Source organism: Strongylocentrotus purpuratus, unplaced genomic scaffold (genome assembly GCF_000002235.5).
Source record: "Strongylocentrotus purpuratus isolate Spur 01 unplaced genomic scaffold, Spur_5.0 spur5_scaffold_6, whole genome shotgun sequence".
NCBI classification, from domain to species: domain Eukaryota; kingdom Metazoa; phylum Echinodermata; class Echinoidea; order Camarodonta; family Strongylocentrotidae; genus Strongylocentrotus; species Strongylocentrotus purpuratus.
In genome coordinates this window covers 17,583,804-17,653,359 of record NW_022145612.1, presented here as the reverse complement: position 1 = coordinate 17,653,359, position 69,556 = coordinate 17,583,804, and the positions used below count along the sequence as shown (strand labels likewise).

At 36.5% G+C, this 69,556-nt stretch overlaps 6 protein-coding genes and 1 long non-coding RNA gene across 10 annotated transcripts; 5 read left to right on the top strand and 2 right to left on the bottom strand.

Moving 5' to 3' along the window:
• The first annotated feature begins 273 nt into the window (after positions 1–273).
• On the top strand, positions 274–3,138 carry LOC105445107. The gene is made up of 3 exons (XM_030972995.1): positions 274–796; positions 1,064–1,157; positions 1,768–3,138. Exons 1-3 carry the CDS (start codon positions 524–526, stop codon positions 1,815–1,817), a joined length of 417 nt encoding a protein of 138 aa, XP_030828855.1. The 5' UTR covers positions 274–523; the 3' UTR covers positions 1,818–3,138.
• A 10,583-nt stretch (positions 3,139–13,721) lies between these two features.
• On the top strand, positions 13,722–18,943 carry LOC100889045. Its single transcript, XM_003726976.3, has 4 exons — positions 13,722–13,939; positions 15,811–16,024; positions 17,109–17,203; positions 18,418–18,943. The coding sequence occupies exons 1-4, from the start codon at positions 13,908–13,910 to the stop codon at positions 18,578–18,580; spliced, it is 504 nt and encodes a 167-aa protein (XP_003727024.2). The 5' UTR covers positions 13,722–13,907; the 3' UTR covers positions 18,581–18,943.
• A 3,085-nt stretch (positions 18,944–22,028) lies between these two features.
• Positions 22,029–29,116, top strand: LOC105445105 (melanoregulin). 2 transcript variants are annotated; one of them, XM_011680185.2, is made up of 5 exons: positions 22,029–23,761; positions 24,971–25,151; positions 27,022–27,112; positions 27,645–27,811; positions 28,564–29,116. In XM_011680185.2, exons 1-5 carry the CDS (start codon positions 23,637–23,639, stop codon positions 28,645–28,647), a joined length of 648 nt encoding a protein of 215 aa, XP_011678487.1. In that variant the 5' UTR covers positions 22,029–23,636; the 3' UTR covers positions 28,648–29,116. The 2 variants fall into 2 exon arrangements, with proteins under 2 accessions (XP_011678487.1, XP_011678490.1); XM_011680188.2 differs by having other exon boundaries at positions 22,138–23,761; positions 24,992–25,151.
• A 202-nt stretch (positions 29,117–29,318) lies between these two features.
• On the top strand, positions 29,319–32,141 carry LOC105445104. Its single transcript, XR_973275.2, has 2 exons — positions 29,319–30,562; positions 31,465–32,141. It is a non-coding gene; the product is annotated as an uncharacterized LOC105445104 (long non-coding RNA).
• A 3,039-nt stretch (positions 32,142–35,180) lies between these two features.
• Positions 35,181–42,550, bottom strand: LOC100888971. 2 transcript variants are annotated; one of them, XM_003726975.3, is made up of 4 exons: positions 42,376–42,550; positions 41,810–41,870; positions 38,807–38,895; positions 35,181–38,371 (listed from the first exon to the last, which is right to left on the bottom strand). In XM_003726975.3, the coding sequence occupies exons 3-4, from the start codon at positions 38,892–38,894 to the stop codon at positions 35,526–35,528; spliced, it is 2,934 nt and encodes a 977-aa protein (XP_003727023.2). In that variant the 5' UTR covers position 38,895; positions 41,810–41,870; positions 42,376–42,550; the 3' UTR covers positions 35,181–35,525. The 2 variants fall into 2 exon arrangements, with proteins under 2 accessions (XP_003727023.2, XP_030828864.1); XM_030973004.1 differs by lacking the exon at positions 42,376–42,550 and having other exon boundaries at positions 41,810–42,025.
• A 3,763-nt stretch (positions 42,551–46,313) lies between these two features.
• On the top strand, positions 46,314–50,633 carry LOC100888900 (UDP-D-xylose:L-fucose alpha-1,3-D-xylosyltransferase 3). The gene is made up of 4 exons (XM_030973568.1): positions 46,314–46,478; positions 47,240–47,302; positions 48,170–48,246; positions 49,722–50,633. Exons 2-4 carry the CDS (start codon positions 47,289–47,291, stop codon positions 50,564–50,566), a joined length of 936 nt encoding a protein of 311 aa, XP_030829428.1. The 5' UTR covers positions 46,314–46,478; positions 47,240–47,288; the 3' UTR covers positions 50,567–50,633.
• An 824-nt stretch (positions 50,634–51,457) lies between these two features.
• On the bottom strand, positions 51,458–67,643 carry LOC577795 (tetraspanin-31). Of its 2 annotated transcripts, XM_031000335.1 has the most exons (6): positions 67,432–67,639; positions 65,315–65,482; positions 64,316–64,531; positions 63,450–63,548; positions 60,650–60,786; positions 51,458–55,527 (listed from the first exon to the last, which is right to left on the bottom strand). In XM_031000335.1, the coding sequence occupies exons 1-5, from the start codon at positions 67,492–67,494 to the stop codon at positions 60,712–60,714; spliced, it is 621 nt and encodes a 206-aa protein (XP_030856195.1). In that variant the 5' UTR covers positions 67,495–67,639; the 3' UTR covers positions 51,458–55,527; positions 60,650–60,711. The 2 variants fall into 2 exon arrangements, with proteins under 2 accessions (XP_030856195.1, XP_030856196.1); XM_031000336.1 differs by lacking the exon at positions 60,650–60,786 and having other exon boundaries at positions 67,432–67,643.
• Positions 67,644–69,556: the final 1,913 nt, after the last annotated feature.

Genomic DNA, 69,556 nt, shown 5'->3' with positions numbered 1-69,556 from the left:
GCTACTGAAATTTAATCATGTATAGTTGGTTTTCCCTAAGTTTATTGCACTGAACGTATGTTAGAGTTCAGTGGTCTATGAAATGCAGACTTAATACAAATCGAAATACAAACGACTGGTGTGCAACAGCTCTTGGATACACGGGAAATGTGGGACATAACAGGAAGGCAGAGGTTCTTCACCCGAAATAAAACAATGTGAGTATATAAAATAAGTGTTCGTTGGTAATACTAATAGCTGTTCTAAAAATATTGTTTATTTTTTTTACTGTATGCAGGCCTACAATATTTGCTCCGGCTATAATTGCGAGTATTCTATGTTGATCCGTGCTCTCTTTCGTCAACGATAGAGGATTGGGTTTTAGAGGTTGCAATAGGATTTTAGCTTAGGTTTAGGGTTAGAGTTGCAAATGGGATGTAGAATATGGTGGAGTTGACGTTCAGCGTAGTGTAGGTCCAGTGTTTTGGTCTTATAGTTAAAAGGAAAGTCCATCCTGATACCAATTCAAAAGAAGCAGACATTAATGAGAGAAACAGGTAAGTACAAGTTTGAGCATTGTTTTCCAGTGAAATTCATCAACAACTTTTATTATCAATTTTCATATAGTACTGTCGCTTCTGTGATTATGCCTGTGGACTACGCTGCTATCATAGTAGAAGTGATGTCTGAGGAAGGGCTATTTCCGAGAGAAGGAGTGAGGGGATATGGTCAGAGTAAATGTGAGAACTGCAACAGATCATGGAGTACTTACAGAGCACACGTTGTCATCGATCTCAAAGGCCAAGAGGTGGCTAAGGTGAGCACCAAGTGCCGTTGAAAGGTGAATAAAAATAAAAGACCTCCCCCCCCCCCCCCCCCCCCCCCCCCCCCAAAAAAAAAAAAAAACCCGAGGCGATATATAATGTTTTCGCACACTTGGAAATATCAGAACAATATTAGCTTTAAAATACTTTTTTTTATAGGGATGGGAACATTTCTTGGAATTTGATTTTTTTTAACGAAATGTATCTTGTAAAAATTATTGCGATCGTGTTAACATTATTATTATATATTTTGTTTACAGATCTACAAACAGAAATGCAAGCGGTGCAAACAAGAACATGTTCCATCCTTTCCCGAGGAAGAGTTCACGGAGATGGTTAAAAAAGCATTAAACAGTAAGTGTACACGAATATGGGTGAAACCTGAGTAGGAAGACCACTCAAGGAAGACACAAATGCGGGTCTTTATGGAGAGGTGGTGCTTAAACACAGAACTACATGAACATTTTTTTTTCAATGAGAAGCATCGTATATAACGGAAGCGAAAATGTGGTCGTTACATAGACAGGTGGTCTTCTTATACGAGTGGTCATTAAGACTGTAATAAGTCATGTAATACACGAGCTTAATCAGGAAGGCAATCCAAGTACATCGGAAGACACTCCGAAGTACTTGTTGAATTACTCTTTTGAGATTGGATTCCACTATTTTCAGAGTGGATTTTTCACTCCAAATAAATTAGTGATCCCTAATAATGACTCTCCCTATTAGTGGATTTCGACTCCTGACATTAGAGTATACATATTACATAACTTATGGTACAAGGAAAGCTTTGAGAAAAAAATGAATTTGTAAAAAAAAATACATATAATATGTACACAATATAATAATAATAATGATAATCGTAATAATAATGATAATAAGAATAATAGCATTAATAATAATAATGATCATAAACGTTTTTTACTTACCGTCACAAAATCACTTAATTATGATCTTTTTGCAGGGAGAAATACTCCGAGATCGGAATTCAAACGACAGCACTTTAGTCGATGACAGCGGACGTCGTGGGCGTCCTAGACGACCACCACATGAAAATACCCTCTGCCAAAAGTGCGGCTATGGAAAGGGCAAAAACTGCTGGGAGAGATAAGCCAGTCGAGGTCGGAAGAGACGGCATGATGTCCAACATGGCCGTCGTTCTCTAAAGCCCGTTTTTTATTTTGGATTGTTAGATTTAAAAAAATGTGGAAAATAGTCTTGGAATGCCTCATTTTAAGGCCATCTTTATATTTTAAAAGAAATAATGAATACATAATTAATCTTAGAATGCCTTATATAATAGCTTTTTTAAATTTGATGTTCAACACAATCTTCGTCCTGTGAAACCCAGTTTGATAAGATTCGACTGTCTGATAAAATCATGAAAACAGGACCATGGTCTTGGAATGCCATGGCTCTTTCATAATTATAAACACAACAATTTTATGGGCTACCATATTTGTTATTGCCTTCAATAATAATTGTGCGAATATACATGACAAGTTATACACCATCATTAACATTATTAAGTGCCCAACTCCCGCAAAAAAGAAAGATCGTACTATAATATCCACATGCACACACGAATCTCATTGCTAAGATGTCCTCATGATATGAAACGATGGCAGTGTATATGTGAGGTCATAATAATCATGTAGCCTATTCATTAAAAAACACACGGTCATTGTATAGATAGTTTTGTTTGTATGCCTTATTAAGTTTTACTAACAACAAAAAGGTGATGTAAATTGGAAATAAAAATATATATGTTCTTAAAATGCAACCTGATATTGGCATGAATGTTCCCTTTCGCTCTCCGACGTTTCAGAAGTATATACGTATATAAGCCTGCTATTAAGTGATACAATTTCCAATCGTATATATTAGTTCACATGACTGTGCTTCAAAAGTTCTCAGGAAATTTGGATTTCAAATTAAGAAATGAAAAAAAGAGTTTACTTTAAGTACTTTAATACGCAACTTGTTCCTAGTTTCTGAAATGATTGATTTTTCTCTTTCTTTCATGTCATGAAGGTACTTGTATTCATAATTTTCTACATTGTTTTAAATTCTGAATACTATTATGTAGGCGGTTTAATTCATGATGAAAAAAAAAATATCTTAGAATGTGTTGTATACCTCGGCCATCATTGTGAACATGACAAAATGGTTCTAGCCTTATATATTTGTTTAAATTTAAATTACTGATTCTATATAGCAGCGGCACGGCAAGTTAATGACATCATTTTGTGAGATAAATTGCGAGTTATCACTTCGACTTGAATAAGTGTGGCTGTAATCTCTGTGACGGACTATTCCGACTGACATAAGCTAATAGGTACTAAATAGGTGTTTTGTCTCTATCAATGTTCTGTGATGCTTATAGAAAAAATACCACAAGGAGATGAAGATGATGATGATGAAGAAGAAGGTGATTATGATAATAATGGTTATGGTAACGATGATAATAACGATGGTGATTAAGTTGAAGATGATACTGCTGCTGATGCTGATTATGATCATGATAATGAAGATGATGATTATGACTGACAATGATAATGATGCTGATGATGATGATGACGATGATTTTGATTTGATTTTAATTCTGCATTTTTCCAAGTATAACAATTGAATAGCAAAGAACTTATACACGAAAGGTATAATACAAAATATGCAAATAATAATAAATTTGTGTCAAAAAGTTATTTACATATATACATATCATAACGAAACTTAATATTTCTATAACATAAATATTATAAATCTAAAGAATTTTCCAAACTATCTGTGGAAAAAGTGCAGGAGACCGCAATCGTAAGCGATGCTTGACTAGGATGGCGGCCTCAGAAGCAAAATCTTAAGGTGAAATTTAAAATAAAAATTTGTTTATACGATCTTTGTGTATGAGTTTGTGAGTATGTTGGGTGAGTGTATTGTGGGTGTTTACGTTTGTGCGTGTGCGCTTGTGTCGCAATCGTGCGTGTTTGGGTGTGTGTGTGTGTGTGTGGTGTGTGTGTGTGTGTGTGTGTGTGTGTGTGCGTGTAGAGAATGGTGGATGTACACGATGATGGTTGTTCATGATTTCTTCTTTTAGAGCGCCAGTATCCGCTACTGTTGGAAGCTCATGGCGCTCAATATCTACCGAAACTCAACATTCTCAGTCAGTGCGTCGATGGATTGATTTCTCACTATTCTTACATTATTATCGTGAGATGAAAGCTGGGAACAGGTAAGTCACATGAAATAAACATGAAGCTGACAGAGACTTAGCACTCCTGATAGATTGCAGAAGACTATTCAGCTTAGATCCCGAAAAAGTAGGACCTTTAGGCATTGTCACATCAAGCTGTGCCTGTGCGACTGATGTTCTGTCAGGACAGCTCAGTCGCCTGATATTACATAGTCGATGCATTGTTAGGAACCTTGAGATGTGGGATTGGGATTCATTTTTAAATGACTGAACACCTGGATGCATATTCATAAACATTACTTGATAACAAGGCTTTTAAAGGTTCTATGAAAATAAGCCCAGAAGTCCAAGTTGTAAACAATAGGTTTGAAAAGTATGCACCCCAAATCTTGAAAAGTTGTTAAAGTTAAAAGTTGAAATGATTGCCCAATCGTAACAGCCCACTTAGTTGATATTTCATCATACCAGTCATGTCCTTCTAAAACCACTACATCCTCTCAACGAATGTTTTGATTGGCTAGGTAACGCTTTGTATTATAAAGGATTGATGATGAGCTGATTCCGTTTGTTTAATGCGATCAATGTTTTCGATTTGTTCCGTTTTGACAGAAACGATCAGGAAACGGTGTCATAACAATCGTCATGTCTACAGCGGCGTATCCAGGATAGGGCGGCAGCGTACGACCCCCTCCTCACCACCTATTTACATACCCAGAAAAATTAATGTACTCTGTAGGCTAACTTTTTGACGAGAAAATAGGATTGAGTGCCCCTAGGTGGCATTAAAAATACTTAAATATTTATTTCAAAAATCCTGTGGAGCATGCTCCAGACTCACCCCCCCCCCTCACCCGATACTCAGCTTCTACTGAAATCCCCCGTTAGTCAATTCCAGTTTTGTTATGTTTGTCTGTCAGCGTTATGAACTTTTATCACTTCACTTTCTATTTCTTTGACAGTAAGTTCATCTGTCATTGACATCGTGAATGTCTACATTACTGTTCTAAAACATCAGATTTGCATTGATCAATACAGTGATTGCGCTAAAAAGAAATATCAACAGCGTCAGCCTTTCACGATGGTGACCCTTATCAAATCATGGAAGAATGTTTTGGGGAGTGTGGGTAACATTGCTTCAAGATGCTTTTTCAGGAGGAACGCATCGCTGAACTTGACGCAAAAGACAAGGACCGAAAAGTGAGAAACGTGTATCATAAATGCCTGTCGCACACGAGACGTCTATTCGATTGCGTCAGTATATACCTATTGAATCACGTATATATTATAACAGTTAGCCAGTAATTGTGACGCAAGGTTCTCATTTTTTATTTTGGATTCAATTTTAGTCCGATATCACTCGTATTGCGATTCAAAAACCGCACCGTCATTGGCGCAAACGACGTCCCGTATGCAGAGTGGGCATTAATGCAAGTTGTGGTCTAACATGATATAGATGCACGTTGTTTTAATTGAATATATTCATTAGAGTGAATACTAATAGGCTTAGTAACTAGAACAATCCACATTTTCTTCTCTTTTTGTTTTGTTTTTTGGGTAAAATATCGTGAGTAGACCATGGGTTTAACAACAAAGAAATACCGGTTCGTATACCGAGTCCAGGTAAAGCATAATCCGCTAAACCAATGCCTCTTCATCCAACCTATCCAATCACCTTTTGTTCCTTCAGAGAAGGGGAACGTCAATGACAAATACATGTAGTGTTGACGTTATACTGCGTCAATTACAACCTGGGTAATGTAAAAAGCCTTGCTAGAGTCCAATGGGGATTTGGGGCACTGCATTTTAAAGGTATCATTTTTTGTCAATGAATTGTATGTAAAACCAATGGAAAACAAATTTCAGTTATCTTGAATTTCGCGCTCTCCTTCTATTTCCATAGATTTTACAGAAATGGTGTTCCTGTGTGGAATCTGTTCATGCCCTTTTCTCGAGCAATCAATCTGACACCTGACCAATCGAGATATACACCCACTGTTCTTTATCACCAGCATCGATGGGCCTCTTCTTCTTCTCATTCTTCGGACAAAATCAAAGTGGGTCTGGAAAAAAAAAAGTTTCATCACCTAAATTGCGAGCGATAATAAAACATTTTAATGTACAGATGTATAAAACTATGAAGCCTTCATTACCGTTATTATGAAAAAAACCTTTATACGCTAATGACGTTCAAAAAAATTCTATAGCTCAAATTTCACAGAAAGTTACCATCTAAAATGATTTATAAATCTTCGTTTTGTCATATTATAGACTTTGTAGCAGTTTTAGATCTTTCCTATATATATCTAGATTTTTCAGATCTTCAAAAAGTTCTGAATGTTTTACTTTATCAAAAGCCTTTGAACAATCAATAAAACACATGTACATATCCTTCTGCATTTCGACTGCTCTATAATAAAAAAATAAAAAAAACATGTTTAGCGTCCTGTTTTTTCGAAATATAGGAAGGAGGAGGCCCTTTTTTTGTTGATTTTTTTTGTTGATTTATTTATTTATTTTTTTTTTTTTGAATTTTTTTATTTTTTTTTTTATTTAAAAAAAGAAAAAGAAAAAACAACATGAAAAACACTGCTAAAATGGATCTATTTCTGATTAAAAAAAAAAAAAAAAAAAATGTCCTTCCTATTTTTCGAAAAAACAGGACGCTAAACATGTTTTTTTTTATTTGGCCTTATTTATGGATATACTTATGATGGAATTTGTTTTGAAAATAAAGAACCCTGTGGAAGGGGGGGGGGGTTGATAAAAAAATCAAAAAGATTTTGAGGGCATGTCTATTATGAAATCAATTGCTTGGAAACTTGGAAATATTTCCTACCATGCTGACCCAGTCTCAAAACACCTTGTATCCAGTGGAATGTGTGCTATATATTTGAAATAATGGCTTGGCTGTGTTAAAAGATAATCTAATATAATTCATTTTTCAGATATAAACTTTGCTCAGGTGTGCGTTTGGTTGCTAAGCAACAACCATGCCGATTCGGTGATAAACTATCGGGCACATGAATTATTTTGTATATAGACTTGCTCATTACGAAGAGACGCATGGAAATCGGCAAAAATATGCTGTCACCATCGACCTGCTACGAAGTAGGTCCATGCTGTCACTAAGCATTTGTTATGCTGTTGCTACCCATGAATTTCATCCAGAGAATATGTCGCTGGGTTTAATGATACTGTATAATAAAGTCTTCTTCCCACTGTCGATGAAAGTCAGGCATGATAAAAACCCGATTTAAATCGGTTTCCCGATTTTTTTTATTTTTCCCTATTTTTTTTTTTTTACCAATTTTTTTTTTCTTCCCTATTTTATTCTGATTTTCCCGATTTCAAGCTTATTTTTTTCTATTCTTCCCTATTTTGATCTATTTTTTTCTCCAATTTTCTTACTCGAAAGGGGGGAATGTTATTAGATGCCATTTTTTCCCCCGCGAATCCTCTCTTTTTTTTTTACTCAAGGGGGGCGTGGTTGAGGGGAAACAAAAAAACCTATTCTTTTTAGTGCTCACTGTCACCCCTGCTTATATAATATATGATTATATAAATAGGCCTTAAACGTTGAAGAAAAAAAATGTGTCATTTCTGATCTTAGATGTATAGTAGGGATGAATAAATTATGAGTTATGAATACTTTATTTAGAGAAAAGGTTGAGTTCTTGGGAGAGGTGAAAATAATTATTGAGCGTTTTCATTGTTATTACGAAATTGTGGAAGATCATCAGGGAAAGTATGTTCACTGAAAAGCATGGCTCTTCAAATGCTTTCATATTCTAAATATGACAAGTAACAACTTAAAAATGAGGACCATATATACATCTTTCTATGTTCGGTGCTTGTTACTTTTACCAAGACTGGGCCAAATTAATTAACATTTTGATGATTCCAGAACCTTTCAGTACCCACCAATAATATGCTACATGTTCAACTTTTTCTGTTCGATTCCACACCGTTTTTTTTTCACAATGCAATCGTAGTACCAGAACTCAATATCTTTAAACCGTAGATGTGGCTGGTAACATGTGAGACAAATTAGTTTGGACTTACCTATATCATGTATAGATTATAAAAGTTTCACACTCGTACCAGGTTGATCTTAGGTTATCTGTCGTCTTAATATGAGCCTTTATCACTATTATCAAGGAGCTCTCTCAAATCATCAAGGATGTGATGGAAGAAGAGGGTGTGGACGAGCTCAAGATCTCAAAGGAGAACATTCTTTCAGAGGTACACGGATGCGCCGAATTTATATGCTCCAACCCGGTGTGTGGCCGGTACGAAAAAAGACGCGGCCGGTTCGCGTCTTTTTTTTTCGTACCCCGGTTCTGGTCTAGCAGATTGGCACATGCAGTACTCGACTGGCAGCAGCAAAGTGTAACCAAAGTGAGAACTCCACTCATAACTTAATTAAGTCTGTATTTAAATTAAAGTTACATCTTTCATTGTTATATAAAAATTTAAAGAATTTTTGTGATAAATGAGGTTATCGAAAGTACATTATCTAAATTGCCTATTCTACTTGTATGCATACTCTGCAAGTTAAGAAATGTATTTGTCTTTAAAGGGATCGTTTAACAATGTTAAATCTGATATACACGGCCCTACGTGTTATCAGTGTCTGTGATATGGTGTAATATTGAAGCCCTAAAAAAATTGCGCTTCAAAATGATCAAGAAGTGCCTCAAAAAAGTAAAATCATTGAGTGACCGGTTTTACCATACTCGTTTTCCCCGATAGACTGTAGTGTTATGAAAACCGTCAGGCGAACGGTTTTCAAAATTTATAATTCCAATCATAAATATCTTGATAATCAGACAGGCGATCGGCTTGTAAAAGTCATGGGGTTCCTGACTGACCTAAAGGTTTATAATTATCATTGCATCATGAGCTAAATCCAGGATTTTGTTTCAGAATCTGAGACAAAGTTACCGGATCCCTTTAAAGCACTATAAATAGTCACAAGTGGAAAATAGAAATCATAATTTGCTGACTTATTGTTGTTAAAATCATAATGGATGGCGTATAGTCGAGAAGACAGTGTTTTCACACGGCCCTGATACTATGTCTGATATAGAATTGAGGTAAGTTTTCTCGTGAATACCACCCCTTCTCTCCGCGCGCTCTCCATCTCTCTCTCTCTCTCTCTTTCTCTCTCTCTCTTTCTCCCTCCCTCTCTCTGTCTTTAAAATTTCTCTTTAATCTTCCATTGGTAGCTCTACAAGCAGAAGTGCGAAAAATGTCTAACGGAAAATGAGCCCTCTTTTAGTCAAATGGAGTTTAAAGGAATCGTTCAAAAGGAAATCAAAAGGTATGCTTTAGTTTAGTAAGATTAAGCATGTGACGTCAATCAATGTAGTATATTTGCCTCTTTGATAAACATATGAAGGGTCATGAATATTTTAGATCGAAAATATGATTCTTGCATTCATTCACGGTATTTTTCAAAGAGTTTGATTGCAAAGGCCATCCTCCCCAGCATCCAAAAGCTAAAGAGTTTGATTACAAAGGCCATCCTCCCCAGCATTCGAGAGCTAAAGAGTTTGATTACAAAGGCCATCCTCCCCAGCATTCGAGAGCTAAAGAGTTTGATTACAAAGGCCATCCTCCCCAGCATTCGAGAGCTAAAGAGTTTGATTACAAAGGCCATCCTCCCCAGCATTCGAGAGCTAAAGAGTTTGATTACAAAGGCCATCCTCCCCAGCATTCGAGAGCTAAAGAGTTTGATTACAAAGGCCATCCTCCCCAGCATTCGAGAGCTAAAGAGTTTGATTACAAAGGCCATCCTCCCCAGCATTCGAGAGCTAAAGAGTTTGATTACAAAGGCCATCCTCCCCAGCATTCGAGAGCTAAAGAGTTTGATTACAAAGGCCATCCTCCCCAGCATTCGAGAGCTAAAGAGTTTGATTACAAAGGCCATCCTCCCCAGCATTCGAGAGCTAAAGAGTTTGATTACAAAGGCCATCCTCCCCAGCATTCGAGAGCTAAAGAGTTTGATTACAAAGGCCATCCTCCCCAGCATTCGAGAGCTAAAGAGTTTGATTACAAAGGCCATCCTCCCCAGCATTCGAGAGCTAAAGAGTTTGATTACAAAGGCCATCCTCCCCAGCATTCGAGAGCTAAAGAGTTTGATTACAAAGGCCATCCTCCCCAGCATTCGAGAGCTAAAGAGTTCGATTGCAAAGGCCATCCTCCCCAATTGAGAGAGAAAGAGTTTCATTGGGGTGACCATCCTCCACATCTCGACAGTTAAAGAGGATGATTGCAAATGCTATATTCCCCAAGCAAATGTCAACGCGTTCTTTTCTTCCAATCAGCTGGCAATTAAAAGTGATACATTCAATCCCTCATAATTATGAAGTTTCCAGGCGTCTGATACTCATTTATTTGTTTGTGCAATGCATGTTCTTTTCAGCAAGACTGACCAATGTCATATTCATTTTGATCATTCCAAGACCTCACATACTCTTAAAGATAGCGAGGGATAATATGCTCAGCACGAGGGTTACCGCTACCAATTTTGGGTATTTTCTTTAAATACCCATCTTGGCTGATACATTGTCCAATTTGGGTGACAATATAGAGAAATTTCTTCAAAATGGACAAAATAAAGACCAAGTTGGGTAACACTCTTGGAATTGTTCAGCTGATAACTTGAAAGTAATCCCCCCCCCCCTCCAAAATGGTATAGTGACCTCCCTGTCTAGAAGTATTAGATTGGCATTCAAAGCGTTACTTTTCACTGTTGTCACGTGTTTGCTCTCTTGATTATCTTCTGATCTCCCTTGTTTCATTTTGACAGAATATTGTCCAACTCAAGCTGGACGGATGACGAAATCGTTCAAGGAGGTCCTGGTCACAATAGTCAATTGTGTGAAAAGTGCGGCTACGGAAAAACACAATGCTGGACACAACTCTATGAAAGAAAAAAATAGATATAAATATTAAGACATTACAAGAAGGTAGATGGTTCAACAGGGGAAACTTGAAGTGGTGAGGGATTATGTTCCTTTAAAATCTATTATCTCGAGGGGAAAAGAAAGTAGCAAATCGCCTCTCATTGGACGTCCTATCGAAATTTAAAAAAACAAAACAATGATGAGCTTTTCCTTTCAGTTGGGTTCATAGGCAAACAGCTATGAACGAGACCATGATGATCACGTGATATGAAGACTTCATAGTGAACCAATTAAGTGAATGATAGAAATGACGAGGCGTGATAAATTAATGTATGTGAACATGCGATAGAGGAACTACGATTTCGACGATTTCTACATACTTGTGGTGTTGTATTGCAACAGTAAAGTGGATGTATTGTTGATGTTGTTGTTGTTGTTTTTCTTCTTCTCCTCCTCCCCATTTGTCTTCTTTTTTTCTTCTACTTCTTCTTATTCTCCTCCTCCATCTCCTCTTCTTCTTTTTTTATATTTTTGTTATAGATATTTGAATCTGGAAATGCTGGATTTAGAAATTGTATGGGCCTACTGATCATCACAAGAACTTTGACTTGTGACATAATTATTTGGTATGAACGATGGATTTAATGTATGAATGAAAATATGGGACCACATCACCTACGACCATCTTGTCTCAACGCAAATCAAAACGAAAAAACTAACGTCAGTCACAAAAAAAGTCAATTGTAGTTTAGCCATTATTATAATCATCAATAAACATTGATATCAGTAGTAGTAGTAGCAGTTTAGTAGTAATTGTTATTGTTGCTGATGTAGAAATAGTAGCAGTAGTAGTAGTAGTAGTAGTAGTTGTTGTTGTTGTAGTTGTTTTCATGGTAGTAGTACAGTAGTAGTCATTGTACATGTAGTAGTTCAGTAGTAGTAGTAGTAGTAGTAGTAGTAGTAGTAGTAGTAGTAGTAGTAAAAGTAGTGGTAAAAGTAGTAGTAAAAGTAGTAGTAGTAGTAGTAGTAGTAGAAGTAGTAGTAGTAGTAGTAGTAGTAGTAGTAGTAGTAGTAGTAGTAGTAGTAGTAGTAGTAGTAGTAGTAGTAGTAAAAGTAGTGGTAAAAGTAGTAGTAAAAGTAGTAGTAGTAGTAGTAGTAGTAGAAGTATTAGTGATAGTGTAATTAAAAGTGTTGTTGTTGATATTGTTGTTGTAGCTATTATCATTATTATTTGTGTTGTTATTGTAAAACTTATATAATGAAGCACAGGCTAAATAGGAATTAAAGACTGACAATGGGTGACGAGTATTGTACGCAAGCTCTTTGCTCTTCTGTCTTTTCAGTTTTCTATTAGGGATATCACGGAATATGATAAGTATGTATTTCCATGGACGGTAATTCTGTGACATTCCTTCTTCCACTTGTTGTTGTATTTTTGTTTTCATGACATTACGGTGCTAATTTAGGGAGTAAAAGCCGGTAGTGGTTAATCGTGTTTAAGACTCCACACCTTTATTACCTTTCCCCTCCGTCTATCATAATTGAAATTGACATTCAATGCTTGGCAGTTAAAGGGGAAGTCCAACCTGATAATTAACTGGAATAAATAAAAGCAGAAAAAACTGTGAGAAACAAATTATTGAGAGTTTGAATATTAGTCATTATCCGATTAAAAGTAGGATAGTTATGAATTTTGAAGTTGAGATAGTGAAACACAAATTAGCATAGCCGTGACGTATCTTGTGAGGTCCTTTCCAATTTGCTATGCCTACAGTCTACAGACAATTGCATAAGCTTGCATTTTTGTTAGTTATTGATGACGGAATATATATTTTTTTTACATACAGGGGTTGTACTAAATCGTACTTGCGTCGATTAATGTATTTAGTTTGCCTGTATTACTGGGATTTTTGTATTGAGTTTCCAAATTTTATTTCACTTTTAAAATAAAGAAATTGAGAGTTACAGACTGAAGCGTATTCTGTCATCATTTGTATTGAAGGAAGAGTAGGAAATAATTGCTATAATTTTTAAAAATTTATCAAATATCTAAATGTATACAGAAGTAGAAATCCACCTTTTGGGGAAAATTACATTAGGAATGACTTCACCGTGGATTGGAAAACCAAGCTCAATAGAAACGGTGGAATCCACTATGTAACAAAAGAGTTATGTTGTCATACATGAATGCAAACAACAAGATATGTCGTAATATTAACAGGAAATTATACATCCTCTAATGTGTATTGCGCAATGCAAACTAGTCTGCCTTACGATGCGTTTTGCCTTTAATATTGTCCTGTTTCCTGTAATTCATTTTCCATTGTTAATCAAAATCAAGTAAATGTTAAGAAAACTAATAATTTGAATTGTGCAAGCCCTTGCATGTTTTAACTGAATACATATGAGCAAACAGCGTAAAGAATTATATACAGTCAGTATAGTGGTATTTATATTTTGCTAAAAATTTTATCAAATTAATTATTACCAGGAGTGTACGGGGGACAAAGAATGATGCTCTGTCTCAATCACAGAATTACAGGGCGCTGAACAAGAAGAAACAAACGATGGGAATCTATAGGCCACCCTCCCCCTCCTCTATCAGGTAACAACATTGAGGAGAAAATAATGGGGGAGGGGGAGGGGGCGTCAAAGATTTTTCCAAACTTTGGTAGAGGGAGCACTCTTCACCCCCCCCCCCCCCCCCCCAAGACTGTACGCATGGGATGGACTAAAGACTACTTTTTCGGTGTCATCAACCATCAAACTTGGATATGTGTATAAAACCGGTACAAAAGTAAAATCCTCACCCCCCCCCCTCTTTGCTTTGATATAGGACGCTACAGCCGCCCCTTTATGAATGTTGACGTCGTTTCCCTTCCTGTTCAACCATTAGATGTTAGTTTATGTTTTGATCAGTGGTTTGTGCCTTATGAAGGAAAAATTCGACATATTAGGTTCGTGCCTGGACGTGGATAAGACTATGCGTGATTCAAAGTAAAGATGTCTCGTGCAGCTCATATGGCAACAAAAGGGTAAGATTATTTCTCTTGAATTGTTGTTATTGCTTTGTATTCTTTTGAAACTTGATAATTTAAAGATTTGTAACATGATTGAAAATCACTTTTTCAGTTGAATGCCATTATTATTTACATATTCTACATAGTAATTTCGTTTGAGAAAAAAATGATGTCATCGAATTCGGCCTTGCCACCCCACCCCCCCCCCTCTCTCTCTCTATCTCTTTCTCTTTCTCTCTCCCTCTCTCTCATCCTCTCCATCCCCATCTCTCTCATCCTCTCTCCCCCATCTCTCTCTCTCTCCCTTTCCCCCTCCTTCCCCTCTCTTCCCATTGTTTCATAGGCTCGTAACGCCGCGTATCATCGTTAGAAGTCATATTTTAATTGAATGCTACGTACATTCCTTTATCATAAAGGATTACAAAAGCATAATTATTTGACAGTGTATTTCGGCAGCAATAGTTTTTGTTATTTTGTGCATACATTGGTATAAGATGATTTACCGATGTGCAACATCATATTTCAATTCCATTCCTTTATAATATATACAGTAATTTTGTTTGAGAACGTTTCTATCAATTTACGGCCTGCCTTCCACCCCCTTCTATCTCCCCACCCCACTCCCCCTCTCTCTCTCTCTCTCTCTCTCTCTCTCTCTCTGTCTTTCTCCTCCTGTTTCTCTTCATAATGGACTTTTATTATCGTTAAAAGTCATCTTTTAATTTAATGCTAGTACATTCCTTTATCATAAGAAATGTTATCATACGAAGGGCGATATAAATGGCTCATGCCGAAAGGGACCCACCCGCCCAGTGTCGCGTCGCTTTGACTTGAACGCGACGATTCGTCCAAAGCCCCCCCCCCCCGGTTTTGCCGAACGGGTGCGTTGGGAGTGTTGCGTCGCGTCGCGTTGACTGGAACGCGAGCATTCGTCCAGAGCCACCCCCCCCCCCGGCTTCTCCGAAAGGGTGCGTTGACTAGTCTTCCACATCAGTCGTTTATGATAGAATTTAAGGAATAGACATTTAAGTCGTTTAAATTCAAGTGTGTTCGCCTGTTCAATGCAGGGAGCTGTTTGCCTTCTTTTATGCAAGGGGTGGGGGTACCGCTATAACCTGTACTCGCTGGTCCAGGCAAGAAAGTAATACTGTTTACCTGTCCAACGTACGTAACAGTGTCGCCTTTTTTATGGCCAGGGGGGGGGGGGGGGGGTCGTACACAAGTCTCGTCTGTTGGTGGCCTCGATGCAGAGAGTACTTAGAGTTGGACATGGTAGCTCCATGCATGCTCCAGTGTATGTATATGCTGATACTTGTATAAATTGATCGAAAATTTCGAAAGTATTACCCGGGTCCTTCCCAGGGGTGGATTGTAGCAGTGGTACAGTGAAAGTATGGCAACGGTTTATCTTTCTATATTCAGTTGGGAAAGTTCGTGTTGTAATTATTGTTATTGTCATGATGTTGCTATTCAGGTAACAAGAAAATATCCTCTATTAAATCTCAAGTAACCGCAAACAACAAATTCTGTTTCCTTTGTTACTGTGAATGTAAATGATTGTATTTGCACATTTTCTTTGACAGTGTAATATGTATTCCGGCCTACGTCTACTTTCTACCCCCACCCCCTCCCCCGGCGCACGCACTCTCTCTCTCTCTCTCTCTCTCTCTCTCTCTCTCTCTCTCTCTCTCTCTCTCTCTCTCTTTCTCTCTCTTTCCCTGTCTTTATCTGTCTCTCTTTCCCTCTCCCCCTCTTTCCCTCTCCCCCTCTTTCACACCCACACACACAAAAAACACTCACGCTCATCTACCTACCCCCTCCCCCTCTCCCTAACAAAAAGACACACACACATTGACGAATATTATCTTTAATCTTTTCATATCTAGACCTATACCCAATATAAACTACCCCGCATTGATCAGAGACGAGATCACACGATGGGAGAGACAACAAGCGTTGCGAGTTATCCGCATAAAGGATCATTGCTGTAAACGAGATGTCCGTGGACTGGGAGAAGGATTTTGCCAGAAGTGTCGTCGCAAATGGATAAGTGCTTACACTCATGTCACCATCAACTTCAAATCTCCGGAATCTTTGATAGTAAGTTAAATGAAATTCTCTCTGATGTTATTATTCCCCAAGATTGATGCTGAATTAAAAATTCATGACCGATGCGAAAGTAATTTATAATCTATGCATTAATCCACATTTGCTACTACTAAATGGGTACCTGGCAGGCTGGGCCGGGGTTAATATTGCAAGGCCCGCAGAAAGAGCAATAGGCCTATTATTTACCGATGTACCTATAACCTTAGTAAATAAGACCTCTATCATAATTATGCAATATTCCGCGAAATTATCCGAAATGCGAAACCTTGTCTGTAGATAATACATTTATTATACAGTATGCTATAACCTACTAATCCACATTTGCCACTATCCACCCAGAAATATAAATCGAGGTTGACATGGCCAGCACCCGTTTCAAGTTGTCGTAAAGTACAAAATTCACGCCCCCCCCCCCCCCCAAAAAAAAGTATTCTCTGAAACCCAGGCTTCGAGTAGCAGGAATATATGCCATAATTAATTTGGATGAACTCGAATGCACTAAATGCATTTATACAGTATACTGTGGCATATTTTGTTTACACTATGTACATGTATATAGTAACTTAGTATTATAGGCGATTGTATGAAATGTCTCCCGTACGACATAATTTTATGACTTTTATCCATTTATTTCATCCAAAAATGAAACTCTCTTGGTCTGAACATTTAGGGGAACCCGGGGCAAAGTGAACACGCCCGGTAAATTTTTGTTAATGCTGCCATCTATCTAAGTTCATGTGCCAATAACACTGCAACGAGGATGCATCGTTTTTTACCTGAGTTGCGCGAATACGTCAGCTAAGTGTACTTTTACAGAAAATATCGGTTTTTCATACATAAAAAACGATAATTAATATAAAAAAATGATAAGTATATTGTCTGCTAAAATACTGTGTTTATGCCGAATTATCACGAAAGATAACTTTGCCCCGGGTTCCCCTACTTATTGTTCTTCTTGGTATCACTGCCATAATGGTCATCATAAAGACACTTTTTCCTTTTTAGATGATATAAATGTAAGGAATCGCTCCCTTATCATGTATGTAATCCATATTTTATATCGTTTGTTTACTAGCGATATCGTCAGAAATGTTCGAAGTGTGACGTGTTATGCAAGATGCAGATGCCGGAAGATGAATTTAGAAGAATCACCCAATACGCAATTGAAAGGTATTTTTTTTTTTATATACTTCAATTACACAACATATAAATCATGGATAGAAGGATATATAAATAGATTTTAAAAAATAGGTAGATAGATAAATGAATAAATAAATAAACGAATACATATAAATATAGATTGATACACACAATATAGACAGCCGGGTAGACAGGAATAAGATAGATAGATAGATAGACAGAAAAAGGAATAGATGGATAGATAGATAAATATTTTCTTGATTAAAAACAAACATTGCGGCGACGTTGAATTCGGAAGAATTTAAAATGATCAAAAATGCATACAAAAAGTAATGAGCATTTACATTAGTAACCTAATGATTAACGAGCAATATTCTGTAAAATCATGATATAACATTATACTATGACATTTCAATTGATAATCTAGATAATCGATTTGATCTATTGGAAAGTATTAAGTGACAATGTAGAAGAAACTTGATATTAATAATCATCACTTTAAATTAAAAAAATTATCAAGCACTTAGTCAGTTGGTAATAGAGTGTTACACTGAGGTGATACTCTGTTTAGAAACATTTCGTTGTTTCTCTACATGTTTAAATATGTTTACGATTAATCAATCATCACCCCTAATCTATCAAGAAATATTATACTCTTCCACTCATTCTAGTGTTGTTCATTTGATCCATTAACATGATTCATATCCATCGATACTATATCCCTGACAATGTTTCCCTCTTTTCATCAAGGACAAAGTAATCAATATAAATTCTAGTAAAACTATAAAGTTAAAAGAAGATAAAATCAAATTGGTGTAGTAAAGAAACAAAATTGACATCATTCTTCTGTAACATCGGTTTTTACAGCATTATTGTAATTGTTAAAATTTCTTTGTGAGATTAACGTTCTTAACCGGTTGACGACTGATTTTCTCCTTTTAATCGACTTAATACATGTAGGAACCAACCGGTTCCCGTAGTATAGGCAGTGTGTTAATTTGTTCAAATAACTAATTAGAGAAACAACATGTCATGTCAGTATTAAATGTTTTATTTCCTACAACCATGCGTTTATCATGCTTACTCACTCTATCCGTAAAACAACAAATTGCCCCTCTTGACATACCTCAATCTTTTTTTCTTAACAAAAAGAAAATGTTTATTAGTACAGTTTATCTCAAGTTTGAAATTTGTACGGTGAGTATAAAACTGCTCTTTTTGGTATTTTTATCTTTCTTATCTAGCATGAAAAGATGTCATCTAGGAATAAAGACGAAGCAGAAAAAAGATGACAAAGCTAAGACGACACCACCACACAAGTGTCATCTCTGCGAGAAGTGTCGTTTTGGTGAGGGTCCTTGCTGCATGCCGAAAGCAGTGGTGTGCAAAGTTCCGAAGTTGAAATGAAGTGGAAGACAGTGACGACATTGGTTAAAATTGCTTTGTTGGGAATGGATAAGTTCATGTACACATCGATATTAAATAGATATATATTGCATGTTAGGTATGATCAAGTTACCTCGTCATATTTACAGTAAAGTATCACTGACTCTTTTCTTCAATTCTTTTAAATTTGATTGATAAAAACAAAATTTAAACTTATACCAAAATCTACAACTTGAAGAAATTTCGAAGTTTGACATTGAATTGTTCGACATTTATTTTGAAATTACAATTATGATTCGTCCAAGCTGAAAACGAGTGTGGGTTCTTCCGAGTAGGGACAACATTTGGCCATAGGGGATGCAGGTGCAAAGTGTGTTTAATAAATAAACTATTAAAATATGGTATATTGATATACTAATTGAACGGAGTTGTTCGGGGGAACAAGTTGTAGATTTTAAGATAGTAAAATGATGTTTTGTTTTTTTAATTGTTATTCATGTTTCTCGCTTTTGGAGCTATGCCTAACTTACTTTGTCTTTGTATACTTTTAAAGAGTTCACAAAAGAATCATCATCTCTGCCATTTTCACTGTTTCAATAGGCCATTTTCGTAATGTAACCAAATTTAATCCATAAGTCTTTGTGAAGTGCCTCAATACAAATTATTTCATTCACCTGATAAGAATAATAGTATTTCAATAGTCAGAATGCAAACTGCATATATCAAGTGTTGCTAGGTAGGTCAAGTCATAATGTTTGTCCTACCTGGCAACAATTAATGTATGCAGTTCGGATTCTGTCTATTGAAATACTATTATTATTATCAGGTGAATGAAATAGTTTGTATTGAGGCACTTCACAAAGACGTATGCATTCAATTTGTTTACATTACAAAAATTGCCTGTTTGCGAGTCGGCGAGTGTTATGTCAGTTAGCCGTGTTTCAGGTTTTACCAATTTTGTTTGAGCCGGGGAAAATGCCAAAGTGAGCCACCACATGGAGGAAATTTTTACATTGTGTCTCTACTCATTTGAACGAATTCCATTAAAACTTTATCAAATTTGATATTTCTAGAAAGTATTAATATAACACGTGAGAGTATGAGGGCCTAATTTGCTTGTTGTGTGAGCCCGATTCTGTTTTAAATAATGACGCAACCTACGTGGGGGTTCAATCATGTATATTTAGCACGATCATGTCGCAAAGACTGGAAAACCAACCTCATGCCTCTAATGGCCTTAATTATGCCTTACCTATTGAATGAGAGGCATTTCGATGATTATTACGTAATTCGAACACGATTGCTATAGGGTGCAAAAAAGGGTATTGAACTTGCCATTGAGTTATTTTATCATATTTTTGGTGATCGTGACGTGTTATTTTACTATTATATTGTTTTCCTTGAAAGTAATGGTATGCATGATAAAAAGAAAATTACTCTGTTTCATGAGAACTGATCAGTTACCCATCATTTGCTCTATAATAATGTTCATCGTAACTGTATGTTTCACATTATGGCCCGAATTCACAAAGCAAGGTTTGAGCTCAAACCCCGGCCCCCCCCCCCCACTCAGTGTTATTTAGGGTACGCATATGCGTGTTCCTACCGACCCCCCCCCCCTTTTCAGCAAAAGTCCGGTGTGTAAAGTCAATACGGCTCGACCTTTTTCTTTTGTATACGAGCCTTTTTCAGCATCCCCCCCCCCCCCTTTTTAGCAAAAGTCCGGTGTGTAAAGTCAATACGGCTCGACCTTTTTCTTTTGTTACGAAAAGGACATTTTGGCAACACGCATGCGGTCATTTTGAAACCTGAGTGGGGGGCCGGGGCTCAAACCTCCTTTTGTTTCGCCAAACCTCCTTTTGTTCTTTACAAACCAGGTTTGTAAAAAACGCGTAAAACGCGTCATAATTATGACGTACGAAAACCAAGGTTTGTCGACAAACCTCCTTTGTGAATTCGGGCCCATGTGTACGGTGGTTTATTCTATAGAATAGATCATCTGAGGTTTGAAGAAAAAAAGTTTACGCGAGGGTTTTTATTTTGAGTAAATAAAACTATTGCAGGATTGCAGAGGGACTTTGACACCAGACATTGTGTATGTATAATCAGGATGCTGAATGACGCGATAGCCTTGATTTTACAATATTGACATCAAGGCAGAGGTTGTGATATTGAGGTTATTTGTTTCGAAGATAAAGTTGAGTTCTGGTCATGTGATTACTTTGTGGCATGTGACATGATTGTTTGTTCAAATGCATCAGCTCTTTCTCGTCATATTCCGAATATGAGGGTATTAGAGTAATTCTTTTCAGGGGACATATTCTTTCAAAATGACATCATTAGAATAAAAAAGCTAACAAATTATGTTATATTTACCAGAATTCAACCTGTTTTACAACGGGTTATTCTGTGGAATGGTTCATCCTTATCAAAGTCAGTCAAGCGATGTCGTTTAATTCAATCATACAAAGTACCATATGGATGCAATCAAGATTAAGCGTGAAAGAGAGAGAGAGAGAGAATGAGAAAGAGAGAGAAAGAGAGAGAAAGAGAGAGAAAGAAAGAAAGAGAGAACCTGCGCTCAAACAAGAAATCACTCTTCATAGTTCCTGCCACCAATACCCACAGTCTTATGGTTCCCGAACTTTTTATGCAGCATCCCCTCAACTCTGGAACAATTTACCTAAATGTATAAAACAAGCAGATTCAACAGACAAATTCAAATCCATGTTAAAAACCTACTTTTTTGTTAAATAGCCTTTTTCATTTGCATATGCAGCCCCCTCGATTGTCCACTATCTAATATGTATAACTTAATATTTGGCTGTAATTCCTTCTCTTTCTATTTTTCTTAAGCGCTTAGAGACATATTTTGTGATAAGCGCTATACAAATGTTGTTAATTATTAATTATTAATTAAGAGTGAGAAAGAGAGAGAAAGAGAGAGAAAGAGAGAGAAAGAGAGAGAGAGACAGACGGGCAATCGGACAGTCGGGGGAAATACGTGAACAGAACTATTCCAAAGAGCAGGCATTGAGAGAAAACACAACAACAACAACAAAATCGAGGGGAGAACAGAAGAGAGAGGGGTAGAGGGCGAGAGAGAATATTCCGGACAGTTGTTGTTGTTTTTTTATTGTTGGTGTGAGTGTGTGCATGTCTGTGTTTAACTTTGATTTTTTTTTTTCCTTTTCTAATTCTTTTTGCAGGGTTGGGGTTGGGGCTGGTTCTTGTTTTGTATTTAGCACTCCTTCATTTCTTGCATGATTACTTTCGGTTCTACTCTGTATATGAATCATAAAGACATGTCCAAGCCCTTGCATTCAACTATATAATAGTCAACAAAAAATTCCCACACACAATGTGATGTAGGAAGTTAGGATCTCAAAAATAGAATGCACTTGATAACTAAACTACATATATTTCACACACTTCTTATTCACAAACGCGACATTGGAGTAAAATAAATATGCTCATCAGTTTCAGTTGATAGTTCATATTTCTTTTCATTGCTCTCATGCCAGTGTGCGTAGTCTTGGGTCTCCTAGTAAAAATACTTATTCCGAACTTCCTATTTTGAATATATCGGGAAATATACCGAGGAAAGAAGCATTCTAGTTGCCGTGTATTGTGTTCACCAGGGGCTCCAGGAAATGGGACTGTCGAGCGAGCCCAGGAATTCATTATTGTTACATGTTTCTCCTGCTTCCTGAGTGAGCTGCTAAAGGGATTACTCTATCAATACTGCATCAAAAATTAACATTATCAAGTTAGATAAAAGAGGCTTCGCATCATAAACTACAAACTCCTGTTTGAAATACGGTATCTCTAAAAATTAAGGCATACTTCCGCAACGAATAGGGAACCAAAGTTTGACTCATAAAGGTAATTATTGCGTCAATGATTCTTTATACGACCAAATAATAAGTTCTATATATTCTGACTGCTTCACTACCATACATGACTTGTGAAGTGTGGTAAGCATAATAGTCTGATGTATACAGGTTGGGAAAGAGACTACTGCTCAATCTGGATTGTTTGGTTCTTTGTGGAATATCTTGTTCTATGACTGTGATATTATCGTCGTGTATTATTCTCTGATTGCATGTGTTATTCTATGCTGTCTAGAATACCACTAGGATCGTGATAGAGCTCACATCTGACATAGGAAATCACGGGGAAGAAGGATGCACGTGAGATTCACAGCGAGAAAGCAACGAGACATACTGTAATTTTTCACAGTTCAAATTATGCGGCAATTGGTCTCAGCCTTTTAAAAGTAATAGAGTAATTAAAGGAGATTTTCTTAAATCATGCGTAGTCGAAAATTACTGAATCATCTTGACACGTCCTCTCAATCAATATAGACGGTAAACATTGGCATTGCATGACATGACTTGTATGAGGCTCATCCACAACTTGAAGAACATAATCTGGTACTACACAAGTTTCACGATAACATTCTTTTGCGGTAGAAGTGTTCTAAGTTTTCAGTCATCAATATTTAAGCTCAATCTGTTTAATTCGTAATCAGACGACTACAATTTGGTTTCACACGTTTTATGTGTCACGAAAAACTTGTTTCAATTGTCCAGTGAACCAAAGAAGTAACAGAAAAGAAAACTCGTAACGTCGTCGCCATGACGCCCTAAATTGACGCACCAATGCTGTATTGTTTCTTCCGTCGCGATTTAAGTTGTGACTATTGTATGGCTAACATGGAGGATATGTTTTGATGATACAATTACGTAACAAGATCTCCATTTTGAATGAACTTGGGTTAAGTGTTAATATTTGCATAGCACGACCCCGTCTATGTGTGTACTCAACGCGCGTTGACGGCTCTCGATATCTGCAAGTTTGGTAACCTCTTCGCTTACATACACGGGGAAAAACAAATTGTAATGGAACCAATAATTTTATTTTCCAATCGCAGACAATGATTGACACGTCATTATAACAAGTTAGTGTTTCATATAGTATCTGTTTCGAATCATTACTGCGCTGAAACTGTTGAATACTTGGTAAGGTGAAGCCGAATCCTTCTGACTAACAAAGTGCCATCATTGGTCTGTTAATGAAAATGGCTATTTGTTGCCCGTGGATGTCGAGAAAGCACAGACATTATGATGATATTGATGACCAGGACACGAATATAAACAGACCGGGAGCTACAGAAACGTCTGCATTACTGAAAAACGGGTAAGAATCCGTTTAGTGTAATATGAGATTATAAGTGGTATACACTATGAATATGACAGACAATGAAAGCGGACAAAATATACAGTTCCTTAGGTAGACAAAGGAACATCCCTTCACTGCTATTATGTAAAAATGTGTAGAACAGGTGTCACATGCATATTCACCTGTTCTACACATTTTACATAATAGCAGTCAAGGGATGTTCCTTTGTCTACCTGAGGAACTGTATATTTTGTCCGCTTTCATTGTCTGTCATGTTCATAGTGATAAGATAGTTATAAACTAAATTAATACGTAGGCTTGATAGTTGACTGGGGGTGTGTGTTGTAATCATGTACCGATTGATCGAATGCTCTTTGACAGAATCAAATTGGGGGGGGGGTGTTTCCCTTCTAAATATGGAATATTTAGTTAAATCTTTTTATTTTTTATAAAATCCATTTGCAAAATTTCCTACCTGGTGCATGGTGTCAAAGATTTTCGCTCATCTAAAGATTAATATGATCACAGAGGTGCAAGCGACACTGATCTTTGGCAAAACATTAAACTTTATTGCTACTTTCCATCCAGTGATCAACCCATTATCATGATTATTGGTCTAATTCTTCTGCTTCTTTTGCTTTTTCTTCATCTTATAATTATTATCATTATTGTTAATATCATCATATTGCCATTTTACTTCTTCTACCTCTTCTTCTTTTTCTACTACTACTACTAATGCTACTTCAATTATCCGATTCTGCATGATTATACGGGTTTTTATATTTCAAGACATACTTTTGTTTGCTTCTGAGAAAGTTGCTTGGTCGATATTTATAGGCCTATAGCTAGCTCAGTAGAGATCATAATCCGATCCTGCATATCAAATTTTCTTTATTTTAAGACAAACGTCTTTCTGCTATACAGAGACGGTTGTTTGGTCAATGCATATATTATAGCAAGCTACAGATCATAATCCGATACTGCATACATGTATTAACTTTTCTTAATTTCAAGACATACGTCTTTCTGCTACAGAGACGGTTGTTTGGTCAATGCCTATTATAGCTAGCTACAGATCACAGTCCCATCATATATATCAATTTTTTTTAATATCAAGTCATATGTCTTTCTGCTACTGACGAATGTTTGGTCAATGCCCATATAATTGTTATAGCTAGCTACAGATCATAATTCCATACTATATATCAATTTTATTTTAATTTCAAGACATACGTCTTTTCGCTACAGAGGCGGTTGTTTGGTCGATGCCTATAAAGCCAGCTACAGATCTTGGGAAGATGACATTAACCTTTGGTCTGACCCCTATGACGTCACACACACCAGGATAAGCCAAGACAAAGAACTTGATGGACTCATCCGAGATTGGAGAAAAGCAACGACAAACATGGTAAAATCTGCCTCAACAAAACTTTTATAAAAATTATGATTAAAAGTTTATTATTCGATTCGAAATAATACCTTTAGAAAATAGAAGAGAAAAGAAGCAGGTCAGCAAGCGTTTCTATCATAATCAAACAAACAAAAAAAGATATGAAAATGATGAATATTATTTTGAAGGTGAGATCAATGTCATGTGAGTCTCCTACCGAAATTATGTTAAGGGAAGAAATAATTTTCTATCTGTTGTTTACAGTAATAACAATTTTTTTAAATATTGATGATAGAACAAACTGTATCCATAGAACATAAACATTACTTTGTGTAAGTGATAGTGCTTCTTTTCTTTTTGCCCCTGAATGATGACTGGAAAATCATCCTTTGAACTTATCTAAATGGAACAAAAATCTACCGGAGACAATCCAAGTTCGTTTTAAAACAATGTTATCAGTCTCAACATGCAGCTATAATCATTAGTTAATATACAGAAAGATAATGGAATAATGCATGAGCTCCAACGTCCTTCGTGCATGAAATGTCTACAAAAGAAAGAAAATCTGACTATTTTGTTTTATCACGTGCGGGAGGTTTAAAGATCAAAGTCGCATGATTACCAGGAATGGTATTTATTTATTTCAAATATTAGGTGATTCTTTGGGTTAATATAAACTCTGTTTAGTCTAATGATATGGGATAATTGATTTCAAGTCCAAAGTCCAATATACATTCCAAAAAGAAGTATCATCGGTGAGATTATGCTTGTTTTGCTTTGTGTCAAATTGCACGTAAGCGCTAGAATTTTATTCTTGATGCCCTTTTAATTGAATAACATACATGAACGACGAGCACCCCTCCCATCCCACTCACGTTACAACCCCTCCGCAAAGGGTACCACTGGAATACCTTAAAACAAAATCATATATTTTGCTTGAGTATTTTCAACAAGCAAAACATAAAAGGAGAAGAAAGAAACCCATATTTTAAACATTTGAAAATATGAGATTTGCCTACAGATTCCTGAATGGGATGTTATTCCGTCGGTCTCAACCCACCCCTCCCCCATGTATTGTGACTCCTCTGCACCCACATCACATGTTTATCCTCACGTTCACAGTTTACATGTACTTATGTTAGAATTCCTCTAATAATGTTCTGTTAGAGCAAAGCTATTATTGTATACAAGTCCATGGGTACAGAAAATATTGCGTGCATATTATAGATTCCATATAATTATATAGTACTCTTTTATTCAACGCAAATTTAGGCTGGCTGATAATTGACCAGCTATTCATTTACTAGTTTTAGATACGGCATTCTTTGCCTCCTCATCTATAACCCTCGATATTATAAAAACCTTATATGATAGTGATGATAAAAAACAGAAAAAAGGACACTGACTTGAGAATAAAAACGAATGCGACATCAGAAATAGCGATGAATTAGCACTGAAAATTAATATACATAGCCCAATTTTTCAATCGCTTTCGACAGAGGAAAGAGAGGACGAGAGAGAAAGTGAGAACCTGTTAGAGAAAATGAAAAAGAAGACAGAGTGCGACACATGATGAAACAAATTAGATGAGATGAGAGACAGAGAGAGAAAGAGAGAAAGAAAGAGGTTGGGAGAGAGAGAGAGAGAGAGAGAGAGAGAGAGAGAAGATTCATGAATGAATAAATACATTTATTAATTATTTAATTAAAAGTAAATAAACAAATCATTAATTGAATAAAGAAGAAAAAATGAAAGAGACTTTGTGCTTTAAAAACTATTAATATCTACCTCATTTAGCAATATCTATTCTACCAATTAATTTATTGATTCAATGTCTTGGTTTTCAACCATTCATTTCATATGGGATTCTTCTCTTCCTGATCTTTAGGAGAAGAAAGTCACATACGAGAAAGTGCAGGCCATTCGGTTACAGAGGAAACGCGTTCAAGATAGATGGCGGAAAGGCTTAGAAAAATTAGGTAAGATTGGTCAAGAGGGAGAAATTGAAAAAATATGTATGTACTTTTATTCTTTTAAAGATTGCATTGTGAAAGAAAAGGTGTGGAATGGATCAGAAAAAGTTGATCATGTAGCATGTAAGTATTGGTGTGTACTGCAAAGTTCTGGAGTCATCGAAATCATAATAAATTTGGCCCAGTCTTCGTAAAGTACATGTAACAAGCACTGTACACAGAAAGATGTATATGAGACTAAACAAAATTAATGGTGTCGGGACTACTAACCTTGATTTTCTAATCTTTCTATGCTCATTTCTCAGCCAGTATACATTTTCTACCAAAATTGTTTGGCAACTGACATTTATTTGTAATCTTGAACATTCAGTGTAATTTTCGTTTGATTCTATGAGAAGTCATTTTCTTTTGTTTGACCAGAACTCACCTTTATCTTTAAAGTTTCGTAATAAAATTTACAATTTTCATTTCAGTTTGAAAATGAAAAAAATAAGAGAAGATTAATTTTTCTGTATGTCAATCTCAACTTTGTGTTCAGGCTTTGATGCTCAGGCCGAACACCTTGTTCGGGTCAGTTCTGCCTCGGGAATGACGCAACCTGAACCGCCATCTGAACAAGCTCTCAATCTTCATCAAGCCATCGTATACCAGACCGATCTATTCAGTGATGCTGAAGTACAAGACAGGAGATATGGAATAATCCTGGTAAGTGAAATGTTAGCTTAAAGGCTCATAATGGTCTCATGGGGAATTTCACTCCTTTAGGGTGTACCCCAACACAGGTGTTGTCAAATACCAAAAATGGACTTCACTTTTACGACCCAGGGGCGGATCTAAGGGGGTGGGGGGAGGTAGGGGGTTTACCCCCCCCCCCCCCTTGGGTTACCAAGTGAAAATGTGATGTGCATATAGGAATACGCCATCATGATTGTGTCCAGACCCACACAGTCAAGGGCATCGATCCGACCTTGAGCATGGAGGGGACACAATCGGCGAATCAGCCAGCCTATGAATAGGGGGTGGGGGGGGGGGGGGGTAGTGAGCACTAAAAAAGAAAAATTCTTTCACTCAGTGTGTGTGTTTGTGGGGGGGGGGTTGTGAGCACAAAGTTTAAAAAAAAAATCAAAATCAAAATCAAAATGGGGTCAAAATGGGTGGTCCCCCTTCTTTTCTGACAAAACATAGGGGGACATTTGATATGATGCCCCCCCCCCCCCTAGGAAAAATCGTGGGGGTCGTGTCCTTCCCGATTGACGCCCTTGCACACAGTATTAGTAGATGTTAGTAGATGCCAGGAAAACGTCATTTATGGGGGTTCAAAATAGCAAAAAAAATCAAGTTGTCATTTGAACTTGAGGTTTTGACCAAAAGGAGACATTCCCGGATGGATGTCCAATTCAAATTGGTATAAGAAACATAACAATTATTTCCTATATTTCTCGCTTTCTATCTTTCAGGACCGACTTATATCATTGGACATTGCAGAGGACTTCTTCTCGATAGCAAAGCAAATGTATCCCAAAGAACCTGGTGGGATTTAGTCCAAGATCTCCGCTACCGGTGCCGAATAAAACGCAATAAGTCAAACAGTCACGCTAACTGAAATCGACGCCATTGACAGAGGCATCTCCGTGCATTGTGCAACAAAACGGACAAAGATTTAGCAATATTAGAGTCGGATTTCCAAGCTTTGTTAGTAGTGTCCCGCTTTTCTTGAGATTATCTCGACCGTCTATTCCTAGATCGCCGATTGAGGGGGCTGGACGGACTCTGAGGATTTCTTAGGTCGAACAATCACTTGACAGATCCTACTAAATCATTGTATTAATAGACTATCTTTGAAGGGAGAGATATTTCTTTTGAACTTGGCACACTAAAAAATGTCCTGAAACATCACTTTGGAAAAAATGGCGATGCTTTAGTAGAGCCCACTAGAGACGTCGCTAGACACCATTTTGATAGGGGATAGCTAGATGTCGGACCAAGTTTGCCTACGAGATAGCCAAACAATCACACAACTCCAGTAAAGAAAAAAGAAAGAAAGAAAGAAAGATAACAAGGAAGTTTGAGGAACATCTAAAGAAAGAAAGAAAAAAGAAAAAGCGTCACCAATAATATTTTTGCTATTTGCTCGACAAGGCTCAAAATATTGGGATTGTGCCGACAGTTTTTTTTTTTTTTTGGGGGGGGAGGGGGTACCAGCCCCCCCCCCCCCCCCCCCCCACACACCCTCTTGTGACACTTTTGGTATCCACTGTAGATTTCATGCATCGGCCTATTTTTATGTTTTACATCAATGCTTACTCAAGATCAAGCCTTAACACCTGAAATTCATATTTTACGAGTCCTGTATGCCTTTTATCATCATACCCTAAATGAATGTTTGTTTTTATGTACTTGACAGTGTATAGAACACAGTAATAAAACATTACATTCCATTTCCATCTTGTGAGAATTACTATACATTCCATGAATTTAATAAACCAAAAGCCGTATATATGAAAACATAAATTGTATTTGAAAACACATGAGCTATTTCCGAGTATTGATTGAAATGACAAAAAACTAGTTGTATAAAAAATGCTAATTTTGTTTTTATGGAAACATACGACACGACGCGCCGAAATACCCACGTCGTGATTGCACGAAATGTATTTTGATACAAAATGATCGTAGATTTCAGTTTAAAAGCAAAGCATGTAAAGTTAACACACTGTTTCGAAGATTACAAATGTTAACAACGTGCCCATCCTTGTGTAAAACAAAGCTATGCTTTCTGGCCACTACACCGATAAAGAAAATGATAGGCCTACTCTATATGTTTCATAGTTTTATATTACTTCATTTGGTACTTGTATTTATAAAGGTATATATATTATATTGTCCCCTTTTATATTTTGTGTACATTCCTATGAAAACATTTCTTTCATGTATAAGATTGTCAAGCTAATCATTTTCAAAACAGTTAGGACAGCAAGAAAGTAGGTGAAATGACTAGTACTTTAAGAAGCGAATCCATCCTGATCTGTAGACTATTGTGGCGATATAAAATATTTATATGGTAGTACTCAGTGTAAGAAATAGAACTATAGCGTACTCGGTATATACCCAGGCTTTACTTTACTCGTTTTTCCGATGGTTCCTTTTTCCAAAGGTTCATACCAGGGATTTCAAAATTCAGGAAATTAAAATAGGGTTCATTTTGCTGAGCATTTGAAGCATTACTCTGAAATTTCATAAATCCGAAGTTCACTATTCCAAAGGCTCCCAATTCCGGAAACGATGTGGGTACACAAATGATGAAAACGCTGACTGAGAAGTTGCATGCTTAGGATTACAGGTGTATTACAGGTTTCGACAAGATTAATTGAGAGCAATTACTTCGAAAAGGCAATTTTGTTGAAATTAAACGAACGAGCCGGATCAAAACTATTTTCATGATGTGTAAACTTAAAGGTATTACAAAGTTTTGGGAAATGTTGAAAAAATGGGTGGATAGTGATTCTTTACAATTTTGATATATTAGGATGCCCCTGTGGATGTATTAAAAACACCAAATATTTTAGCCCCTAAAACACTTTTGCTTTCGAGAAAAATTGAATATAAAGATTTACCGGTGCTCCCGGTAAATTTTGATAAATTTCAAATAGCTCCTACGGCCGTATAAGGCCTAAAATAAAAACTTGTTGTATTGCCCTTTGGGTGCCAAAACATTGGTCGGTCGGTCGGAAAGTTTTTTTTTTGTCGCCCTCTTTGAGCCGATATTTTCAGATTTGAATGTTTTCTTTTTCTTTTTCCCGCCCTCTTTTAGCTGATATTTCTCAGTTTTTAATGCTTTAATACATGTGTTTCAGCGTCATCATTCCATTTATATCCTTTTCACCTCATAATTATCCATGGTTTGCACGAGTGAGAATTTTGGAATAATTTGATTTTATGCATTTATATCCCATTTAAACAAACAAAATACATTTTTTTTTTTTTTTTAAATGCCGACCGTAGATTTTCAGATTTTTGGGTCGGTCGCAAAGGGCAATACAACAACTTTTTATTTTAGGCCTAATGGTAGCTGCGACCATGAAAATCTCAGAGTATGTAGTTGTGGTATATAATTTCAGAACGAGAATAGCTAATCGGTCGATTTTAGTCAATAAACATTTTTTTATAGCTTAATTAATATCTAGACCTTGAGAGGGAGCTATTCAACATAAAATGTTTATTATTTAAAATTTCATAACTTTAGAGTCGATTTCGACCGCGACAACGGTCACTGAATATTGTAGGATCGTATATGCTTTCAATATGTTCATTCGAACCAAATTCATGACCCCATACCAAAACTTTGTATCCCCTTAAAGACTTCTTCAGGGTAAAAAGTCTATCATGTGTATCATGTTTAGCGTAGGCCTATTCTTTTTCAAGTCTTCAGCCAAAATTGGTATAATATAACAGAATGAAAGCATCAGGCATCAGAGAATAGTATCACATAAACATTGTGACACCAAATATTTTGTGCCGAATGCCCTGTAAAAAAATACACAGAATTTCACATGCATTTATGTTTTTATAATGTGATTTGCAGCTCCAACGCTTGTAGCTTCACTCATACATATTGCAAATTATAATCGACAGGTTTCTAATTTAGTCAATTATTGACGTCTTTAGAAAAATCCATAATACGCTGTTTTGTTCCCTTTACATTTTTAAATCAGATATCGTTTTTTTTTAAAGCTATTTGTTTATTATCTAATTATGGCCAGCGATAGTAGTTTAAATTGGACTATGTGACATTATTTCTATATAGTGATATGAATGTCATATTCTCTTGATTAAAACATGTTTCGCTACTCATGGGTCTTAAAGCAGATCATTTCCTGTTACCGATCATTGTAAAGTTCATGTGAATTCTGTAAGCCATTTCTTAAAAAGTATGCATATTTTAGTATCACTGTGCTTATTATATTGTACATGTAAGCACTATGTAAACTAAATAATAGAAGAGAAATAATGAATAAATGTTATTTTATATAAAAAATCCCACGTTTAGCATGGTGTATTATATGAATGAATCTGTCGAGTCCTTTTGACATAACCCCCCACCCCCGCCCCTCCCCTACCCTTTAAAAAAATGACTTGCTTGATTAATTAAAGCAAGTGTGACGCTTTGGCTTTCCAGTCAGATTATGATTACCATGAAAGTTAAATTTTGGGGTGCTTCATTCTCGCGAAACTTATATTTGTTTATCCGAAATAGACAGTACTTTTTCATAATCACATTCTAAGCACATACGCTCAAACAATGACCCACTCTAGACTTGATTAAACTGAATATAACCTACACAAAGCTTAGCAGAAAACTGGTAATTTTCTTTCGACACTTTTTAAAAATCCCGTTGCACACGTCTTGGCGTTAATCGCTTGACGTAAGACTGCGTCACTAAGTGACTAGTGTGACCTTTAAAGGTACTATGTCCCATTTGCAGGCCAAACAAATGAAAAGGTTAAATTCTAATGGCATTTGAAGGACAATACTAATTTAGAACTTCCCTAAAAAAAGGGGGGGGGGGGGGGCTTGAAAATGTCTTTTAAGTGGGAAAATAATGACTATTAGTTTATTAGAGCTATAGCGCCAGTAAGTAATAGTCTGATTTTTCAAACCATTGTACCGAATGATCGGACGTTTTATGCTGCGCAAAGATTCAATCAGTTTAATTTTGGCCATTACAAGAAGTTGGTTATATTGATGTAGACAAAATAATGCTCAAGTACCATTTACAGCTATGTATGTTATTACCAAAGATGAAAGAAGCCAGTCAGTCACTCAATAGTGTCTGACAGTGAAGTCTAGCAAGTAAACGGGTTTCCTTGCATAATTTGAATATTAGGACACTGCTCAAGTTTAAATTTCACAGATAGGACATACATGACATATTCATAATTCCTGCAAAGTTCTACAGTATTTGATGTTGGCTGCAAAAGGGACATGGTATCTTTAACGCACCATCGAGAGTGACATCTTCGAAATAGCGCCGTACCACAATCGAAAGAAGTCTAGCTCTTGCGCATCACTGTCTATGCTTACCGTTACTTTCTACGTGAAGTGTATTATTTTGGAAAGAAATTCTTCGACTTCTTGTGTCGCACCACAGTAAGACTTTCATATTGACCTTTTGTAAAAAGCTCAAAGTGTTGAACATGAATTTAATCGTTTGGCTAAATAGATCTGTGACGCTTCGTAATATTGACAAGGTGACTGTTTTTCAGACAGTACTTTCAAGTCAACTTAAAGGTCATGCGATTGCATTGTGAAAGAAACGTTGTGGAATCGATCAGAAAAGGTTGATCATCGTAGAGGTGTGTACAGCAAGGTTCTGGAATCATCAAAATGATAAGAAATTTGGCCCGGTCTTGGTAAAGTTGCAATCACTGTACACTGAAAGATGAATATGGGACTACCCTATATCTATCCAATCCGGATAGATATAATAATTTACCAAATATATCAATTAGAAGGCGGTTTTCCGGCAAAATTTGTATCATCACGTATTAGTGAATATTCTTTCACATGATTGGTAATAAGAACTTCCATTTCATATTTTGAGAGGGGGGGGGGGCGTTTCCCAAACTGGTCTATACCTTTAAAAACCAAAATGTGGGTTGGCGTCAAAGCCCATTCAAAATTGCTTTTGATGATTAACTTACTCTGTTCACATTGATGTATTTCATATACATTATAATTTATATGTTTATTTGCACTTTTGTTTTGTTTTGTTTAATAATTGTTTATCAGTCTATTTTTTTATTGTGTTTGATTATTATTATACATTCAGGTCGTCAAATGGTGTACTGATATATTTTAAAGGAGTGAACGACATAATCATCTACACGATGGGGGCGAACTGCGAGAAAAGTGGGGGAAAATTGATTTATTGGAATGCTTTATAGAGCGCCATAATGACAGCCGTGCTAAAGTCGGGGTAGTAGTGTGAAGTTTGACAGACATGAGCGCTATACAAGAACCCACTATTATTAGTAGTACATTTAGTAGTAGTATTATTTCCTCCTCCTTCTAAATCTTTGGTGTAACTACCAAAGATTTAGAAGGAGGAGGAAATAATACTACTACTACATGTACTACTAAGTATGTTTCATAACAAGTGTACCGTGTATCAATATTGTACTTGAATACAAATGAAGTTTTTAAAGCGGGTTGGTAGAGATCGTAATTTTTTTCTTCTTCATGGAAAGACAAAGATTCATTTTCAATCTACACAATTATTTTGTCATCTCTCTTTTTCTTTCTCCACCCCCTCCCATCTCTCTCTCTCTCTCTCTCTCTCTCTCTCTCTCTCTCTCTCGCTTGCTCTTTCTTTACTCTCTCTCACTTCCTGTCTGTGCCTATATTTATTTTTTTCTTCTCTATTTTTTTTCTCTCGCTGTTTTCGTTTTTATCTTTCTCCTCTCTCTCTCTCTCTCTCTCTATCTATCTCTCCTTCTTTCTTCCTTTCTACCCCCCCCCCCTCAGGCTCTATCTTCCCCCTTCTCTCTCTCTCTCTCTCTCTCTCTCTCTCTCTCTATCTATCTCTCTTCCTCTTTCTTTCTTTCTAACGAATTCGAAAGAGGGCGCATTTTGTACTATGTGTTAATAAAGTATGCACAATAGCTTTAAAAGTGGCACTGCCGATAATCACTGTCAGCTGGCAGATATAATGTCAAAGTGTCTTTTGATTTGCCAAACCGACCCAACGTTTGAATTGTGGCTACCGTCGTAAACAAACGGCGTCTTCATAATTATTGTTTCCGGGTGAAATATAAAAAGAAACAAAGTTAGGGGCTCTCAGGGATGTGCAGATGTTAACATGATTATATAAACCAGTTCGAAACGTCGAGGCCCTCCTACCACCCATCCTCTCCAACCGTCGCTATAGTTCTCTTTAGAACTATAAGCACGAGAAAGATTACCAACAGTCTTCCTCAGGACTATCAACAGTCCTCTTCAGTACTACACACACACTCAAAAATGATTACCAACAGTCCTTTCCAGGATTCCCAATCCTCCCCCTCTCACACGGTGTAACCGTAAAAATATCACCCTGTACTCAAGTCATCCAATGAACAATTCTGTTGTCAATTTATTAATTTCCGTATGGAATCTATTGACCTATAAAATAAATGAATTTGAAATCAAAATATGTAAACCATGAACGATATGATTATGTACAGGGTCTTGCAATATTTTATTTTAACTTAGGTGATTTCAGGAGAAAAGCTTGACAAAGTCCGCATTGATATTGCCAAAGATCATCAGCAACCATTATGACATCGCTTTTGTCTTTTAAAATATGCCTTAGAAAGTAAAATCCTTCGGTGGATGTTCAAAATATGCGTGTTCAATAGCAGAATGCATTCATATCGTGGTTCATTGATAGCTTTGTCCTGTTTCCTTATCATCTAAGTACCATAACCCTTCGTTCCTGAAGCGTTCCACCTTGCGATCATGTCCTTTGATCCAGTTATTGTGAACCATCACCTGTTCAGTGTCCTTATTAGCTTCACGCCAATCCGGATCAAAATACAGACGCCCACTCGGGAACAAGCGCGAATCCATGACAGCTCTTTTGATGTAATCTCCTGCCCATCGTTTCTTCTTGAGGAGTCCATTTAGGACTCTTTGGTCGGGGTAGGTGGGATGTAAGGCCAGAGTCTGCACCCACTCTGTCACCAGAGCTATGGTTGCAGGTGATGAGCGGTAGAAAGTGAATCCTGCGCAGTACACAGTGGGTTCGTGAAGGTCCTCCTGCAGCCAGATGTCGTTGGTGTCGTTTGTGAAGTACGGCAGAGGATTCTTGAGCCACACGATGTCAACATCGGAGAACAGGACATCGTGTCCGCTGGACAGAAGCTGTAGGATGTAGCTCGGTCGCTTGTTGACTAGCTGCTTGTAGGCGGGTGAGTCGAAGAGAAGACGTTCACCCGGTGATTCGGATACGTCATTGAGGACAACGTTGAGCTCGATATCAGTTCTGTTGTTCAGGTAGTTGAACGCTTCACGATCCTCTGCTACCAGGGTCACTCCAGATCGGATACCAGAACGCTTCACACTCTCCAACCAGTTGTCGGTGAAGTTCAAGAAAGCTTTGTTAGTGGATACAAGGATCACAGGTGAGTGTGATTTGGAATCATTTAAGTTGAAATTAAGAGATAAAGTGACCGGTACGTTCACTTCTTCCTCCTTTGGATGAGATTTATGCCTAGTCCTTGATTTACGATCTCGTTTTCTCTTCGTATCTTCTTTCCTGGATGGCGGTTTCACAGGTACATTATTTTCTTGTTGTTCCTCCATTGTTCGAACTACCTCATCCTTTTTGTCAGTCATATTCATAACTTTTTCCTTAGTATCTAATTTCATTTCATCAAACTTTTGTTCTATATTCATAACTTGAACATCGATTTTATCATTTGTTTTCTTTGATTTCTCTTGTTTTTTCTTTGACTTTCGTTTGGTTGGAGCAGACAACGCAGATGGACTATTCTGCTCTGACGGTTTTTCTAGATTGGATGCCTGTATGGATTCACCGAAGCTCGTCTCATTCACCGATTTCATATCAAGATTATCATTCGCAATTTCGGTTAATTCGGTAATGTTTTTTGTCTCAGCGGTTAACCGAAGAACAATTTTGGCAGGTGCCGCAACTGCAGTTCTTGATCCCGGATCAACGGATTCGACATGTGATGCAATGGCCAAACCATCAAGCTTTTCGGATACTTTGGCAAATTCTTCTATGTTGTTTTGAAAAGAAGGGACCCTGGTGACCGGTGCAGGAGTCGGGATTATTTGTTTATCATCAACTTTTCCCGCAACTCCAACTGATTTGATAGGTTTAACTTCCTCAACTTTTTGGCGTATCATTTTGACAGGTGCCGCAGCTGCAGTACTTGGTAACGGATCAACGGATTCGACATGTGATGCGATGGCCAAACCATCAAGCTTTTCGGATACTTTGGCAAATTCTTCTATGTTGTTTTGAAAAGAAGGGACCCTGGTGACCGGTGCAGGAGTCGGGATTATTTGTTTATCATCAACTTTTCCCGCAACTCCAACTGATTTGATAGGTTTAACTTCCTCAACTTTTTGGCGTATCATTTTGACAGGTGCCGCAGCTGCAGTACTTGGTAACGGATCAACGGATTCGACATGTGATGCGATGGCCAAACCATCAAGCTTTTCGGATACTTTGGCAAATTCTTCTATGTTGTTTTGAAAAGAAGGGACCCTGGTGACCGGTGCCGAAGTCGGGATTATTTGTTTATCATCAAATTTTCCCGCTACTCCAACTGATTTAAAAGGTTTAACTTCCCCAACTGGTTGACGTATCATTTTGACAGGTGCCGCAGTTACAGTTCTTGGTACCGGATCAACCGATTCGACATGTGATGCAATGGCCAAACCATCAAGCTTTTCGGATACTTTGACAAATTCTTCTATGTTGTTTTGAAAAGAAGGGACCCTGGTGACCGGTGCCGAAGTCGGGATTATTTGTTTATCATCAACTTTTCCCGCTACTCCAACTGATTTGATAGGTTTAACTTCCTCAACTTTTTGGCGTATCATTTTGACAGGTGCCGCAGTTGCAGTTCTTGATACCGGATCAACGGATTCGACATGTGATGCAATGGTCAAACCATCAAGCTTTTCGGATACTTCGGCAAATTCTTCTATGTTGTTTTGAAAAGAAGGGACCCTGGCGACCGGTGCAGGAGTCGGGATCATTTGTTTATCATTAAATTTTCCCGCAACTCCAACTGATGTAATAGGTTTAACTTCCCTAACTTGTTGAGGTAATTCTTGAGGGTGTACAGGTGATCTTTTGTTCGTTCTTCGAGAGCGCTTACTCGGTCGCTTCTTTATGTCTTTCGATGGTTTTTCTGCTCCACTCACATCATTTCCTGTAGCGATAATAACGTTCCTCTCGGCTGTTCCAAGAGTTTCCTTCGTCTCTCGCGACGAGTGTACTTCTATTGCTGTTCTTGTGGTGATCATTTTCTTCGTTGTCAATGTACTTCGTATGACTTCCCTCGATGCCATCCCCGACATCGACATCGGCAACCACATCTGCTCATCAAGATCTCTCTCCACACGGTAGTATGGTGTTGGGAACACAAGACGTTGCAAGATAGAACCGGAAGTCTCATCGGCTGGTAATGATTTAGGGAACAACCGCTGATCTAGTTGAATAGAGTTGGCAATTTTCTTCTGCAATATTTCTGCATGCATATAGGAGAACAACATGACAGTGAAGCGGCTAGGATTAATAAATTATTTACTTTTCTCTCATCTCGTAATAACGATAATTATAGTAATAACAGTAATAATAACGATAATATCAATAATAATAATAAAGATAATGGTTATAATTGTAATAATAATAAAGATAATATAATAATGATGATGATGATAATAAGAATGGAATAGTAATAACAATAACAATAAAAGTTATAATGATAATAAAAATAATAATGATGATGATCATAACAATAATGATAAAAATAATAAATATCTCTGTGTAATTTATCCATCCCTCTCTCTCCCTCTCTCTTTCTCCCCTCTCTCTTTCTCTCACTCTCTCCTGATTTCTTCTATTTTGTTTACATGATTCTTTACATCGAGTCAGGTAGGTCTACCATTGATAAGAAACTCACCATTTCTGTGGTATAAAAAGGAAAACATCATGGTGGGCAGAAACATACAAACGAGTAGAGAAATCCATCTCTTGAACATCCGCGTCATGCTGTCAATTTTAAATGAAATATTCATCACAATTATTTGAATGTTTTAATAATAATTAATAATAACTTGATAGTAGACATTAATTGATTTTTATAGACTATTATATTGATTATTAGAGTATTACTTCACAAAATGTAACATAATTTAATATGAGCTATGATTAACCCCGGGGCGGATCCAAGGTTTTGGGGAGAGGCCGAGGCACAGCTCACACACAAAATGCTGACAAGACAGCAACAAAATCCACTAAATTTTGGGCCTAACAGTTGAAAGAGGATGTAAGTACAAAAACACAATAATTAGGGGCACTCTCATGTACTTAATGGGTACTAAATGGGTTTCAAGGGAACATACGTATGCCCCCCTCTCCATCCTCCAGTTGTTAAATACCATTAATGTTAAATACTGTGGTAATGAGATTAATCATAATTATGTTATACCCTAATAAAATGTGAAGACTATTTCTGAACAAAAACAAAATTATTTTCTTTCAAGTAATGTGCATCCTATCACGAAAACCATTCACTCAACTTACTTTAAGTTAGCATACACCCTTCTAGTATCGACAAAACTTGTTCAGTGTCTGAGAAATAAACTTTGATCTCAATGCTCTAGTGATTATGACTACAAGTGTTTATGCAGATTAATGTATACCTTTTTGTTGTGTGTGTGTTTTTTTAATTGTTTTTTCGATGGGGGGAGAGGGGCGACCGACCCCTGCCCCCACTTCCGGCGCCTATGTCTGTGCTTGAGATGTAAAGGTTTGATGTGGTATAGGGTATATCATAATTCGTAAGAAAAAAGATATGTGTATGTAGTATTTTGTGTGTGTATCTGGAGTAATAACATTATGGTGGTACCACATAAATTGCTGATAACAAAAGTTTAAATCAAAAACTTAACCAACTGTGAAATTTGATATTGATTTAGTTGCACAACTGATTTGTAATTCATTTGCCGCAAAAGAAATCAGTGAACTTTGTCAGTCCATTATATATATATATATATATATATATATATATCGACTATTTGACTTGATTTAATGATACTGATTATACAGAATGTACTTGAGCTATACCGGTACAAAGCGAGAATCAGTGTTTTTTGTAATAGTTGTTCAATGAAGAAAAAAAAAAGTATGTAAATTAAAGCCTTTTTGTTTTCCCACCCTAGAATGGTACTTATTTGTTTAAAACTTTTATTATATTATTATCATGCATGAAATATAGAGTTTGCAAAAAAATATTTCATGCTAACTTCATAAGCTATGCAAGTAGTGAGAGTATTAGGTTCTGAAATGATAATTTTGTGGTGATTTGTGTGATCTCCAGGAGGAGATAGTCAATGGGGGAGTTGTAGTGATATGACTACATGTGTCTATGCAGGTTAATGCATACCTTCTCTGTATACACTGTCGATGTACTTTTACCCTGATTGTTTAAGCCATGGCTTACACAAGGTACAGTGGTTGATTTGAATATGTGTTTACCATTTAGGTGTAGGCCTGCAAATAGTGTAAGGCTTCATTGTTATTTCGAAATTCTAACACTGTTTGAATACTTTTTGAGTTAGAATGAAACGGGAACGAGTGTAATTAGCTCCTCGGTCATGTTGGTATAGAGATCGAGAGACATGTCTTGGTGGGCTCTAAAAAGGAGGTGCTTGTACACGCAAGACTCTATGTTTAATTTTGATGTGTCCTTTGCAGGACCTACATGTATATTGAGAGATACAGAAATGGCTGTTTAAGTTTGAACCTATCAATAAATATGGAACCTAATGGAATTTTTGTATCCTGCGTCTGTATTGCTTGACTCGTTACAGTAACATCATTTATTATGTGCTATATAACCCGGGGCGGATCCAGGCTTTGGGGAAAGTGACACACTTCACAGAAAAAAAATTGCTGACAAGACAACAACAAAATCCATCGAATTTGGGGCCTGACAGTTAAAAGAGGATGTAATTACAAAAAACACAATAATTAGGGGCACTCTCACGTACTTAATGGGTACTACACGGATTTCAAGGGGTACGTAGTATGCCCCCTCTCCATCCTCCAGTGTTTAAGGGAATATTGAAAGTATACGAGGATTTAACCACTCGAAATTGTTAAATACCATTAATGTTAAGTACCGTTGTAATGAGATGAATCATGATTATGCTATACCCTAATAAAATGTGATGACTATTTCTAAACAAAAACAAAAATCTCTTCCCTTTCAGGTAATGTGCACCCTATCACGAAAGCCATTCACTCAACTTATTTTAAAGGCATCGTTTAACAATGTTAAATCTGAGATGCACTGTTATCAGTGTCTGTGATATGGTGTAATATTGAAGCCCTAAAAAAAACGCTTTTCCCAAAAGACTGTAGTGTTATGAAAACCGTTTGGCAAACGGTTTTCAAAACTTGTAATTCCAATCATAAATATCTTGATAATCAGACAGGCGATCGGCTTGTAAAAGTCATGGGGTTCCTGACTGACCTAAAGGTTTATAATTATCATTGCAGCATGAGCTAAATCCAGGATTTTGTTTCAGAATCTGAGATAAAGTTACCGGATCCCTTTAAGTTTAGCATTTACCCTTCTGGTATCGACAAAACTGTGTCAGTGTCTGGGAAATAAACTTTGATCTCAATACAAATGTGATAATGTATCACCAATAAAAATGAACTATCGTTCATGACAACTACAGAAAAACACGTTTTAATGTTCATTTCTTTTATTTCCAGCTTTTCAGAAAATGTTAAATCATCAAAAGAAAATTATAGAGACTTCCTTTGATGATGGAAAACGGGTTTAAGAAATACATTTGTACATGCGTTAGTTTCACCTGTTCTTTGCATGACGCATACATGACGTATACATTTATTTAAAGGATAGTAAATTATCAAATAATATCAAACTTACGTGAATGGCAAGTTTATAGCTGCTTTGTGGAAGCGATAACTATTTGTAAAGAGACACGCCTCTGAAAGAAAAGAGATCGAAGGAAACATCGTTAAATTCATAGGATGATTTCATATTTTTTTCGTAAATGAACAAGGCTTTATCTTACTAAACTGCATTATGATTAACAATATTAAGTTAATCAAAAGGAGGGTGCTATTATTATCATAGGATAAAGCATACAATAATCCTGAATTGATCTGAGAAAAAATGGCTGTGAGGAAGTGAAAAATAACATTGAGTTTTCGAGAACTAGATATTTGGCTTTATGAACTTTTAGTAACCATACCTTTTTAAGACAAAAGTTACGATGATTATGATTTAACACCTACCAACCGTGAAATTCAGTTACGCTTTCATCCACTAATATGGACCGTTTCTCAAGCCAGGTGATTTTCACTCAATCTTTAAAACCGCTTTGCTGCTTTAAAGCTTGCCTTCTAATTAAAACTCCAAAGTAGACTCGATGTTTTGATTGGTGGTTACCAATATAATTTTTTTTGTGCAAATGTTTTATTTGAGCTTACCTGAGGAATGTCATAAGGCTCCCATATCAGATGGTAAGTTAGATTTCCTTTTCCCTGTAGCCTATATCAGTTCCAACGATACGGCGGGAGATCGAGGGAAAGACGTCCTTACATAACGCCGCTCAGCCATCTGAATAGTGTGTATCCGCGACAAACTTTCGATCACAGAACATTTCCCTTCTCTCTCTCTCTCTCTCTCTCTCTCTCTCTTTCTCCAAACTTGTCACAATACCCTTCATTGGGCGAGAAGAAGCTATGACGTGGTCTATTAAATCTTCCTTAAACAAGCTCTTTTGTTCTCTCGAGCCTGTTTTTTTTTAAAGGTATACCACGACCCTACTAATGAGTTGAGACAACATCGCCACCCTTTCACCCCCTCTACGTAATCCACAAGAAGTGTGTCTACATCTACTTTTGGACGGCGTGTTGTACTTGGTCTTTAGTGCACCGACTGTTCATATTTTACCCTTTCTTTCGTTGTCCCGAGCTACCCTTCCTTAACCCACTTATATCATCGATATCGACCTATTAACATACAAGGATTCATGTCGCCATTCAAATCATAGCCCAGTATTAGGTCACTGCGACAAGAACAGGGGACATTAAACCCTGCCCCCTAAAATTATTATTCGAGAATTTGAATGTTGTAATAAATCTTATTAAGAAAAACGTTTAATCACATTGTATACCCCAGGCCTTTTCTTGATTAATGTTCAATAGCAAGTGGACCTATTAGCATAGCGAATTAGTGCATCCATCGAGATTTCGGCGCTTTTAATAATAATAATAATGGTGGCTTCTTATAGCGCATGTCCGTCACGTCATGACGCTCCTGGCGCTGCCCCGATTATTACCCTGGCTTTAGCAAGGCGGCCACTACGGCGCTCTAGCATTTCAAGGAATTAATTCCTGCCAGGTACCCATTTACAACACCTGGGTTGAGTGTGGCAAATGTAGATCGTGTTAGAAATATAATATCGTGTTAGAAATATGATTCCCATTTGATTTGGAATGCCGCCCCCATAAAGAGCTAGTGATGCTTATGTATTTAATGATAATTCAGCGACTTATGTTTTTAGTTTATGCGTATCCAGTGGTTACGCAAAGTAAGCATCTTTCCACCAATGGAGGGCATTAATGTACCTCGGATGACAAGAGAAGCACTTGAATACCTCATAAAGAGGTATTGACAAGCAAACATGCTCAATCACAAGATCGGGTCTGATGAGGAGCCTGACCCATTAACCTCTTAGCGATGGACCTACTGTTTCTCTAGACTTCCAACATGTTGGTGTCTTTAAAGGGATCCGGTAACTTTGTCTCAGATTCTGAACCAAAATCCTGGATTTAGCTCATGCTGCAATGATAATTATAAACCAGCTTTAGGTCAGTCAGAGACCCCATGACTTTTACATGCCGATCGCTAGTCTGATTATCAAGATATTTATGATTGGAAATCGAAACCAAATTTTGCGTTTTCCTAACTGTTTTCATAACACTACAGTCTATTGGAGATTTTTTTGGGGGGAGGCACTTCTTGGTCATTTTGAAGCGCGATTTTCTTAGGGCTTCAATATTATACCATAACACAGAAACTGATAACACGTAGGGCCGTGCATCTCAGATTTAACATTGTTAAACGATGCCTTTAAGTCATAAGATGGTATTTGAATTCAACGGTGATTTTACCACTTCTGGACAGTAAACGTACACACCATGCAAATATCGATGCGAGATCTTATTTCAACTATCGTTTCTCGATGACATCACAACTGCGGCGAAAATCCTTTCTTCATATTTGTCTTTGCTAATAACAACGGTAGGCATGTTTGGACCCAATCCTTCTACATCTTAGAACCTTGATGCAGCTAGGGGCGTTGGTATATGATTAGGGTGAGGGGTGAAGTGACCCCTTCCCCTTCCTATCCCACTCTATATCTATCTATATCTATCTATATCGGCTAAGGGCGTCAAATCGAAATTTTGTCGTAGGGTAAAAATTATACCAGACGGGCAAAACATTTTTTGTTCAAGATAATCCTGAGCAATCTCGTTTACCAGGGGGGATGGTGAGGGTCAAATTCGGGAATCAATGCGGCACCAAGAGGGGTAATCGATTGAAAATACAAATATCACTAAAAAGGGTACACAATTTTAAAAGTCCATATCGGCTGATCGGCCTGGTAGGGATGGAAAAACGCAACGCAGGGCTTCAACAACAAAAATCATAAATTATAAAATAAAACAATCATTAGTCGGCAACTTTTTATGCTATTCCCCCATAAAAAACAAAACCCTCATTATCATGCCGACGTAGACCTCCCCTTTTAATCAGTCTGGTATACATTAGGCCTTCTGCTCCTTTCATTTTAATTGGCTGATTATTGGAAGGGATTAAGTGTGTATAGCATTACGGTTGTCGTGACAGAGTGACCTCAATATTAGTAAAAGAATCGCTAGGCTATGAAAGAATGTATTAAATGATACTCAAGTTTTATGTAAATTTAATGGAAATTCATTTTTATGTTAATAGTATTAACAAGCATACGGACATTTATCCTATTTGACAAAATATCAGTTTATGAAGATACCATTGTTATAGATTCGTCGCGATTTAACATGCATTTATTATGTAGGATCGACTGGTGTATTTACACACTTGATAAAGCATAGTAGTGGTTTAGTAAATGTTGTATTGATACGTGAAAACGGAATCCATTAATGGAACAAAACCTTGTTAGCGTTTGGGCTGGTTAAGAAGGTTATTTGAGACGGTGAGTGGAATTTATTAGGCTGACGTGGAATGGAAACGGTTTACACAAGTTATAAATTACTTTGCCGACAACCGTTTGTGTGAAACTGGTAATGGAACAGCATCACTTTAACAAAAATATGTTTCCTTTTAAAATAAAATAGTTTCTGAAAATAATTGTTTCAAAACAAAATATTTCTGTACAAAATAATTAATGAATGTTCTTTTCAGGGCAATATAAAAGTAACAGAGATAATGGAAATGAAATAGAACGAATTAAATGATGAAATGAATCAGTCTACTTGACAGAAGGTCGGTCATTGGGGAATGTTAGTTTAGCCACATTATATAAAGTAATGTTGGAATACATTTTTTCCTATTTCTTAAATCTCTTAATTCTCTCTTTAAGAATGTGAAATCTTGTAATTAAATTCACATTTTTCTTCATTCCCATCTTCTTACTCTTCTTTATTTTTCTCCGATTTGTTTTTCTTTTTCCTTATTTTCCTATTCTTGATGTTGTTGTTGATCTTCTTCTTCCTCCTCCTCTTCCTCTCTCCTCTTCTCTCTTATCTTTCTGTATTATCTTTTTCGCTCATTTCTTGTTCTCTTTCCTTTCTGCCTGTAAGTGTCTTTCTATAGAGATTAACTCTATCAAAATATGCGAAGAAAACTTCCTCGTCCACGTTCCCGATGCTCCGTTTTATTGTTTAATATCAAGTCTCATTTTAAGTATAGCCAGAGTATTTTCCAGAGGGCACAAGTTTCAATGATTTCTGACGAGCAAAAATAAAGGGTGATAATGATTTTTTTGTTTAAAGAAGAAAGCAATAATCAACGAAAGAAAGAAAAGCGATAAGGGATAAGGGTTGTCACTTCTGGAGCGAGTATATGATTTGAAAATCATTAGGAGCAATAGTCCTCTGTGCGCCCCCCCCCCCACCTAATATCACTCCTATATAATTATTGTACCCATTAGCCTGATAGTTTTTTTCCAGCAAATAAACTTAACTCTAATATAGCATTTAAATGAATACTTCCTTGGAAAAAGACTAGCATCTTGTCCGTTCGAAGAAACTGTCGGTGAAGAAATTTAATCAATATCTCATTGTTATATTTTCTTTTGTAATCAATCGACGCAGTTCTATGCACTTTTCCCTTATATAGTTTACACGTAAGACATAACCTTGCCTTATTCATAGGTCTACCTGTGTGTTTCATCAGTACTGTTCTGTTTACATTTTGACTTGAGTCATTATTTCATGAGATCTTATACCTATGAAAAAAGTAGGCCCAATTGTTTTCTCTAAGAACTATAGCTAGATCAAACAGACGGTGATTAAAAATACAGGTAAGCGATACGTCTTAATTTCTTTTAAATATTCAGCATGATGTCTTATACTTTCAAGTCAACGAATTTCATATAAATTATTTTTCCAACTCGCAGTATGTGTGTGCAGGTCGTGTTCATTGGATTTGCCACGAAATGTAAATTATTTGATTTTGTTCGTCTTGACTCTGGTTTGTCTTGACTCTTGGGGTTAATATGGTGTCAGCCAAAACATAGGTCATTAGTTTATTGGTCGGTTGATGAACTCACGTTTGACAATAATTACATGTTGTAATTCACCACTAAATTTCTTAGTATATATTGAATGTTGATATTGGATCATTTATCCGGTTCAAAAGTTATTCTTCATCATATTCTGGGTTTTGTGATGACCACTTGCTGGAAGTTTAACAGCAATTTTACAGCACATGATTTAAATTAGTAAAGGCCTAGGCCCATTCCCTGACGAAATCTTTAAAGCCAACCGATTCGTTATGATGTAAGTTAACTGAAGTTCTGTAATCATATTTCAATCAACACTCACCGTAACCTGACGCAACAGTCAATATATAACTTTGCTTTTTAACTATGACTTTCTAACTTTCAAAAGCCCACAAACCTACGTATGTCTTGAGAATGGTATCACAACTGAACTACCGTGCTGATGTCTTGTCTTGCACATTACATTTACCATACTTTACAGATAGTTGTATTATACCTTTATGTTTGATGTTCTGGTTAATGTATCACTATTTATCCTTTGTTTTATCCTTTATGATCAGGATCCGGTCTCTCCGATTGTACAAGACTGCCTACGAGAGTTTGACGATAATGACACGCAGATGGTATGACAAGTTCTTTGTATAAATCATATCATTGTTTTGTGATTTTGTAATTTGATAATTATTTTCTCTTTTTAAATATTCTTTCTTTTTCCTCTTTCTTTACGAAAATGTAAAAGTGCATATTCTCTTGTTTTAAGTACATTGAAAATCTGTTTTTTTTAATCTTATAATTTTGGTGATAATTGTTATTTTCTCTAGAATATGAATCACGAAATATATTAATTAATTCTTATTTATCACATTAACAATTTTCAAAGCAATATTCGTAACCATTAATAATTCATCCAAAGATTTAAGACTCTCCTTACCTATTGTATTTCAAATTTCTACCGTAATCTAAATCAGTTCAAAATTATGATGAATATTTACAATGTTGTATTCAGTTACATTTACTACCTATATATACGTAATGCTTTCGTTTTTGCTATTGTACAAAAATTACAATTCATTTGTTAAGACTGTGGGGATTTTCTTCGAACCAAGAAACCATGTCACTTCAATACTGTAACAATGATGACCTCTTAGTTACCGGTACCAGGACATAGTTGGCCTGATTCGTAATAATATCGTTTCTGAAAGAGAGATAGAGAGATATAGTCTTCTTTCGCATTGTCAATAATAAGGAAAACTGAAGTGCAGTATATAAAAGGGAGCTATGTTGTGATTTGTTTTATTTCATTTCCTTTTTTCAGTTGATTTGAAAATTAGTATTTTACAAGAGCCTACCGAAGAACCCTTTTTTAGCTCTCACTTCCGCGTGATGAATATTTTACATGAATCAAAATGGTATATAAAAAGAACAAATCTAAAATCCCCCAAAGAGTTATTCGGTATGGTTACAATCCTCTTCTTATCACTATTCTCAAGGTACCGCGGAAGACGCCTTCCCTCTATCGTTATCTCGACGATGATGGCACTATGCTACGTCTGCGTCAGACTATATGGTAAGCTAAACCGGCAACTCATATTAAGTTAGTTACTTTCCCGGTTATTTTTAAAATGCAGTAAAATAAGTCGTGAAAATGAAAGAGTATAGTTAGTTTTTAGCCCTTACGACTTCTGTGTCATATCAAAACAAAACACAAAAAGACTAATATTGTTTTCAAGACTTACTTAAAAATACGCATATCTCTGTCTCATGTAATTATTGTGGTCTCGAGTATTTTTTGTTTGTGAATGCCCTACAGAACAATTGATATTAACTGTGTTAAATGCTTCTACGCTGAATGAATACACAAAATAATGATATCCACATGTTTGCATTTGAAAAATTGAACGATCCGGATCAAACAAATATCAATATAACTCATTAGGTTGTACTCTATTCACGTGATTTATTTCCTGAAAAGGACTTCCTTTCAAATGTTAAGTAAATTATGTATAACAACTTTCCAGTGAAATTAATATTACTTTTTTGAGGACGTAGATAATAGCCTAAGTAAAAAAAAAAAAAAAATCGTTTTCCAGGCTCAGACTCAACAATCAGTTTCATCACAAAATAAGTTTACTCAACTCTTGTTTTTTTCTTGAATGTTCTTCAGAGTTCTAATTGAAATCTAATAACTATCAATTTAGCAAAATATGGATATGCATGGCTAGTTATAATACAATCGCCATTCACCTTAGTAATCTGAAAAGTTTTCGGTTTATACAAAAGAAGAAGAAAAAAAAGTGAGACATCCTGCTGATGATTGAATTTGAGTGGTTTGGTCCTAATGGAATAGTTGGCATTAATTAGATGCTTTTTTTCATAGGGGTTCATAAAATATTCTATTTTATACAACACCTACGTGGATCCTTGTCATTTGATTGGACAATTGTTGGTCACATGATATTCAATAGATGGTATATTGCACGGTCGTGCATTTTTGGTTATATGCGCCGTGCATTTTTGGTTATATGCAGACTGCGTACCTCTCTGCTGCATGTGCGCGTATCCCTGCGTGTATCTGACGCGAAGGCAATCTGCATGTAATCGAGATCGAGAAGGCTTGACTCCAACTTTAATTTATCTTTATAAGGAGTAAAGCAAAATTTGTTGATTAACGTTCTATTAGGTCTTCTTCGATGTTGTATAAAACAAATAATGAATGTTTTTCATTCGTTTAATAGTGCAAATATGTTCATTCGTTGAAAGATTAACGTTAATTCTATTCAACTCGGCTGACGCCTCGTTGAATAGAATGTTAATCTTTCAACTCATGAACATATTCGCACTATTGAACTCATAACCATTCATTATTTGTATACTATATCTTCGGACGTCAACAAGATAGTTCGTGACGAAAAGGGTGACGAAAGGCTGACGAATTTCAATTTAGTTTTGTCGTATTTGATGGAAAGGGATATTTAAAAAAAAATGAACGTTTGTATGCACCCATTCAAAAGTTTTTACGTCGTTGTTTCTATTGTCTTGTAGTATTGCAGCAGTCCCATGTTCCTGATAAACAACCACCAGCAAAAAAGAAACCGATTGTCTCCGAACAAACTCGTTTGACGACACAACCGTCGATATCACCAGAGCAATTCAACATCCGTTACAAACTCAACATATCTAATGACGGGCCACTCGTCCTCATTACGAGCAACAAAGCGTTCATGGACTTTGCCGAGAACTGGTTAGAGAGTGTCCACCGTCTGGAAAGTCGTCTAAATATTTTTGCCATCGCGGAAGACATGGTGGCGTATAGGACTTTCTTGAGGTATCCTGACGTTACGACGGTTATGACACAGAGAGCTGTATCGCCGCAGAAGAGGTTGGCCTATCTCTCACATGATTACAACGTCCTCATCAACAAGCGACCGGTGTACATCTATCGGCTGCTAGCAAAGGGCAGGGATGTGCTATTCAGTGACGTGGACACCGTTTGGTTGAAAGATCCTCTCCCGCACCTCGATGGCGACTACGACGTCGTGCTTCAGGTAGATTTACGAGTACCGAAGGTTGTCTATTGCGCTGGGTTTATCTTCTTTCGCGCAACCAATGCATCGCGAGCGTTTGTCTGGGAGTGGATAGACCGAATTCATAAGGCAAGGGATAACATTCCCGATCAGAAAATACTGAACGAACTCCTGGAAGAGAACTTTGGGGATCTGAGAGTTAAGGTTCTTGATTCGGCTCTTTTCCCGAATGGAGCGCTTTATTTTGATGATAAGTGGAGGAGGACACAGACCGTGAAGCCCGTGATTGTGCATAATAATTGGATTGAAGATCATGACGAGAAAGTACTTCGATTTAAGAGCCATGGGTTCTGGTTTATATGAAATGAATTGTCATCCATCCGGCAAAGAATGTAATCCATGTAATAAATCTGAAATAAGCAATATTGTGTTTTTACCTTGACTATGTTCTTTGTATAGGTATGAACTTGGCTATATTTCACCGCACTTGGAATATAAATATATATGATGCAGGTAACTGCATGCTATTAACAAGGTCATGATTCAAATTATGGATATGGGATGATAGTAAGAAGCAGAAATCATGTAAGGAAACAGCATTATATTGGCTAGATATGGGAATTAGGAGGAATGAAAAGAACAATAAGGAAGAAAGTATTACAAATAAGTCAATCGCTGCCTTGTACCGAGGAATGTATGGTGGGTACATGTCATCATGTGGAAATAATAATAATATAAATAATTATTTGGATTGATTCCATTATTCTTCGTCATCCTCAACAAACTGTACACAGCTCTCACTTCCACCTCACCCCTCCCATAGCTTTAGCTCTACCCCCTCCCCTCCACCACCAAAACACACACACACACGCACACACCACACACACACACACACACGCACACACTCTCTCTCTCTCTCTCTCTCCCTGTTTGACTTACACGTTTAACATCTTCTTCAACAGTATTTTACAAATCTCATATTCTTTACTTAATTCACGGTGGTAATACATGTCAAACTCTAGTTCAGTTTTAGTTAAATACAACCAATAAAACATACCCAGTATACGAAATTCAATATCAATTTACTATTGCCCCCCTCTCTTTCTTTCTCTCTCTCTCTTCCTGTTTGACTTGCATTTTCTATATCTTCTACACCAGTATTTTACTAATTATATATGCATTACTTCATTCACAGTGATAGTACAAGCGTACAATTTAACAGTTTTAGATAAATAAAAACCAATAGACCATATATGAAATTCAATATCAATTTAATATTCATATGTAAATGCCAAAAGTCAAGATCAACCCTCCAGAAAGAATGGAACATACCTGTTACATTTTAGAATTCATAACACACCATGCAATCAGATGGCATATTCCATTCGTTTTAGGGGTGCGTCATAAATGCTTCAGCTACATTAAGCGTATACACATTGCGACTAGGAAGGAATGTACGAAGGAAATTGTCATAGAAAATAATTACATGTATAGAACCAAGGGTGTAGAACAAAGGGAAGGGCATTGGTTCATAAATAAAGCAGAAACAAACAGTGAGATTTCCACTTTTTTTAACCCTTAAGTTTGGAAGATTAGTCGAGCATTTCAAATCTCCAATGTCTTTTTTTTTCTACTTCAAATCCACTATAATAAATGTAGCGTTTCATTTCAATAACTTTTACTTGGACTGCCTTATGTGTGGGTTATGTTTTAGTCTGTAAACATGATCGGTAGTGAATTACTTCTTTTACACGTATCCTTTATAGTCGTGATAATCTTAAATGATTCCAACCAAATCTTAATTGTATGCAAAGTTCATTCATATCTCTTTAAACAAAACACATGGACAACAGATCAAACTTCAGATCAATGATTAATTAGCATTGGTATTGCAAATAATTTGGTTTGCAATAACAAAGAAAATGGCAAGTTACACAACCTGACCATTCTTCACCGATAGAAAAAATATTTGTGTCCAGCATCTTGGCAAATATTACTAGTATCACTATGTCATCATCCAAAACCATGGAATACAGTGGATGCATAATAGACCAACCTGAACATAAATCATTATGTTTTGTTAAGACACAAGATTCAAAACGGTAACTCTTCACCAGAGGTTCGATATAGATGTAATTGCAACTTTTAAGCTTTTGGTGGGGATTACCGGTATATTATCAAAATACATCATCATCATCATGTAAATGCAGCTCAATTGAATTATTATGAATGTGTGAGCATTTACAAAGTTGTCACACTGTCAAAAAACCTTACAGTTGTAGAGACAGCATCAATCTAATTGAAATGAGCAAATGAAAGATTGTTTACAATAAAGTTGGTGATCTATAACTCTACCCAAAACATACAACGCTCCAGGAGATGATGTTGACCCTCTTTACATTACTGTTATCCATCTCATCCTGTTTGGTGAGAAAAATCTTCAATCTAATACATGCACACATATAGGAATCAAAAGCTAAGTACCCTTTCCCTATATTCAAGAACAAATCTACTTTTCAGCAGCCATATTATCAAATATTTACATGAATTTCTAAACAAATTACCACCAGTTTATGACAAGAAGTTGACACAGTCATCTCGCACTCATTTGAAAAACAAAGTTAATAAATTACGAAAGGCAAAAATCTAAATCTGAAATTTACTGAAATGAATAAGGAGTATATGAACAGTTTATAGTACTACCTGAATATCTTACATTCATCCTCCTTTATTACTAAGCGATACATCTCCCATACAACTCTACACATTATACACCAATGACAGAACCCAAGAGAGCACCCGAAACCCTATAGACAAGCAATTCTAATATGTAGCATTTCGATAAATATAGTCTTCACCTCATATAACTCGAACCAGTGTGAGAATTTGTATTAAAAAAATTAATTAGGAAAGGATTGCCTAAAGATTAAATACTACTTTGATAAACTGAACTAAGAATTTTGGTACAATATCATATTTGAACATAAACAGGGTTATGTTATTCCTCTTTATATAATATTATATATAAGCAGTGATTTTAATATTTTTTTGTCGCTTTGACATAAAATCTAGTTCCTTCCTTAATTCAGCTCAACTGACAAACAATATCTTTCAGAATTGCCACCTTATGTTTCTACAGATATCATGTATGACTAAATCTGTTTGATTACTTCACACACATTTAGCCCTGTGCTACAAGTATACATTGGTCAGAACATAGATTGTCTGTTCAGAGGCAGAAGGATGTTAACTCTGTGTTCATGTAAATGAGTTAACATCCTTCTGGTTGTTAGCAGACCATGTTAAAACCAATGCAACTACACGATCCTCTATCTGTGTCACACCTACAAAATAAGCATGGATTCTATTAGCTTTGAATGAACGACAGTAATTTCCCTAAATATACTTATCTTGAGCTAGCGTCTGACATCATACATATCATCTAATAATATTTTCTGGTAAATATAGCTTGACATTGGCAAGCAGAGTACATACGGATTGCTCCTTACAACATGAGTACAATTTTGAAAACTCAGCACCCACCTAAATACAGTGTGGAATATACACTGGCAGAATACACCCAATTACAAGAAATAAATAAAAAAGCTCTTTACCATCTCAAATTACCAAAGAATTATATACAGTCCAATTAAACTTCTAATGGAAAAATCTACACACCTCATATTGCCACATAACATTGATATATCGGTCTAGGAAGGAAAAGAAAGATGAAAAGTAATTAAATGATACATGAAATAAAATCAGCAGAAGATCACTTCCTATCAAATAAGATCTAAATATCATATAAGATCTGTGTATCCTTCTGCATCATGCTGCGGTCACATCATCCTGTGAAGCCTAGAGGCCAATAAGGGCCATTTTGGGATAGGGAGGAGGATGTCCATAGTACTCACTGTACAGAAAATCTTAAAAAGAACAATGTTTTTCGAGGAACTGTCAGCAGTGCCCATAGCTACGGCACATTAATGTACAATGTATGTGATATTACATGGCAGTTATTAAAGTTTAGTGTGTGGCATTTCATGATGGATAGAGTAAATTTGAAGGAGGGTCTTGGGTGGAGAGTTCACTATTAGAATATGGCCTCCATTGGGTGTTTATTGTGCTATACAGGGGCCCTATACAAACCAAACATGACCCTCAAGGCTAGGCTTCGATTGAGTGATACTGTGACTGCAGCAGAACAGACATGTCACCTACACCTACAATAGCACCCTCGTAAAGTACAGGAATGGAAATTTACTTTTAGGGGATATTATAAATCTCCCTCTCAATTCAATCACTCTCTTGGAGTGAATTCCACTAAAAAAGGAGTGGATTCTATTCCAAAGCCCACAGGAAGTGATCAATAATTTGGCTTCCACAAAAGTTATTTTCCATTCCAAAAATTAAGAGAGTAAGTTAGAAGTTAGTGGTATGGATATGCCATTGTGCAGCAAATCATTTCCATTGAATAACAAAGTTGAATATTCTATCACCTACATGTAGCTTGTTGATGGGTTCTAAATATTTTTTTATTTTGTTTTTAATGATCCATATATTAAAAAACTTCCCTCCTTTAAAATGAAAATTTACTACTATCATAAAATTACTTGTAATTTGCACGCAAAGGAAACTTTTGTAATACTGTATGCCACTGGAGCAAATCATTACTACCACCATAATAATATAAATGTCATTTTAACAAACCCTATGCTGATCACAACAAATCAGCAGCTCTACAGGCCAAGAAATCTTAAAATCATTGGATCTTGCATGTACTAAAGCTTCCCTAATTTAAAATGAAAATTTGCTACAGAAATGTTCCATTTTTATATCCTCCTATTTTTTTCTTTGTTGGAAAAATCTTCACTCTCTCACTTTGTCTGAACTGAACGCTGAAAAAAATATCAAATTACAAAAACAAGCACATCATAATTTATTGGAGTGAGTAACCACAGGCCACACAGAAAAACTTAAATCAATTTGTAGTGTTCTTCAAATGGAAAGTACAAACTCATAAATGAATATAGAATAATGGTATGATTAATATAACCTGCCACAAATTGGCAGTAGTCATTAATGATATAAAAACCACATCATGAATATATTTACGTTTAGTTTATATCGCACTGCTCAATCTTTTATCTAAAAATGTTGCACTATTTTGTGCAAATCAATCTAAAGTTATGAATTTTTAAAAGAATCTATAAATGTATCCTCTAGGATGATTTTGAGATGTTGTCAGATCAGAGGAATGCGTTGGGATTGGCCCTAGGATCCTTCAGGTTCCGATACCGGTAGGTGACAAAAACTCCAACAAACTGCAGGGTGAAAAGGTGAAAAGGAAAAAGATGAGAAAGACAAAGAAAATATTATATCATTAAATTCTTTTATTCGGCAGCATTTCAAAGGTAAAATACATCTTGACAAGAAGAGGGCAAGGAAGAGACAGGGGAGAGAGAGATAAGGGGGGAGAGAGGAGGGGGCGAGAGAGGATAGAGAGAAAGAGGGGGAGAGAGAAAGAGAGAGGGGGTAGAAAGAAAAAAAGAAAGAAATGTGCTGAACAATAATTTTCAATAGATTACAACTTTCATTTACAGACTCCATGATGCTAATCACGATTTCAATGTTCCTGCCCTCATTTTCAGTAGTCCAAATGACTCTTTGTTGTTTCTGTTTAAACAACCAGGAACATGTACAACACTCGTTTCATACTAAAGATATTGTCTGGTTCCTAATAATTTTACATGCATTCATTCATTCAAGCATTCATTCAAGCATTCATTCAAGCGTTCATTCATTCATTCCTTTATTTTTTTATTTTTTTAATTTATTTATTCATTCATTTACTCATTCATTTATTTGTTTCTTGGTATTATATCTCTTCATATGATTTTAAATTGTGTATCAATGTATCACACATTTTCCATTTATAACCATTCATAACCATTCATTCATTTGATACACAATGACATTCCCTTTTTTCAATTATGCCATCAACTGGTATTCTTAAGGGTCTTTTCCTCAATGTCAATATACATAAGTGGCTATCTCTGTAGTATGATCTATGGCTGAGCAGGAAATATATCCAGAACATTTGCAGGATAATTTGCATACAATACATTTTCCGTTTCCCTATTACTCTTCTCCTGTGCAGTACAGTATATCTCATTCAAAGATTTAACTGCTATCTTTAAATCCACAGTGAATTAATAATACAGCTGATAGTATCAAGTACCTTCAAGTCATACTAATAGTAGTTGCTATGAATTCAGGATCATATTACAGCACACTCATCGACATGAATCATACATATCGGTCACACATACTTCTGGATACAATGTGTCAGTACATGTAGCACACCCTGCATATTACATACGGTAGCTTAGAGAGAGAGAGAGATAAGTATGCACAGTACTGTTTGTTCATTAGGCTTGAGAGTTTTCGTAATCACAATCCTCCCTTGGCCCACAGTGCTCATTATCGGCTAGGCAGAAAAAACAATGTTAAAACTAATTTCCTGTTCCACATGATGTTCTATCCCTAAGGATAATATTAAATCAAAATATGCAATGTTCACCACAACCCCTTAACCGCCTCCCAGCTCATGGTGTGAAAAGTCATATAAAGCCCCTCTAGTCATTATCCTCAACCGAAGGGGCCCGCCAGTTAAGAGCAGAGGGGAGGAATATTGGAGATATGAGGATAATTTTTTCATATGCGCATTACATGTAGATACAGAAGCCAGAAGAATTTGTGATCTTCTTTAGATAAATTTATCAGTACAATCAACCATAGAAGATGAGCATTACTGCTGTTGAAAAACTATAATAATTTTCATATATTTTACTAACGAGATGGAGGTAATTAAAAAATATATATAAACTCACTAAACTCAAAAAAATATGAATAACTTGACAGTTTGTGTTACTACTTTATATACACATTGTATATCCTCTGAATTCAAATTCTGTGACACAGGCAAGTGGTGAGGGATTGGAGACATGCTTATCCCAAGTTTGCCCCATGTTTGCAATGTTTGATGCTCTTCTCTCCCCTCCCCCCCCCCCCCCAAAAAAAAATCTTCATCCCTTTTCCAATTAATGCAACACTTCTCCATCCATTTCACATGCGACTCTTTTGTTCTTATTTTCTCTATCTCTTTATCCTCTAGAATACAGTCCATCGAGAGGACTCCAGCCCTGCAAGCATGCAGCAGACGCCAAAAATGCAGTCACTAGGAAACCCCTAACATAATTACAGAGGCTCTATAAGCCAACCCCTGAGTTCTTGCCTCTCTTGATTTAATCCTGGTGGTCAAATACTAGTAGGAGGATGATCAAATTTTCGTTTTTACTTACAAGACAGAGGTTATTCAAAAAATATGTAAATTCACTAGACCCCTAAACATATGAATAACTTGACACTTTGTGATACTACTTTATATCTTCTGAATTCAAATTCTGCCCCATGTTTGCAATGTTTGACGCTCTGAATACTTTCTATTATGTCTCTTCTCTCCCCCCCCCCCCCAAAAAAAGAAGAGAATCTTCATCCCTTTTCCAATGCAACACTTCTCCATCCATTTCAAATGCGACTCTTTCCTTCTTATTTTCTCCAACCCTGCAAGCATGCAGCAGACGCTGAAGATGCAGTCACTAGGAAACCCGTAACATAATTACAGAGGCTCTATAAGCCAGCCCCTGAGTTCTTGCCTCTCTTAATTTAATCCTGGTGGTCAAATACTAGTAGGACGGCTATCAAATTAGCCCCCCCCCCCCCCCTTGACTCCTAAATTAGTATTTTCAACTGCTTCGTTGCCCTTTTCAACCTTTCTCGCTGGAACTTCACACTGATAATAATAATAATAATAGCTCACATTTATAATGCGCCTAATACTACGTTTCTAGGCGCGGAACATATTATTACCCCGGTCATCGGATCCAGGCTTACCCGCACACAAGGTATGCACATTCTCCACTCCCTGGGGAGCATTCCAGCCAGTCGCCATTTTACACATGATGTTGCTAAGTACAATGCAGTTACAGATTTATAACCATACAGTATTTGGGTGTTTAACATATTGCAAAACAAGTGGGATGGAGACGATGGTAGAACTTGTAAAAATCCATTGGTACTTACATGTATGTCATGCGTTCAAAATGTGTACATTATTAAAAGGACAAGATTAAGTTTCGTTGAATTTGCAGCATGTGTATTGAAGAAGAAAAAACCATTGCACTTAAAATAATACCGTTTTATCGTGCTATTGTACCTTTGTAAAATGTTCTTGATTTTGAAGAAAAGATTTACAAGATACATGTACAGTTGTACACCACTTCAATGAAATCATTACATGGCTATGTTTGGTTGCGTTTATCGACCAGAATTTTGGCTAGAATCAGGTTTCTCAAACGTCTTTCAGGCAAATTTAGAAGGTGATAAACGCAAAGCCTTTTTCAAATGTCTTTAGATATGGGCATATCTAAAGACGCAAAAAGGTGTGTTTTGAATGTGACATACAGCCAGAATCACGTTTCTGAGAGATCGATAAACGCAAAGCTGTTTTGAACCTCACATACGAATAGGACCACCCAGGTGTTGTGTACAAGCATGTGTGTGAAGTTGACCTCCGAGAAACTGTCTGCTTCCTGGGTCAAAACAGCTGGGCAGACACAAGGCCTTTATTTTGAATCGTGAAGGGACGATAAACGCGACATCCCGCAAATCACAATTGTATAGTGGGGTTCGATAGTGGGGTTTGATAGTGGGGTACGATATGTACATACATGTATCTAGTGGCAAGCCCTGATAAACCCACCCTTTAATTCTCCTAAAAAGCAAGCTCATTTGTCTAAAAAGCAAGCTCATTTGTTTAAAAACCAGCCTCAATACTCTTCACTCTGTTTAAATGCAACTATATTACACACATACATGTACATACATTGTACATGTATGAAACCCTCAATTACACTGGCTTCAGTGATGAGAGGGTGTAATGTAAATAGATGAAATATTAATAGTACCGATATACACTCCAGCCTGTATAGAGAGCAGTACCGGAGCACACAATGAAACCATAATTGATGAAGGTGTTTGGAGAATAATTCATGGCAGGTGCAGAAAGGCAGGTGGTAGATAGTCAATGGATTAGAAACAGATAGCTTTAATACAGGGACGGGATTAGATATACCGGTAACCAGATCAATATGATATATGGGATTAGAAACCGTGTCTACTGTCTAGCATTAGTTTAATTTCCATGTGTATGGCTGTACAACACCTGCCCCAGCGACAATTGCTCTGTGTCAATTTCCTAACTAACCAACTTCTAAACTTAAACACTGAACCTAATAATACTATACCCGACATTAATCTCAAACCTACATGTATTCTTAAACGCAATTTCAACCCTAGCTATAAACCTAACTGCAATCCTAATATAAACCCCTTTGAGTCAGATTTGATGAAACAAGCCCAGAGGAATTGTCGCCAGAGCGAATGTCAGATTACTAGATATACATGGATATCCGGTTTATAGAGGAAAACTTTGAATTCAGACATCTATTTCTGTGAGCTGAATTGAAAGAATATATATTCACACAGCTAGTAAACAGCAAATGTGTGATGCTGATATATAGCATGACAAAAATATAGTGAAATAGTTTATATTTATAGCACAATACAGATAAGCAGTTTCAATTTGTTTTGCTATCATAATGGAAATGATATATATATGTAAATTGGTTACACATAATACAAACCCCAGGTGAACATTTCAGATATTATCATCACAAACAGAATAGATTTTCCTCACTTTGACAAAAAAAAGCAAGCTATTTATATATTTAGAGCAAATGTTATTTAGTTCCTTTTCCTTCCCAAGTGTATATATTCAGACATGATTAAAAGGTTATAAGAAATACAAGCGCCCTATTAAAATCACCTACATCTTACTGATCTGAGAGTGGTAGATGACACTGTTGTTTCATTTATAATCATGAATAATCTACAGATTAAGTAACATGATGTATAATAGGGATTATTCTTTTATCTTTTTATTGAGAAATGTACTGATAATCTATTGTGACTTCTTTATCAGTTTCCACTAGTTTGTTTGCAACATTTGCCAAATTAAATAAAAGAATGGATTAAAACAAATGTAATCTTCTCATGGTGTATGTTTTGTTAGTACATGTATGTAGTAAGTGTAAATAATTAATTTCTTTGTTTTCAACTACAGAAAGTGTAAAAGTAGAATTAGTGCAAGTGTAGAATATATACACCAACATACTGTACATTCACATGATCACAAAAACTAAGAATTACAAAGGGAAAGACAGAAACTGATTTCGGGGGCATTTAAGAAATATTTCATAACAAAATATTCAATTTGCATATAGGTAAGATGGATTTGTATTTTCTTGAAATTTGTTTGCATACTTGTTTGATTTAGCGAAGCAAGCGGAGAGCAACAGGATTGGGTGAGCAGGCAAGATCCTCTGTTACAGGAAGGCGCTGGGGTTGGCCCTGGGATCCTTCTGATTCCTGAACTTAACAGCTAACCACACCCCTATCAGCTATGGGATGGACCGTGCATTGGTTACATAGGGATGGGGCATGGGGTAGGGATTATGGGATGACGAGGAGGGGGTAGGCATGGGGCATGGGGTAGGGATTATGGGATGACGAGGAGGGGGTAGGCATGGGGCATGGGGTAGGGATTATGGGATGACGAGGAGGGGGTAGGCATGGGGCATAGGGAAGGGATTATGGGATGTTGGGGGACGAGGTAGGGATGGGGCATGGGATAGGGATGATGGCATGTGTTAAATGTAGGGATAAAGGGTAGGGGTAGGGATAGGTAGGAATGAGCAGGGGGTGGGGGGGAGGGGGAGGGGGTACATTTGAATGAGGTGAAGGGTATACCAGGAAAGAGTACAAGGTGAGATACATGTATACCAGTGGGGAAGTGGGAAAAGGATGAAGAGGAAATAAGAGGAATGTTGAGGATGAATGGGAAGAAAAGGATATAAGAATGATGATGCAATGATAGCAACGGTGATCATTTTTGAGGGAAGGGATAGGTGAACATACAGAGGTTTGGGGATTTAGAAATGTTACATTGCAAAGCAAAGCAATTGCACCAGTATAAATATATTTTACAAGGTGATTAAGAGTCATAATGAAGAAGGTTGAAGGAACCAATTCATGCAGATTTGTATGGTACATGTACATACAGGTTGTAAAGGCAAACAATGGAAGCAGATTAATTAATTAAAAATTAATCAGAAAAAGCATTGTGTGAGATAATGGGTCAAGGATTCCATTTATAAAGTATATGATCATTGAATATAATAAAATGTATATATATATTAAGTGTTCAATTGTATGCAATTTCATTAAATCATGAATTTGGATATGTTTAGAAATGTTTGATGGTTTGGAAGGAAAAATGGAGAAATTAATTTACATGAACAGCATAATTACAGATCAAACACGTGGTCACCATACAGGTTGTGCATGCATGTACATGTATCATATATTGGTACATTTATGGGGTAAAGGGGGGGGGGGGCAGGAGGAAAGGGAAGACAAACGTTGATTGAACCAAGAGGAGGGATGGGGATGGGGAGGGGGAGGAGAAGGAGGAGGGGACAGGGATAGACAGCCCGGGACAGAAAGAAAGGGGTGTGGATTCAAAGAAGGAAATGAAACAAAATTTGTTACAAGTTGTAGCACACAATCGGCAGAAATTGAAATGATACAGTGAAAAGAGATGAGCAAATTAATAAACACAAGAGATACATGTAATAAACCCTTAATGTAAATATGCAAAGCTCCACATTAACAAAATAAAAAGATCCAGAGACAAATGCTCCATGATCAATTTCATATTCAAACCCTGACCTATTACCGAAAAGTTAACCTAAAACTCAATGGCAATCCTAACACCAACTTGGCACAGAGCTTGAATGTTGCTGGAGCAAATGTGGAAGACCAGAAAAACAAATACACAATGACTACCCGTCTCAAAATACATGAAGAGACTTCTAAAAGCTTGTTCAAATATGACCTGGTAAACTGCAGTGTTTTTTGTTAATTGTAACGCGCTTCTCATTTCTGTATCTCACAGGTATATCATCCACACAAATAACCCTGTATAATATGTATTGTTAATAAATATGTACAAGATGTAGTTTACTGTGAAATAAACCATTTTTGCTCAATTGAAATATGTACATGTATGTAGTATTTGTAAAATTTAAAAGAATGATAATGTTAACAAACAAACATACATACAAATACAATTTTCAGCATTATATTTTGATGAAAGAGTACATGTACAATATATGTATTTAAACAAATAATGAGAATTTACTTAATTCATACACATTGTAAAATATTGAATGAATCTAGTAAGTGATTTAAAAACAAGTGGTACGAATAATGCAAAATACAGATGTACATGTACAGGTGTATGGACACTTGCAAATTGTGGTTAGCTATTATATCAGCTCAAAGAGTAAATACTACAATTTGCAGAAATTAAATGATCACATCAGCTGTCACACACATTTTCAGATTACAAAGATTGATCTATTTGAGAGAGGTATACATAGGAATATTACCAATTAACAGCATGGTACATGAATTGTAAATTCAAAACCAAATGCACATATGGCAAAGATAATGAGATAGTCAGTTCAATATGAATATGCATAAATCTATAACATTACAAAAATGTATTGATTCCTCATCACATAAATGATTCCCATACTGTACAAATAATAGAAGACTCAGAAGTACACAGTTTGAACTGGTATCCAAGCAAATCCATCCAACAACATCTCAGATTGTTGTAGTATCTGATCATGGTAAGAAATTGGTATCTGTAAAAATGTTTCCCCGCTCAATCACCGTCAACTCACCACTCAGAAACTGGGACCAAATTTCCGGATTTCTGTTTGGACTCTGAGGTAAAGAAGTCTGTCATCTTTGGTTTTAAAAACAGCATTGTTTACTATTATTTATTATTATTATTAAATCAGCGCCTTCAACAGGAAATCGAAGTAAAATCGCGGGACACTTCGATGACGGACCTGGGATACTTCTCTGCCATAGTATGTATGGTGGTTTTAAAAAAAAACAGCGTCCGAGTATTTGAGTATTCGCCTGTAAGCATGAGAGTGTACTCGAGTACCTCATTACACAGTTATGCACAGCCTTAATACACACTCACCTCTGTTAAACTGAAGAAAAGCCCTACTGCTCCTGATATTTTTAATCCCTGTGCATAACCTTCATCCATCTTGTCCTGGCAAGTTTGGTCTCCACATTTCTGTAGGGGGGAAAAAAAAATCTTCTCTTAAAATGACCTGTTCAACCTCCAAAGAATTATGGCCGTACAAGTTAACAGATGCTATCTGGTATTATTACTGTTGCAGAGGAAGAATATTATCAATGAAAAACGTGATCTCTGTCCTTCACACTTTGAAAGGGGGCAGGGGGCAGGGGGCAGGGGGCAGGGGGCAGGGGGCAGGGATTTGTTCACCCTTGGTCTAAACTAAGTGAAAAATATTCTTGGGCAAACTCAGGGGATGAATTACGAAGACAAAAGCAATTTTGCTTATTGAACGGTGTTACGCATTGACGAGAACTCTGCTCAATGGCATTTCCAGACCTTACACAGGGCCCCATGTCATAAAACTTGCTAATTTCTTATGACAAATTTGATCTCAGCCAATCAATAGCCACGATATTAGTAGCTTATATCAGTTATTTATAACAAGTTTTATGAAACAGGGCCCAGGTTAGAGGGAGCATAACGTTTCAGTTAACTGTAATAGGAAACTACTTTTAAAGGTCCCTGTTTTTTGTTTTAGGGGGGGGGGGGGTCACCCCAAATGAATTATTTTGGAAGACAAAGCCTAAGGTAAATCTTTTAAGAATCAGGTCTCATATTTATGTATGGTAAATGATCCCCTAACCTGCAAGGCAACCAGTGACTGCACTTTCATCTTTTTTTTTAGAAACATGTCTGGACAGACAAACTGCTCCCTGACCCTTACCCCTCCTTCTAATGACCCTGCTGTCCTTTATACTCACCACATCATTCCTGACAGTTGGACAGGTAGGATGACTGGTATCATTTTTATCAAAGCCACAGCAGCATAAGCCATTCTGAATGTCTGTTTTTGTTTCGTTACTCGAGTGTTCCCATGAGAGTCTGACCAGCTTTTCCCTCTGGTCTTTCCCACAGGCCAGTGCTGCTATGGATACAGAGAACTGAATTAGGAAGACCAAGAACAGAACGAGCATGTACTGGTTGGACGCTGTCAAGGAAAGCATACACAATGTCATCGCAGCATAGATATGTATACATTATACCAAGGGTCAGATGTTGGCATGAGGTCTGAAATTTAAGAATAAAACCACAACTGCAAAAATACTGAAGAGTATCTACACTTAGGACTCTGAATGTACATGTACCGTAATTGCATTTGTTTGAAATCATGACCAACTACATGTATGCTTAGTAAGGCCTTAAAAAAAATATGCTGTTTTGTCCTTTCGGTGCCAAAACATGGGTCGGTCGGTCGGAAATCTTTTTTAATTTTTTTTTTAAAACTCCCTCTTTGGACCGATATTTCTCAGTTTTGAATGCTTTAATATATTTTTTTCTCCAAAAAACTGTAAAAAAAAAAAAAAAAAATTAAAAAAAGCCGACCGTCGATTTCAACATTTTGGGGTCGGTCGCAAAGGGCAATACAACATCTTTTTTGTTTAGGCCTAATAATAAAAGAATTAAGCTTGTTGATTTTGCTCCCAAAGATATTAATTAAGGGAAGAAAAGACAGCACATTGATAAAATAGCATTTCAAACAACATTTTAGAGGTAGATCACCATAGCTAATTCAATTTGTAAAGTGTGTTTCTACGTTCGTTTCTGTAAGCTCTGTAAAGGAATGCTCACTTTTCCAATAATAAAAATAATAAAATTGGAACAGGAGGGGTGACCTAAATGATTACAAGACGACAAACGCTGATTAAACTGATACACTGTAGCTCGAGCACGCACAGGATTTTGTTGTTGTCAAAGGATACAAAGAAAAGACAGACTTGATGATGTTTGATAGCTCCAATCAAACCTGCTACAGCTACGATGAAAAGGAAGATTCCACAGGCTATGATACCACCGATGATATAAAGACTGGAGACGTACGATCCAGATTTGGCTAGAGATGGGACTATGATTAGAATGAGTGCCACAATCTGCATGGGGAATACAAAATAAAATTGTAAGAACAAAAATTTAATTCATCAAAAAAAATCTCACTAGACCTATCTCCTAAATATACTTAATATTCACTTGAACCCTGTATTTTTAATAAAAACTTGTAAAATCCAACTTGTAACCAGTACCTCACCCACAGTAGGTTTTAAAATGTGTCTGAGCTGAGCTCACTGAATTGTTACTATAAAATTATAAAAAATATCATCAACTTCCTGCACTAAACACAAACCCTACGCGTGCTTGTGCCTGCCCTGGCCTTAGTACACTCAACAAATCACTATTATCTCAAAGTACCAAATTGGCAACTTGAAAACAGCTTTTTTAGTGTACACAACCTATGGGAGATCAGCGTAGATCTATATGTAAACTGCATGTTACTTGTTCGCTCATCATCAGGTAAACGTGGGAGGTACGCTACCGCCTACCGTAAGCAAATCGCAATCAGTATCACTCCAGAGTCCAGTGTCAAATTTTCACACTTTTGGTTAAATTCTTGACCGATTTCAAAGTGCTATAGGCCTATGAGTATGAGAAGAAAGAAGAGTCCATTGACATTAGCGAAATCTGGAGCCTAGACCTCTATAGGTAGTTTGGAAGGTTTGTCAGGTGCGGGAATTAGTTTGATTACGACGCATTTTAGGTTTTGTTTACACAACTCTTCACGCAGTATAGACCGAAAACTTCAGTCTCTCTAATCGTCGGTTGTTCCACTGAGACTACGTCTGGCTCCACTAGACCTCCGATTACAGAGACTGAAGTCTGGGGACCTCTTTCTGTGAGGCCTTTTACGGAACAAATGGTTCGGTTCGACCGGACCGCGATGAATGAGATATGCAACGAGATTTTCACTCTTTACATCCTCATAACTGCTGAAATTACAACACAAATTAAAAATAACATATATATAGCTTATTTGACTTACGATAGCTTGCTCATTTAGATCCTAAATTAATGATTAATCCGAGAAAGTCTCGTCGTCAACATTATCCGTCTTGGTTTTAGTTGATGAATATTCATTTTTTCTTTTCAAACGTCCAATAGCTACCGTAGCTACGTACGAGTCGGCCCAGCTTGACCAACGAACTCCCACGAAACGAGTGCTCTGATTGGCCATTTGGCTATGTTTTGGTAGGTGGACCCGGAAATATATCGGCCGCCGGGTAATATTTCAAATGCATGAACGTACCGTTTCACAGTTCGGAAATACAAATTGGATAATTCATATAAGTAAGTCCGTAAATTATACATTTAATATTAAGTTATCAAATTTTGATAACTGTAATTAGGACAAATGACATACCGACCTAATTTACATCTGATTTAGAAATCAGAAAATTAGATCTAAATAAAGAAAATCGGGGAGAAAATGTTTTGACACAAAAAGCTGCCATTGTTGGCTATAGCTACCCCCACGGTACGAGATCTCTGGGTTGCCATCTGTATTGGGGAATGACAACAAATGTCAGTTTTATTAAAGAAATGACCCAAATCAGATGGTTATTGCTGTCTACACGCAGTAGACCTCTAGGTGCCAATTTAATAAGGCTAGGCGACATCAATATTGAATATATCACCTAATCGAATCCTTTGGCTAAAACGAAAAGTACTTGTTTACTTTATCTTCAATTTTTTAAGTTGTTGGGTCGTTGTGTCTTTCTCAAATTTTGAAGCGATACTCTCGACTTTTGAAGGTAAAAATAAGGAATAATTAATGTAGAGGTCTCGTTTAAGCATTAGAGCCTGGAGGAATATAAAATTATTATGTTCTCCACCATATTCAATCATAGTTCATAGTCATACATCAAAATTCTCTCGTTTATTTTCTTATTCTCTCATAGGTCTAGATCTAGGCTAGACTTTATTTTATTTTATTTTTTTATCTCAATTTCAACTTAAAATAAGTCACAAAGAGGCTGGATATACTCACAATATATAGACTGTTAAGCGCAATCAGCGCATTTCTACTACACGAGAACCCTCCACAAACCATGTTGATTTCAATTTCCAACTTTCACGTAAAAGCCGGATTTTTAGACGACGTATGCTTCCAATATTTAGCGTAGGCCTATGAATTTTTCTATGATACTCGATAGTTGATACACGTATCTTATGCATGCAGCTAATGCAGAGTCTCGCGTGAATGATGTCACCAGCGCCAGCGCATGAAGGTCATAGAGTATGAATACACTTCCGGGTCCAAAATTGCAAAGGGCTCAAGGCCGATACAGGTGGGTGGGACTGGTAGTGATCAAGATACCGTTGCCAGATCTGGCATGATTATGCTTTCTGGCATAGTCTAATTGATAATTTTGACCCTTTTAGCATCTGGCATTATGTCTGGCATAATTTGAGCTTTTTTAAATACATTTTTCAACATAATTATTTCCTAAAAATTGGACAAAAAAAAAAAATCTTCTTATTTTCCAACCTCAACTTACGTTTGATTTGAAGTTCTCTGGCATGACATGCCGTTTACTATCAACCCAATTCGGTCAAAGCTCACTATTTGTTAAAGGACCATTAATATGGAATAGTATACCTCAGGAAATCAAAAAATGCAAAAAACTCATAATCTTTTAAAAATATAAACAATATTAATCAGCATGGGCAAGTTTGACACTTTTTTTTACTCTGATTATAGAGTATTAGTATAGTTGTAGTTTTAGTATGTTTTTTGTTCTTTTCTTTTGTTCTTGTTTCTTTTTGTCCTTTGTGAGTTTTTTTAGGGGTAGGCTTTCATATAAGGAATCCTTCCTTTCTGCCTATCCCAAATGCTCTTTATAAAATGCTATTTGTTATCACTTTCTTGTTTTTTATTATTCCATTCTGTATTTGTATGTTTTTAATGTTTTTATGAAGAGTGTTGAATTAAATTTGAATTGAATTTGAATTTGAATTGAATCTAACTGGTTCTGTATCCGATTAATTCAGCCGTATTATTGACGCAGTTTGGCATACATTTATGAAATAAACACGGGATTGATAATGTTATTTGAAATCCTGTTCAGTTACTATGGCACTTGATATAAAATCAATTAAGAAAATAATAATTTGGTGCTCAGAAAAGTCAACAACATGTATTCCTCTGTCTCATAAACAACGACATTTTACGAGCAAGTTAGTGTCCTTCATCCCCAATGCCCCCCTCCCTTGACACGCTATAGTTAATGAAGTGAGATTGAACTTCCTAGGACCCGTTTCTCAAAGCCTTTTTCCAATGACAAAATTACAAAAATCTGTGACAATTTAATCTGCTGATATTAAACCAATCAGAAGCAAGGATTTCATTATACTAGCTTATAACAAAAATGTGATTTGATTGTCATAGAAAAGATGTATAATGGAATCAGTTGCAGGCGAGTCAAAAGATTAAGGTGCCCTGATTGGTCAAAATTAATGTTTATGGTGTTCATAATTGAATAATACAATAAAACTGACCAAAATGATTAGGCATATATATATCATCATGACATTATTTAATCAAATTTGTTCTGTGTCTATTTCACCATAGCGATTGTCGGATCAGTGATAAAAGTCACAAACACACAATATGAGAAGGGGAAAAGACACAGTGAGAAAAGTAGGGGGCGAGGTGACAAGAAATATATGACAAGCGAGCCAAAAACAAAGAATGGGTTGCATTATTTTTCTTGAGCATTTCATGCCTTCGGGTAGGGGTAAAGCAAACTAGTGGCGTATATCTAGGGATTATGATACCCTGCTGGGTAAAACACAAAATCTGCATCCCTACTCCAAAATACAAACAAGATAACAGAGTGGGAAAGCTTTACTCTAATTGAAATTGCAGGTACGCGGTCCATGAGTGTAAATCCAACGAGTTATTATGTCGCCATCTTACGTCGAATATTTGCACAATCTCTATAATTATGTTTGGCCTCTAGATAAACTCCATGAATTCGAAATTCTTCGTATTATAAACGTTCCAATTTGAAGAATTCGGGTAAGGGTATTTCATTATTAACTTGACAACAAAGCATCGATCTGAAGGACGTTTGAGGTACTTGGGCATAGACTTTTCAGTTAAATTATCA

Bases quoted from the DNA above. Each gene is read 5' to 3' on its own strand.
- LOC100889045 (XM_003726976.3), top strand. From the start codon at position 13,908: ATGTCTCGTGCAGCTCATATGGCAACAAAAGG. The intron at 16,025-17,108 runs GTAAGTTAAATG...TTTGTTTACTAG, and splicing joins AATCTCCGGAATCTTTGATA to CGATATCGTCAGAAATGTTC. The intron at 17,204-18,417 runs GTATTTTTTTTT...TTTCTTATCTAG, and splicing joins ACCCAATACGCAATTGAAAG to CATGAAAAGATGTCATCTAG.
- LOC100888900 (XM_030973568.1), top strand. The intron at 48,247-49,721 runs GTAAGCTAAACC...ATTGTCTTGTAG, and splicing joins CGTCTGCGTCAGACTATATG to TATTGCAGCAGTCCCATGTT.
- LOC105445105 (XM_011680185.2), top strand. From the start codon at position 23,637: ATGAAAATGGCTATTTGTTGCCCGTGGATGTCGAGAAAGCACAGACAT. The intron at 23,762-24,970 runs GTAAGAATCCGT...TTTAATTTCAAG, and splicing joins TCTGCATTACTGAAAAACGG to ACATACGTCTTTTCGCTACA. The intron at 27,113-27,644 runs GTAAGATTGGTC...CTTTGTGTTCAG, and splicing joins GAAAGGCTTAGAAAAATTAG to GCTTTGATGCTCAGGCCGAA.
- LOC100888971 (XM_030973004.1), bottom strand. From the start codon at position 41,910: ATGAATTTAACGATGTTTCCTTCGATCTCTTTTCTTTCAGAGGCGTGT. The intron at 38,896-41,809 runs GTAAGTTTGATA...TAAAATTGACAG, and splicing joins GCTATAAACTTGCCATTCAC to CATGACGCGGATGTTCAAGA. The intron at 38,372-38,806 runs GTGAGTTTCTTA...ATATGCATGCAG, and splicing joins CTTTTTATACCACAGAAATG to AAATATTGCAGAAGAAAATT.
- LOC577795 (XM_031000336.1), bottom strand. From the start codon at position 67,494: ATGGTTTGTGGAGGGTTCTCGTGTAGTAGAAATGCGCTGATTGCGCTT. The intron at 65,483-67,431 runs GTGAGTATATCC...TTCCCCATGCAG, and splicing joins CGCTTAACAGTCTATATATT to ATTGTGGCACTCATTCTAAT. The intron at 64,532-65,314 runs GTATCCTTTGAC...GCGTCCAACCAG, and splicing joins ATCAAGTCTGTCTTTTCTTT to TACATGCTCGTTCTGTTCTT.
- LOC105445107 (XM_030972995.1), top strand. From the start codon at position 524: ATGAGAGAAACAGGTAAGTACAAGTTTGAGCATTGTTTTCCAGTGAAA. The intron at 797-1,063 runs GTGAGCACCAAG...TTTTGTTTACAG, and splicing joins AAGGCCAAGAGGTGGCTAAG to ATCTACAAACAGAAATGCAA. The intron at 1,158-1,767 runs GTAAGTGTACAC...ATCTTTTTGCAG, and splicing joins GGTTAAAAAAGCATTAAACA to GGAGAAATACTCCGAGATCG.